This window comes from Zea mays, chromosome 6 (genome assembly GCF_902167145.1).
Source record: "Zea mays cultivar B73 chromosome 6, Zm-B73-REFERENCE-NAM-5.0, whole genome shotgun sequence".
In the NCBI taxonomy this organism is placed as follows: domain Eukaryota; kingdom Viridiplantae; phylum Streptophyta; class Magnoliopsida; order Poales; family Poaceae; genus Zea; species Zea mays.
This window is the reverse complement of record NC_050101.1, coordinates 104,649,873-104,721,961: the sequence shown is the minus strand read 5'-3', so window position 1 is coordinate 104,721,961 and position 72,089 is coordinate 104,649,873. Positions and strand designations below refer to the sequence as shown.

General features: G+C 47.4%; 1 protein-coding gene and 1 pseudogene across 2 annotated transcripts; both read right to left on the bottom strand.

Moving 5' to 3' along the window:
* Nucleotides 1–27,971: 27,971 nt before the first annotated feature.
* On the bottom strand, nt 27,972–64,367 carry LOC103631253 (uncharacterized; annotated as a pseudogene).
* Nucleotides 63,410–69,281, bottom strand: LOC103629684 (RNA-directed DNA polymerase (reverse transcriptase)). Of its 2 annotated transcripts, none has more exons than XM_020539364.1 (3): nt 65,935–69,281; nt 64,024–64,236; nt 63,410–63,950 (listed from the first exon to the last, which is right to left on the bottom strand). In XM_020539364.1, exon 1 carries the CDS (start codon nt 68,702–68,704, stop codon nt 66,269–66,271), a length of 2,436 nt encoding a protein of 811 aa, XP_020394953.1. In that variant the 5' UTR covers nt 68,705–69,281; the 3' UTR covers nt 63,410–63,950; nt 64,024–64,236; nt 65,935–66,268. The 2 variants fall into 2 exon arrangements, with proteins under 2 accessions (XP_020394953.1, XP_020394952.1); XM_020539363.1 differs by having other exon boundaries at nt 63,429–63,950; nt 64,356–69,281.
* Nucleotides 69,282–72,089: the final 2,808 nt, after the last annotated feature.

Sequence of the window (72,089 nt, the reverse complement as noted above, 5' to 3'; positions counted from 1 at the left end):
CCAGAGAGAATCAAGCGTGTGGAAAAGAAAATTGATAAGAACTTAAAGCCATACATGCGGAAAAATGGTAGTTCATGAAAAATTGTATGAATCAATTGTATTTGTTATCATGTATGATCGACTATGCATTGTGGTTGCCAATTAATTTAAAATCTCTCTAGTTATCTATGTGTGCTATTAAAATTCATTTAAATTGTGTCGGCGTTTCGAACCCGGGGGGTCCCTGGACCGACGAGTAAATTGTCGCCACGTGCCCCAGCCCAGATGGGTCGGCGCGAGACGGAGCGCGAAGGGGGGAAGAAGCCGGAGGGAGACAGCCGTAAAAGGGGAAACCCGCGGCCTTCGTGTTTGTCCCGTGCCCAGGTCGGGTGCGCTTGCAGTAGGGGGTTACAAGCGTCCACGCGGGAGGGAGCGAGCGGCTTACGCGAGCGCCGTCCCGTCCTTCCCCGCGTGGCCAACCCTCTGTAAGAGGGCCCTAGACCTTCCTTTTATAGGCGTAAGGAGAGGATCCAGGTGTACAATGGGAGGTGTACCAATGTGCTAACGTGTCTAGCAGAGAAGAGCTAGTGCCCTAAGTACATGCCATCGTGGCAGCCGGAGAGGTTTTGGCACCCGGTTCGTGTGGTGTCGTGGCCGTCGGAGGAGCGCTGGAGCCTGGCGGAAGGACAGCTGTCGGGGCTGTCGAGTCCTTGCTGATGTCTCCTTGCTTCCGTAAGGGGGCTGAGAGCCATCGTCGTCATGGAGCATGCGGGGCGCCATCATTACTTGTTTTACCGGGGCGAGCCAGATGGGACGCCGGTCTTGTTCCCCGTAGCCTGAGTTAGCTTGGGGTAGGGTAATGATGGCGCCTCCTGTGACGTGGTCGGTCCGAGCCCTGGGGTGGGCGAGGTGGAGGCTCCTCCGAGCTCGAGGTTGAGTCTGTCTTCCGAGGCCGAGGTCGAGTCTGAGCCCCTTGGTCGGGCGAGGCGGAGACCGTCGGCTGAGGCTAGGGCTGAGTCTGAGCCCTGGGGTCGGGCGATGTGGAGTTCATCGTCTTCCGGGGCTGAGCCCGAGTCCGAGCCCTGGGGTCGGGCGATGCGGAGTTCGTCGTCTTCCGGGGCTGAGCCCGAGTCCGAGCCCTGGGGTCGGGCGAAGCGGAGTTCGTCGTCTTCCGGGGCTAAGCCCGAGTCCGAGCCCTGGGGTCAGGCGATGCGGAGTTCGTCGTCTTCCGGGGCTGAGCCCGAGTCCGAGCCCTGGGGTCGGGCGAAGTGGAGTTCCTCGTCTTCCAGGGCTGAGCCCGAGTCCGAGCCCTGGGGTCGGGCGAAGCGGAGTTCGTCGTCTTCCGGTGCTGAGTCCGAGTCCGAGCCCTTCGGGCGGTGCGGAGTTTCCTATGGCGCCTGAGGTCGGACTTGGCTGCTGTCAGCCTCACTCTGTCAAGTGGCACAGCAGTTGGAGCGGCGCAGGTGGCGCTGTCCTCTTGTCAGGCCGGTCAGTGGAGCGGCGAAGCGACTGTGGTCATTTCGGCTCTGTCGACTGGAGGGCGCGCGTCAGGATAAGGTGTCAGGCCACCTTTGCATTATAGTCTCCTGCGTTACGGTCGGTCGGCGTGGCGACTTGGCCAAGGTTGCTTCTTGGCGAAGACTGGGCCTCGGGCGAGCCGAAGGTGTGTCCGTTGCTGGAGGGGGTCCTCGGGCGAGACGTAAATCCTCCGAGGTCGACTGCCCTTGCCCGAGGCTGGGCTCGGGCGAGGCGAGATCGTGTCCCTTGAGTGGACCGAGCCTTGACTTAATTGTACCCATCAGGCCTTTGCAGCTTTGTGTTGATGGGGGTTACCAGCTGAGATTAGGAGTCTTGAGGGTACCCTTAATTATGGTCCCCGACAGTAGCCCCCGAGCCTCGAAGGGAGTGTTAATACTCGCTTGGAGGCTTTTGTCGCACTTTTTTACAAGGGGACCGGCCTTTCTCGGTTGCGTTTTGTTCCGATGGGTGCGCGCGAGCGCACCCGCTGGGTGTAGCCCCCGAGGCCTCGGAGGAGTGGTTTGACTCCTTCGAGGTCTTAATGCGTTTCGCAATGCTTCGGCCGGTCTGGTTGTTCCCTCATGCGAGCTGGCCGTAGCCCGGGTTCACGGTCGGGTCCCAAGTTCTCGGGCTGGTATGTTGACGCTGTCAACGGTTTGGCCGGAGCCGGGTTTGCGAGAGCAGCCCCCGAGCCTCCGCACAGGGCGAGAGGACGGTCAAGGACAGACTCGACTTTTTTACATACGCCCCTGCGTCGCCTTTCCGCAAGGAGGAGGGGGGGAAAGCGCCATGTTGCCCTTGGAGGGCGCCGAACATGGTGTCTCCAGTGAGCTGCTAACGGGTAATCCGAGTGGAAGCTCGTGCCCCATTTGCTAGGGGTCGGCTAGAGGCCCGGAGGCGCGCTCCAAAAGTACCTGCGGGTGATCTGCCAGACCCGGTCCCCTTTTGACGGGGTCCGAGGGCTCGATGCCTCCCTCTGATGGGATTCCGTTACAAGATTGTTCCCGCTGGTCTCGGAAATGTCCTAGGGTACCTCAGGAGCGTAGCCCGAGCCTTGGTTATGTATCGAACGTACCCAGGGTCATCCCTCGCTCTGCGTCTGAGGCGGCTGTGAACCCTTCGAGGGCCAGCCTACGAACCCCTGATCAGTAGTGGGCGCGGAGCCCGAGTGGCATGAGGCGGCCGTTGAACCCTTCCGAGGGGCCGGCCTTCGAACCTCTGACCAGTAGTGGGCGCGGATTCCGAGTACTCTGAGGCGGCTGTTGAACCCCTCCGAGGGGCTAGCCTTTGAACCTCTGATCAGTAGTGGGCGCGGAGCCCGAGTGCTCTGAGGCGGCTGTTGAACCCCTCTGAGGGGCCAGCCTTCGAACCTCTGATCAGTAGGGGGGCTCGGGGCCCGTTTCCTTCGCGGAGAAGGATCCCTTTCGGGGTATCCCCCTTTCCTGGTCCCTGTTGTAAGAGAGAGAAAAAGGAAAAGGATACAAAATCAAATGACGTGGCGCACCTTTTTTGACGCGGTCATTATGGCAAAGGTGAAGGGTCGCCCGCTTCTCCTGCCAAAGGTGCCGCCTGTCCCGCCGCGAAGTTAATGCGACGGGACGAGTGGTTCACGGGGCAGCCGTTGCGCGCGCGCGAGCCGTTCGAGGAACGGAACACGGGCGCGCCGTCTTCACGCCGTGAGAGAGGGTTCCCTTGCTGTCCCTGGATGGGACGTGAGCTTGGCTGACGACGTGACCGCTGCTTCCGCCCGCCTGCCACCGCCATTACTGTCGGCCCATTTTTGGCCGCATTGACCGTCGCGCCTTCTCCCACAGCTGACTGACCCATGACCGATGCGCCTGGCTGGCACTGTTGGGTCATACACAGGGTTGCCTCGAGTCGCGGTACTGGTTCCGCAGTCGAGGAGACGCGGTAGTGGCACGAGTGGCGGTGCAGTTGCTCGCACGTAGCAACCGGCGAGCCAGTTGCATGACGCGTGGGCCTGAGCCACCATGCTGGGCGCGTTGGAGTCGAAGGGGTTCGTCCACTTGGCGTGGTTGCATGCCGCCTGCATCGCTGTCCACCCTTTCACCCGCTGGTCTGGGCGAAAGTGGAGGAATGCTTGTAACCGCTGGGCAGTCGCACGCACCGCGCGCGGCGGTTTGGCTTCTTCTGCCCTGAGCCAGCTTGCATGACACATGGGACCCCGCCCCCGGGTCGTAGGGGGAGGACCTTGGAGCGTGTTGGAGAAGACTCAGCCCGCGATGGCTGAGGACGCAAGTGGGGAGAGTTGCCTTTAAAAGGAGGGTGACCCCCTTGAAAGGCAACCATGTTGTTCGTACCTGCGGAGGTGGAACCGGAGTTCCGTTTGTAATGGCACCTTGAGTGCCGGTGTTTTGTTCATTGTGGCTGTCGGGGCCTGAACATGTATGTATCTTCGGCACGGAGCCGTGTTTTTTCCTCATTTCGAGCACTAAGACTCGCCTGTCGGCTATCTGAACCGCTTCACCAAGCGTGAGTTGCCTCGTGCGAAGGTGACGAGTGAGGTATCTGTATCCTGGAGGCATGGGAGTCCCTCGGCTCGGTCGGCCTTGTTGTCCGAGGCTTCTCTTGCTTAGTTAAAGGAACCCTCGGCCGCTCTTCGATGAGCCGAAGCCGGAGGTAGCGGTGTCAACATGGACAGAGGCAGAGTTGGCTCGAAAAGAAGACTTCGTCGGCCGGAGCCTGGCCGGGCCGTCCACTGGCGGGACCGACACCGGAGTCGAGTTGCCGAGGCCACGAGCCTGGCTGATGTCCACGGGGGACAGCAGGCTGAGGCTTCGGGGTGGCCGGCCGAGCTGTCTGCTCGAGCCAGATTCCTGGAGAAGACCCCGATGGCGACGGTCCGGGCGTGGTGCTGATGTTGTCCTTCGGGGTGGAGATCCTCCGACCGCGTTGCCGTCCGAGGCTAGGTCGGACTTCGCCGAAGGTGTAGTTAACGCCGAGGGTGCTGCTGCTCCCTTCAACTGTCAAGGTCCGAGCCTGCAGGATCGGGTTATTTTGTGTATGTTTTCTGCGGCCGCCGAGGCCCAAACACACTGTCGTCGTGTTGTAAAGCTGTGTTTCTTTTCCTCTTGTTTCGAGTATCTGGACTTATTTGTCGGTAACAGAATTGTTTGTCCGAGCGAGAGTTACTTTTCACGGAAGGTGATGAGTGAGGTATCCGTATCTCGGAGGCGTAGGAGTCCCTCGGCTCGGTCGGCCTTGCCGCTTACGTGTACTCTTACTCGTCCGTAGGGTTCTGCCATCGATGTAGTCGAGAAGGCCCAAAAAATCGTTTCGGCAGAAGAGTTTTCGAGCATGAAGACTTGTTCGGTCCGCGGAATCACCTATCCGAGCGTGAGTTACTTATCGCAGAAGGTGATGAGTGAGGTATCCGTATCCCGGAGGCATAGGAGTCCCTCGGCTCGGTCAGCCTTGGTTGCTTATGTGTACTCCGTCGTTTTCAGGATCCACTTTCGAAGTAGTCGAAAAGCACGAAAGACATTCTGGTAGAAAAGAACTTTTTCCGAGGAAAATTTCGACGCAGAGGGGGTTCCCCCCTTCTAGCCCCCGAGGGAGGATCGGGCTTTGCCGAGGCAAGGCTGACCCTTCCTTGATGAATAGACTTTGTGTGTGAGCGAGGTGTACGAACGACTTGAAAGCATCTTAAGGGTAGAAGCGACGTAGCTGTCGGATGTTCCAAGCGTTGTTGTAGACCTCGCCTTGACTGTTGGCCAGCTTGTACGTTCCGGGCTTCAGAACCTTGGCGATGATGAATGGCCCTTCCTAGGGAGGCGTGAGCTTGTGCCACCCTCGGGCGTCTTGTCGCAGCCAAAGCACCAGGTCGCCCACCTGGAGGTCTCGGGACCGAACCCCTCGGGCGTGGTAGCGTCGCAGGGACTGTTGGTACCGCGCTGAGTGTAGTAAGGCCATGTCCCGAGCCTCTTCCAGCTGGTCCAGTGAGTCTTCTCGATTAGCTCGATTGCTTTGGTTGGCGTAGGCCCTCGTCCTCGGGGAACCGTATTCTAAGTCTGTGGGCAAGATGGCCTCGGCCCCATAGACTAGAAAGAATGGTGTGAAGCCTGTGGCTCGGCTCGGCGTTGTCCTCAGACTCCAGACCACAGAGGGGAGCTCCTTCATCCATCGCTTGCCGAACTTGTTGAGGTCGTTGTAGATCCGCGGCTTGAGTCCTTGCAGGATCATGCCGTTGGCACGCTCTACTTGCCCATTCGTCATGGGGTGAGCCACGGCGGCCCAGTCCACCCGGATGTGGTGATCCTCGCAGAAGTCCAGGAACTTTCTGCCGGTGAACTGGGTGTCATTATCGGTGATGATGGAGTTCGGGACCCCAAAGCGATGGATGATGTTGGTGAAGAACGCCACCGCCTGTTCGGACCTGATGCTGTTTAGGGGTCGGACCTCGATCCACTTGGAGAATTTGTCGATGGCGACCAACAGGTGCGTGTAGCCCCCGGGTGCCTTTTGCAAGGGGTCGACGAGGTCCAGACCCCACACAGCAAACGGCCAGGTGATGGGTATGGTCTGCAGAGCCTGAGTGGGCAGGTGTGTCTGCCTCGCATAGAACTGACACCCTTCGCAGGTGCGGACAATTCTAGTGGCGTCGGCCACCGCTGTCGGCCAGTAGAAACCTTGTCGGAAAGCGTTTCCAACAAGGGCTCGAGGCGCTGCGTGATGACCGCAAGCCCCCGAGTGTATTTCTTGCAAGAGCTCCTGGCCTTCGGCGATGGATATGCACCACTAGAGGATGCCTGAGGGGCTGCGGTGGTAGAGCTCCTTCCCGTCCCCCAGCAAGACGAACGACTTGGCACGCCGCGCCAACCGCCAAGCTTCGGCTCGGTCGAGGGGTAGCTCTCCTCGGTGGAGATATTGCAGGTACGGGGTCTGCCAGTTTCGATTGGGCGTGACCCCGCTCCGCTCCTCCTCGACGCGCAGTGCCTCACCCTCGGGGCCAAGGGTACCTCGGGCTGAGCCGAGGGTACCTCGGGCTGAGCCGAGGGTGCCTCGGGCTGAGCCGAGGATGACTGAGGCCAAGCCGAGGGTGCCTCGGGCCGAGTCGAGGGTGCCTCGGGCTAGGCCGAGGGTGCCTCGGGCTCGGGCGCGTCATCGATCTTGACAGAGGGTTGATGCAGGTCTCGGGAGAAGACGTCTGGGGGAACCATTGTTCGCCCCGAAGCTATCTTAGCTAGCTCGTCCGCAGTCTCGTTGTAGCGTCGGGCGATGTGGTTGAGCTCGAGCTCGTAAAACTTGTCTTCCAGGCGCCGAACCTCATCGCAGTAGGCTTCCATTTTCGGGTCGCGGCAGTGGGATTTCTTCATGACTTGGTCGATGATGAGCTGCGAGTCACCGCGAGCATCGAGGCATCGGACCCCTAGCTCGATGGCGATGCGCAACCCGTTGACCAGAGCCTCGTACTCGGCCACATTGTTGGACGCCGGGAAATGGAGGCGTAGCACGTAGCGTAGGTGCTTCCCGAGGGGCGAGATGAAGAGCAGGCCTGCGCCTGCCCCTGTCTTCATCAGCGACCCATCGAAAAACATGGTCCAGAGTTCCGGTTGGATCGGAGCTATCGGGAGCTGGGTATCGACCCATTCAGCCACAAAGTCCGCCAAGACTTGGGACTTGATGGCCTTACGAGGGGCGAACGAGTTTGTCTCGCCCATGATTTCCACCGCCCACTTTGCAATCCTACCCGAGGCCTCTCGGCACTAGATGATCTCCCCCAGGGGGAAGGATGACACCAATCACCGGATGAGACTCGAAGTAGTGTCGCAACTTTCGCCGCGTCAGGATCACTGCGTACAGCAGCTTCTGAATTTGTGGGTAGCGGATCTTGGTCTCGGACAGTACCTCACTGATGAAGTAGACTGGTCTCTGGACAGGCAATGCATGCCCCTCTTCTCGTCTCTCGACCACGATCGCAGCGCTAACCACCTGAGTGGTAGCGGCGACGTAGATCAAGAGGGCTTCTCCGGCAGCGGGGGCACCAAGATGGGCGCGTTCGTGAGGAGCGCCTTCAGGTTCCCGAGGGCTTCCTCGGCCTTAGGGGTCCAAGTGAAGCACTCGGCCTTTCTTAAGAGGCGGTACAGAGGCAGGCCTCTTTCGCCGAGGCGCGAGATGAAACGGCTCAGAGCCGCAAGGCACCCCGTGACCCTCTGTACTCCTTTCAAGTCCTTGATGGGCCCCATGCTGGTGATGGTCGCGATTTTCTCCGGGTTGGCCTCGATGCCCCGCTCGGAGACGATGAACCCCAAGAGCATGCCTCGGGGGACCCCGAAGACACACTTCTTGGGATTGAGCTTTACGCCTTTCGCCTTGAGACACCGGAATGTCGTTTCAAGGTCAGAAAGGAGGTTGGAGGCTTTCCTCGTCTTGACTACGATGTCATCGACGTAGGCCTCGACCGTTCGACCAATGTGTTCGCCGAACACGTGGTTCATGCACCTTTGGTATGTCGCACCCGCATTCCTCAAACCAAACGGCATGGTAACATAGCAGTACATGCCGAAAGGTGTGATGAAAGAAATCACAAGCTGGTCGGACTCTTTCATCCTGATTTGGTGATACCCTAAGTAGGCATCGAGGAAAGACAGGGTTTCGTACCCAGTAGTGGAATCCACGATTTGATCGATGCGAGGGGTAGGGAACTTTCGGACATGCTTTGTTTAGACTAGTGTAGTCTACACACATCCGCCATTTCCCTCCTTTCTTTCTCACAAGCACAGGGTTGGCAAGCCATTCGGGATGGAATACCTCTTTGGTGAACCCTGCCGCCATTAGCTTGTGGATCTCCTCGCCTATGGCTCTGCGTTTTTCTTCGTCGAATCGGCGCAGAGGCTGCTTCACGGGTCGGGCTACAGCTCGGATATCCAGTGAGTGCTCGGCGACATCCCTCGGTATGCCGGGCATGTCCGAGGGACTCCACGCGAAAACGTTGGCGTTTGCGCGGAGAAAATCGACGAGCACTGCTTCCTATTTGGGATCGAGCTCGGAGCCGATCCGGATCTGCTTGGAGGCGTCGTTGCTGGGGTCGAGAGGGATGGACTTAACCGTCTCCGCTGGCTCGAAGTTGCCGGCATGGCGCTTCACGTCTGGCGCCTCCTTGGAGAGGCTCTCCAGGTCGGCAATGAGGGCCTCGGATTCGGCGAGGGCCTCGGCGTACTCCACGCACTCCACGTCGCATTCGTACGCGTGTCGGTACGTGGGGCCGACGGTGATGACCCCATTGGGGCCCGGCATCTTGAGCTTGAGGTAGGTGTAGTTGGGGACGGCCATGAACTTGGCGTAGCATGGCCTCCCCAGCACTGCGTGGTAGGTCCCTCGAAACTCGACCACCTCAAACGTGAGGGTCTCCCTTCAGAAGTTGGAGGGTGTCCCAAAGCAGACGGGTAGATCGAGTTGTCCGAGGGGCTGGACGCGTTTCCCAGGGATGATCCCGTGAAAAGGCGCAGCGCCTGCCCGGACCGAGGACAGATCGATCTGCAATAGCCCGATGGTCTCGGCGTAGATGATGTTGAGGCTGCTGCCTCCGTCCATGAGGACCTTGGTGAGCCTGACGTTGCTAATGATGGGATCGACAACGAGCGGGTATTTCCCCGGGCTCGGCACACGGTCGGGATGGTCGCCCTGGTCGAAGGTGATGGGCTTGTCGGACCAGTCTAGGTAGACTAGCGCCGCCACCTTTACCGAGCAGACCTCCCGACGCTCTTGCTTGCGGTGCCGAGCCGAGGCGTTCGCCACTTGCCCACCGTAGATCATGAAGCAGTCGTGGACCTCGGGGAACTCTCCTGCCTTGTGATCCTCCTTCTTATCGTCGTCGCGGGCCCTGCCACCTACCGCAGGTGGCCCGGCCTTGTGAAAGTGGCGCTGAAGCATGGCGCACTCCTCAAGGGTGTGCTTGATGGGCCCCTAATGATAGGGGAAAGACTCCTTGAGCATCTTGTCGAAGAGATTGGCACCTCCGGGAGGTTTCCGAGGGTTCTTGTACTCGGTGGCGGCGACAAGGTCCGCATCGGCGGCGGCGCGTTTCGCTTGCGACTTCTTCTTGCCTTTCTTCTTGGTGCCGCGCTGAGTTGTCGCCTCGGGGACATCTTCTGGCGGGCAGCCCTGGGGCTGCTTGTCCTTCTGGAAGATGGCCTCGACCGCCTCCTGGCCAGAGGCGAACTTGGTGGCGATGTCCATCAGCTCGCTCGCCCTGGTGGGGGTCTTGCGACCCAGCTTGCTCACCAGGTCGCGGCAGGTGGTGCCGGCGAGGAACACGCCGATGACATCCGAATCGGTGACGTTGGGCAGCTCGGTGCGCTGCTTCGAGAATCGCCGGATGTAGTCCCGGAGAGACTCCCCTGGCTGCTGGCGGCAGCTTCGGAGATCCCAGGAGTTCCCTGGGCGCACGTACATGCCCTAGAAATTGCCGGTGAAGGCTTGGACCAGGTCGTCCCAGTTGGAGATCTGCCCCAGAGGCAGGTGCTCCAGCCAGGCCCGAGCGGTATCGGAGAGGAACAGGGGGAGGTTGCGGATGATGAAGTTGTCATCGTCCGTTCCACCCATGTGGCAGGCCAGCCGGTAGTCCGCGAGCCACAGTTCCGGTCTCGTCTCCCCCGAGTACTTTGTGATAGTAGTCGGGGTTCGGAACCGAGTCGGGAACGGCGCCCGTCGTATGGCCCGGCTGAAAGCCTGCAGACCGGGTGGTTCGGGTGAGGGACTCCGATCCTCCCCACTGTCGTAGCATCCCCCACGCCTGGGGTGGTAGCCTCGGCGCACCCTCTCGTCGAGGTGGGTTCGACGGTTGCGGTGAGGGTGTTCGTTGCTGAGGCGACCCGGGGCCGCAGGCGCTGTATTGCGCGTGCGCCCGGTGTGGACCGAGGCTTCCTGCATGAATCGGGAAGTCGCGGCGCGATGTTCCGAGGGGTAGCCCTGCCTTCGGGAGGTAGAGCTTTCGGCCCGTCGGACCGCGGCATCCTCCAGGAGATTCTTGAGCTCTCCCTGGATACGCCGCCCCTCGGTGGTAGATGGCTCCGGCATCACGCGGAGAAGTATTGCCTCTGCAGCCAGGTTCTGGCCGACCCCACTGGAGGCTGGTGGTGGCCTTGCCCTGTGTAACACCCCTGGTGTTACTATAACTAAAACTTGAGCATGGCATCATGAGCATTGGCATTGCATATGTTTGACACACCTAGAGTGCATTCACTAGGCAAAAATTTCAAACAAGTTGTATTGTTTTAAGTGTTTTGCAAATAGAACCCTGGGTAATGGACTTAACCCTAAATAGTGGTTAAAGGGGTAAAACTTAACTCAAGTTAAGAAAACCTAAATACTTTAGGGTAAAAGTCATAAAATGACCCTAAGGATAAGCTTGAATCACTTTTATACCCCTGAGATACCAGAAACCCTAATTGGAACCCTAGAAAACCCTAAATCAAGCCATAGGGACCTAAGTGCAAAATTAGTCCACTTTTGGGCTAAAGTGCAAAAACCAAGTCAAATAGGTTTCTTAAGTCCCTTGGTTCACAAAAATGTGTACTTGAAAGCAAAACCCAAAGTTTGGGACTTAAATGCAAAATGGACTTCATTTGAGTTTTGCACTAAGTCTGAAAATCAGTGAATGGGCTCAACTTTGGGGCTTTGTAACTTACAAAGCATAGGGTTTTTGCCCTAGGTCACCACATCAAAGTTGAAGACCAATTATAAGAGAACAACTTTGCTAAAGAGTGCAAGCATAGTTGTTATGAGAAATTTAGAGAAAAACCCCATCAAAGTTCGACTGTCAGGTTGTTTTGAACTGAAATTCTGTTTAGCAGTGAACTGACATCAACTTCTAGCTCAGATTCATGCATGATCCAGTGCTCAAATATGTTCAAGTCCTATAGTCGAATTGTAGATGGTATATTGCTCTACACTTTTGCTGCAGAGCTCGACATGTGTTGACATTAGAAATTAAGAGATAATAATGCTCCAAGTTCGGCTGACAGACTGTCTGAATGGGATCGCCATGGTACAGTGACCGCTTAACTGAAGAAGATCGGGTTCGTCCTCACCGCCGGTAGCCGCCGCCGTTGATCGCGACTCGTCACGATTCGTGCTCGGTGGTCTTTGGATAAGCACTGCCGATACGTGTCCTCAACGGCGGTGAGCTGGAAGTCACCCCGCTCGGCCACGGCACGTTCTTCCCCCCCTGGCTCACCGCCCGCGGTAAGTACTCGCCGGTGACCGCCGCCTCCCGGCCATGTGCCGCGTGGCCTAGCCTTTCCACCGCACTACCGTGACTCCTCTAAGCCATCCCATCGTCGACGGGGAGCTCGCCACGCCAGTTGCCACGAATTCACCGCACCCAGGTTCTTCTTCACCTCCGGCCGCCAGCACTGCGCGGTCAAATTGAGAGCCACCGCTCTCGGAGCCTATAAATTGAGGGCAGGGCTAGTTGCGCCATGAAATTGTGAAGCTTTAGCACCCGTTCCCACACCCGATTGCCCACCAGCTCGCCTGAATTTCGCGTTGCCCCCAAATCTGTTCTCCGCCACCGTAAACCACCCATCACCGCGGCCAGCCCTTTCCAGGTTAGTTCATCTCTCTCTCTCCCTTGTTTAAGCACCCTGGTTGCTCTGTGATGCTTGTCGAGCCTTCAATTTAAACTAGGAGACCACCAGTCGCCGGGAACACGACGATCTAGCCGCAATGTTCTCGGTTCACGTGGACAGAGCGTAATAGGTCGCCATTCGTGCAATTTAGTTAGGGGAAATGCTCGGGTAAGTCCCGATTTGGTGTCCACCGCTCGGGAGCGCCGGTCATTGCCTTAATCGGCCGGCGTAGATGCTCGCCGGAGCCTCTCCGTGCGCTGCCGTGGTCGGGGACCTTCCCCTGCGAAGAAACAGAAACCCGAGGGTCTTTCTGTGATTTGTCAGTGACTTGCGAAAACAGTGAACGACCCTGTTCTGGTTTAGTCAAAACGCCGAGGGCCTCTGCGCAAAACCTCCCTCGCGGGCGCGGGCGCGTCCCGTTTTCTCTGAGGCTTGGGCCGTCTGGGCCAGAATCGGCCCAGTTCTGTTTATCCCTTTTTCTTTTTCTTTTTCAGAAAAACTTTAGAAATGTGTAGAAAAATGTAGAAGAATGCTAAAATTGTGAAACTAATTTTCCTAGGTTTGTTATTTTCCATAGTATTTAATAAAAATAAGTTTGTGATTTTTAGTGAAAGTAAGAACTTTTAGGGTATTTAAAATGGTTAAAAGTATTGGTTATAGATTTTTAGAAAATAGTTGGTAAGTCCTAAAATGCCTAAAATTTTTATATGAGTGTTATATAATATTTAGAAGCCTTGGGTAAAGTTTGAATTGATTTGGACCTTGTTTGATCACTAAACCCAAAACACCCCCCCTGCCCTATGAACTCCTTTACCGACTCCGGAAACCCTAAGTTCCCGGAATTCCGTGAAGGCAAGTTGTATTCAAGACATAAGTTTATGTTGTCTTTGCATCCTCATGAGCATCCCATGGCATCCATTCTTATACTTATGTATGGTTATGAGTAGAACACGAAGAAGAGGTAGAAGTAACTGAAGAGCAAGTACAACCACCTTTGGACACTCAGGCCGGGAATAGTTTCTACTTCGACATTTGTGGATCCGAGCCTGAATCACCTGTTAACGAAGGCAAGCCCCGGTGCATGCAACCCCTTTCCTTGAATTTTAAATACTTTTCGCACACTTAAGTCTAGTGAAATGTGCATTAAGTTCATAGGAGTTACTTGAAACCCTTTGATGCATTGCTTTCCTTGACATCCATACCTTTATAGATACTTCTGTGAAGTATCAAAATTATGATTTACAAAAATGCTTAGCCTTGCTTAGATCTTGTGGATAGAAGTTGTCCTCAATTTAACCATGGAGAGGATAACTTCTACCTGCAAGAATATTTTCATTTGGAGCAATAGTGGGATCTTACTGCAAAACTCCCCGTGATGCTCTTTCATCCTAAGGAACAGACACATTCCTAAGGGTGGAAATACTTAAATGGAAACTTGGGGTAGGAACAGGTGATGTTCTACCCAGGTTGGTTAAGGATTAACGCGTATGTAGGTGTGCTGACCGAGGACCCTTTAACTGGTCACATGCCTCGTCATGGGTAAGCCTTGCCTCGGGCAGACTAAGGCCGGAATAAGACAACACGAGATGGGCGTGGAGCGGTGGCGAGAGTAGCGTGTACCCTCCGTGGCAAGAGGCTGGACGGTGGTGTATCTGTGCTCTCGGTCTGCGTGAACCTGATCCGGTCTTAAGAACCCCGGTGGCGGGTTGACATATGCAAGGGTTAAGTGCTACATATGTCGTGTGATTGGAGATCCTCAGCTGAGTATAATCGATTCGGATCGCCGTACCTTCGCGGTTATGAAGACTTGGTCACTTTTCTACAACCTAGAGTCAAGAGGCGAACACGATGGATAAAAATGATGTTGTGTTGATGTGATGTGAAATTAGACTAGATGCAAATGGAGTCTATTAATACTTAACATGGCGTTAAAAGATTGAAAGTAAGGACTCACCTTAGTAAGCTATTTCTGCAAAAGTATGAGTTGATTTTTGCTAAAGCCTCCCCTTGACTCCTGTTTATCCAGCATCCCCTTGAGAGTCTTTTCCTTAGTCGGGTAAGACTTGCTGAGTATTCCAAACTCAGGGTTTATCCCTTCGTTGTTTTTAGGTGAGGAGGTAGCAGACTTTTGCTGCTTCTGTGCTAAGGTGGTTCCCAACAAGGAAAACCAAGACTGAAGTGCGGGAGGACTCGGTCCTCCATCTAGAATCTTTTGTTTATTGCCTTTCGGGAGAAGTTGGTGTCTCCCTGGTTTGTATAATATTACTCCTATGCACTCACTTTTAGGCTGGTCTGTAATAATATAACTCAAGCTTACTTTTAAAATAAATGTAAAGTTTATGTAATTCGCTTCCGCATTTCTTTATCTCCGATGTTCTGTAATGTCTACAAGATGGGTGAGACGTTCCTGGTAAGGTAAGGAAAGATACCGAACTTGTCAAGTAGTTCAGGGGCACCTACAGGGTTGTCTGATGTCTGTGAGACAAGGACAACTGTAGGTGGGCCTAATTACTTGGGAGGTTCCGTCACAGCTGGTATCGGAGCGTAGCCCTTCTTGGCAGATATTATGAAGCATCTTCAAAAGGATTTTTAAGAGTCTTACCTAAAGATTCTTTTCTCTTCTTACCTAAGTACTCTGAAGAGTCTATCTTAAAGACCAGATAGGAAGAGTGCAACATATAGAAGGTTGAATCGACTAAGGTTGATTCTGTAATTATACATGCATCATGCTAAGAATCTTACTAATAACATTTTCCCCCTTAGAAAAGATGCCGCCACGTACCAGGCTAACGGCACGCAAGTCCACGGGACCAATTGGGGTGCCTCGGCATCAATTGGCTCCCCGACATGAAAGTAGCAGCAGTGGAAGCAACGACCCGATCGGAGACCTTGAAGCTCGTGTGAGTCGACTTCAAGCAGCACTTCAACATAGGACTGATGCTTGGGTCGCTGACGGTGATAGAATCAACGAACTACGAAGGGACATCCGACATCTGCAGGATCAACTCGCTGATCGAGACTTAGCTCTTGACTGGGCCGTGCAGTCTCGTTTGCTAATGTGTGCTAAGGAAGCAAGGGCTCAGGCCCGAGTTAAAGAACTTAGCTCGACTGTTGATAACCTGCAGGTTTACTGCAACACTTTGCACGAGGAAGTCCATATATTATACTCACAACTACACCCAAGTGAGCCTGCACCACCTGCTGAGGCAGAAGCTGGACCATCTCACGTTGCGGGACGTGCGCTGGGTGGGGAGTTAGACCTTTTTGAGCCTCCTCCTTCCTTGAGGTTGGTAGATGTCTGGACTCCCACACCTGACGATGAAGCCGCCAAGACTGATGGCAAGCAGGAATAAGGGTGTAGTGGAAGTAGAGTAGTGTATTGTAGGGTATTGTAGGGTGTACTGTTGTATAATGGGTATTGTATCCTATTAATAGGTTCAACTTTTGTAAAATGGGTAATGTATCCTGCTGTATAATATTGAGTCTGTATCATTACTCTTCATAGTAATGTAAAACGGAAGGTTTCCTTGGGCATATGATGTTTATTCAAATGTTTTTGCCTCAGATGCCGACCAGGACTCGTGCACAGGATACAGCTGGAACATCCGGGGGTCGGGACGTTACCCTGAATCCGCCTCCCGTTCCACCCACGCTTGCCGAGGCAATTGCTGCCTTGGTGAACGCCACAGCCGACAACACCCGCTTCCTGAGGGAGATGGCGGGTCAGCAACAGTTTCAACAACAAGCAGGAAGAGGATTCCAACAAGGTCCCCGTGAGACCACTTATTTGGATTTCTCCGAGACTCGTCCGCCTCTCTTCGTCAAAGCAGAAGACGCGCTCGAGGCCGACGAATGGATACGGGTCATAGAGCAGAAGTTTGGCCTTTTACGCTGTTCGGAAGTACAGAAGCCACTGTTTGCAGCACAGCAACTCCGAGGACCTGCCAGTACTTGGTGGGGGAACTTTGTGGCCATCCAGTCGGACAACCATCAAATTACATGGAACGAGTTCAAAGCAGCATTCCGCGAGCATTACATTCCTGAGGGAGTGCTGCACATGAAACAAGAAGAGTTTATGAAACTGAAGCAAGGGGGAGATACTGTTAATCAGTATCTCAACAAGTTCAATCACCTGTCACAGTACGCAATTGATCAGGTGAATACGGATTTGAAAAAGAAGAATTGTTTTATGAGAGGACTGAACGACCGGATGCAGCGAAAAATGGCTGCATGTATTGATCTTACTTATGGAAAGGCTGTCAGCACAGCCTTATCTGTGGAGGCCAAATATGCAAATTCTGGAAAGACTAAGGGATTCGGTGGTGAGCGGCCAAATCAGGGCCAGGCGAAGAAACCACGGTTTGTGATTCGACCCTCAAACCAAAATCGCCCTTTTTCTCGTCCACCTTCATTTCCCTTCAAGCAGCCTATTATTATCCGCCCCAACAATGCCCCCACTACCCCAAAACAGCCGGGTGCCCCAGGCACTCGATTCCCTGCGCTGCCAAGTTCTTCAACTGGATGTTTTAACTGTGGCAAATCTGGGCATTTTATTAAAGATTGTCCCTATCCAAGGCAAAATCAGGCTAATAATCAGCAAGGATCGGGAAATTCAGCTCCAGGCAAGGGAAGTACTTCGGGCAAGAATACCAAGAAAACGGGGCGAGTATATTATACGCAAGTGGCTACCACACCGGAGGGAGAGCCGGTGATGATGGGTACGTTTCCTGTGGCCAGTCACCCAGCAATAATTCTTTTTGATTCTGGTGCTTCACATACATTTATTAGCAAGAAGTTTGTGGAACAACATCATATTGCATACCATGAATCAAAGGAGGGATTTAAAATTCATTCACCTGGGGGACACATTTATACTAAAGAAGTGGCCTATGGAGTGCCAGTAACTATGGCTGGACGGAACTTTCCTGCTAATATGATCGTTCTGAAAGGCCAGGATATAGATGTAATCTTGGGTATGAACTGGTTAACCCAATACAAGGCAATCCTCAACACTGAATTCAGAACCGTCAGGTTGAGTTATAACCAAGAAGAGATTCTCTTGACTCTCCCCGCAACCAATCCAGCCAAAGCTTCTGGTAGAGTCTATGAAGCCATTGTACCGGAGATCAAGAACATTCCGGTAGTATGTGAGTTTCCAGATGTATTTCCGGAAGATTTGCCTGGACTACCCTCTGAAAGAGATGTAGAATTTGTGATTGAGCTAAAGCCCGGTACGGCTCCGATTTCCCGAAGATCGTACCGCATGCCCCCTAATGAATTGGCGGAACTGAAGACTCAATTGCAAGATCTACTGAATAAAGGATTCATCCGGCCAAGCTCATCCCCTTGGGGTTGTCCCGCCATCTTTGTGAAGAAGAAGGATCAAACCTTGCGCATGTGCGTGGACTATCGGTCCCTGAATGAGGTCACCATCAAGAATAAGTACCCTCTTCCAAGAATCGACATCTTATTTGATCAACTAACTGGGGCGAGGGTATTTTCTAAAATTGATCTTAGGTCGGGCTATCATCAGATCCGTATTCGGCCCGAGGATATACCGAAGACCGCGTTTACTACGCGATATGGATTGTTTGAATACTTGGTGATGTCTTTCGGGCTTACAAATGCTCCTGCCCATTTCACTTATTTAATGAACTCGGTGTTCATGCCTGAATTGGACAAGTTCGTGGTAGTCTTCATTGATGATATCTTGATATATTCCAAGAATGAAGAAGACCATGCTCAGCATTTACGGATTGTATTGACGCGCCTAAGGGAACATCAGCTTTATGCCAAGTTCAGTAAGTGCGCATTCTGGCTGGAAGAAATTCAATTTTTGGGGCACGTATTATCAGCTAAAGGAATTGCGGTAGATCCTAGCAAGGTCAAAGATATTCTGGAATGGAAACCCCCAACAACTGTTCACCAAGTCCGGAGTTTTCTTGGACTAGCTGGGTACTATCGCAGATTCATACCAGATTTTTCTAAGCTTGTGAAGCCAATCACAAGTTTATTGAAGAATGACACTAAGTTCAATTGGTCTTCTAAGTGCAATGAAGCCTTTGAGCAACTGAAGACATTATTGACCACTGCTCCGGTATTAGCTCAACCGGACATCACTAAGCCTTTCGATGTGTATTGTGATGCATCTGGCAGTGGGCTCGGCTGTGTACTGATGCAAGAGGGCCGAGTGATTGCGTATGCTTCAAGGCAGTTGCGCCGACATGAGGAGCACTATCCAACTCATGATCTGGAGCTAGCTGCTGTGGTTCATGCCCTAAAGATTTGGCGTCACTATCTGCTGGGTAATATCTGTCACATATATACAGATCATAAAAGTTTGAAGTACATCTTCACCCAGTCAGAGTTAAATATGAGGCAAAGACGATGGCTTGAGCTCATCAAAGACTATGAACTGGAGATCCATTATCATCCAGGCAAGGCCAATGTGGTGGCAGATGCATTGAGTCGTAAGACTTCCTGCCACTGTCTTATGGCAAAGACTTCCGAGAACACTTTGTGTCAGGAAATGGAAAAGCTAAACCTGGGAATCATTCAACAAGGGACTCTAAATCAGTTAAGGCTTGAGTCAATCATTTTGCAAAGAATAATTGATGCTCAAAAGGATAATCTGGGTATGAAGCACATATGGGAAAAGATAAGGGCTGGAACAGCCAAGTGTTTCAAAGAAGACGATCAAGGTGTATTATGGTTTAAAAACCGCATAGTTGTGCCAAAGAACGAAGAGCTCCGCCAGCAAATTCTGGATGAGGCACATCTTAGTCGTTATTCTATTCATCCCGGAAGCACTAAGATGTATCAAGACTTAAAGCAACATTACTGGTGGACAAAAATGAAGATTGAAATTGCACGCTATGTGGCTAAATGCGACACCTGCAGACGTGTCAAGGCCATACACATGAAAACTGTCGGTCCATTACAATCTTTGCCAATCCCAACATGTAAATGGGAAGACATCAGTATGGACTTTATTGTGGGATTACCCAGGACGGCCAAAGGGTATGATTCTATTTGGGTTATAGTTGATCGACTCACGAAGATTGCCCACTTCTTACCTGTTAAAGTCACATATACAATAGCCACTTATGCAGCATTATACATTGCCCGTATTCTCAGTTTGCATGGGGTTCCAAAGACCATTGTGTCGGATCGTGGACCTCAATTTGTAGCCAAGTTTTGGGAAGCACTTCACAACTCCTTGGGTACTAAATTACTCCACAGTTCGGCTTATCATCCTCAAACCAGTGGGCAGACTGAGAGGGTGAACCAAATACTTGAAGATATGCTGCGGGCATGTGTCCTGGATTTCTCACCAAAATGGGATGAATGTTTGCCCTTAGCGGAATTCTCATATAATAATAGCTATCAAGAAAGTATCAAGATGGCACCTTTTGAAGCTTTATATGGACGACGGTGTCGAACTCCGCTAAATTGGTCTGAACCTGGAGAAAGATACTTCTTTAGACCTGATATGGTGAAAGAGGTCGAAGAAAAGGTTCAGAGAATTATTCATAATATGAAGAAAGCTCAGGCTCGGCAAAAGAGTTATGCAGACCGACGACGACAACCCTTATGCTTTCTGGTAGACGATTATGTCTACTTAAAGGTTTCACCAATGAAGGGTGTATCGCGTTTCGGGGTAAAAGGGAAACTAGCACCCAGGTACATTGGTCCATTCCTGGTACTTGAGCGATGTGGACCAGTGGCGTATCGACTTCAGCTCCCCGAAACATTGTCTTCTGTGCATAATGTGTTCCACGTGTCACAACTGAAGAAGTGTCTTCGGGTTCCTGATCGAACCGTTGAAGTGACTGATGTTGTCCTGGAACCAGATTTAACATACTCGGAACATCCTATTCGAGTTCTGGATCAAAAGGACAGGGTCACCCGAAGAAAGACTCTCAAGTTCTACAAGATACAGTGGAACCAGCATTCGGAAGATGAGGCTACATGGGAAACCCAAGACTTTTTAGATAAGAATTTCCCAGGCTTTCTAGCCTCATGTAAATTGTAAAGCCTGTATAGCTGTTGTAATAAAGAAGTAACCCCCACATCACCCCTGTCTTGTACCAAAAATAAGGAAATAAAAATGTGATGCGTTTCCTTTACCATTACTTACCCTAGGATTTTTAATCTCGGGACGAGATTCTTTTATGGGGGGAAGGATGTAACACCCCTGGTGTTACTATAACTAAAACTTGAGCATGGCATCATGAGCATTGGCATTGCATATGTTTGACACACCTAGAGTGCATTCACTAGGCAAAAATTTCAAACAAGTTGTATTGTTTTAAGTGTTTTGCAAATAGAACCCTGGGTAATGGACTTAACCCTAAATAGTGGTTAAAGGGGTAAAACTTAACTCAAGTTAAGAAAACCTAAATACTGTAGGGTAAAAGTCATAAAATGACCCTAAGGATAAGCTTGAATCACTTTTATACCCCTGAGATACCAGAAACCCTAATTGGAACCCTAGAAAACCCTAAATCAAGCCATAGGGACCTAAGTGCAAAATTAGTCCACTTTTGGGCTAAAGTGCAAAAACCAAGTCAAATAGGTTTCTTAAGTCCCTTGGTTCACAAAAATGTGTACTTGAAAGCAAAACCCAAAGTTTGGGACTTAAATGCAAAATGGACTTCATTTGAGTTTTGCACTAAGTCTGAAAATCAGTGAATGGGCTCAACTTTGGGGCTTTGTAACTTACAAAGCATAGGGTTTTTGCCCTAGGTCACCACATCAAAGTTGAAGACCAATTATAAGAGAACAACTTTGCTAAAGAGTGCAAGCATAGTTGTTATGAGAAATTTAGAGAAAAACCCCATCAAAGTTCGACTGTCAGGTTGTTTTGAACTGAAATTCTGTTTAGCAGTGAACTGACATCAACTTCTAGCTCAGATTCATGCATGATCCAGTGCTCAAATATGTTCAAGTCCTATAGTCGAATTGTAGATGGTATATTGCTCTACACTTTTGCTGCAGAGCTCGACATGTGTTGACATTAGAAATTAAGAGATAATAATGCTCCAAGTTCGGCTGACAGACTGTCTGAATGGGATCGCCATGGTACAGTGACCGCTTAACTGAAGAAGATCGGGTTCGTCCTCACCGCCGGTAGCCGCCGCCGTTGATCGCGACTCGTCACGATTCGTGCTCGGTGGTCTTTGGATAAGCACTGCCGATACGTGTCCTCAACGGCGGTGAGCTGGAAGTCACCCCGCTCGGCCACGGCACGTTCTTCCCCCCCCCCTGGCTCACCGCCCGCGGTAAGTACTCGCCGGTGACCGCCGCCTCCCGGCCATGTGCCGCGTGGCCTAGCCTTTCCACCGCACTACCGTGACTCCTCTAAGCCATCCCATCGTCGACGGGGAGCTCGCCACGCCAGTTGCCACGAATTCACCGCACCCAGGTTCTTCTTCACCTCCGGCCGCCAGCACTGCGCGGTCAAATTGAGAGCCACCGCTCTCGGAGCCTATAAATTGAGGGCAGGGCTAGTTGCGCCATGAAATTGTGAAGCTTTAGCACCCGTTCCCACACCCGATTGCCCACCAGCTCGCCTGAATTTCGCGTTGCCCCCAAATCTGTTCTCCGCCACCGTAAACCACCCATCACCGCGGCCAGCCCTTTCCAGGTTAGTTCATCTCTCTCTCTCCCTTGTTTAAGCACCCTGGTTGCTCTGTGATGCTTGTCGAGCCTTCAATTTAAACTAGGAGACCACCAGTCGCCGGGAACACGACGATCTAGCCGCAATGTTCTCGGTTCACGTGGACAGAGCGTAATAGGTCGCCATTCGTGCAATTTAGTTAGGGGAAATGCTCGGGTAAGTCCCGATTTGGTGTCCACCGCTCGGGAGCGTCGGTCATTGCCTTAATCGGCCGGCGTAGATGCTCGCCGGAGCCTCTCCGTGCGCTGCCGTGGTCGGGGACCTTCCCCTGCGAAGAAACAGAAACCCGAGGGTCTTTCTGTGATTTGTCAGTGACTTGCGAAAACAGTGAACGACCCTGTTCTGGTTTAGTCAAAACGCCGAGGGCCTCTGCGCAAAACCTCCCTCGCGGGCGCGGGCGCGTCCCGTTTTCTCTGAGGCTTGGGCCGTCTGGGCCAGAATCGGCCCAGTTCTGTTTATCCCTTTTTCTTTTTCTTTTTCAGAAAAACTTTAGAAATGTGTAGAAAAATGTAGAAGAATGCTAAAATTGTGAAACTAATTTTCCTAGGTTTGTTATTTTCCATAGTATTTAATAAAAATAAGTTTGTGATTTTTAGTGAAAGTAAGAAATTTTAGGGTATTTAAAATGGTTAAAAGTATTGGTTATAGATTTTTAGAAAATAGTTGGTAAGTCCTAAAATGCCTAAAATTTTTATATGAGTGTTATATAATATTTAAAAGCCTTGGGTAAAGTTTGAATTGATTTGGACCTTGTTTGATCACTAAACCCAAAACACCCCCCCTGCCCTATGAACTCCTTTACCGACTCCGGAAACCCTAAGTTCCCGGAATTCCGTGAAGGCAAGTTGTATTCAAGACATAAGTTTATGTTGTCTTTGCATCCTCATGAGCATCCCATGGCATCCATTCTTATACTTATGTATGGTTATGAGTAGAACACGAAGAAGAGGTAGAAGTAACTGAAGAGCAAGTACAACCACCTTTGGACACTCAGGCCGGGAATAGTTTCTACTTCGACATTTGTGGATCCGAGCCTGAATCACTTGTTAACGAAGGCAAGCCCCGGTGCATGCAACCCCTTTCCTTGAATTTTAAATACTTTTCGCACACTTAAGTCTAGTGAAATGTGCATTAAGTTCATAGGAGTTACTTGAAACCCTTTGATGCATTGCTTTCCTTGACATCCATACCTTTATAGATACTTCTGTGAAGTATCAAAATTATGATTTACAAAAATGCTTAGCCTTGCTTAGATCTTGTGGATAGAAGTTGTCCTCAATTTAACCATGGAGAGGATAACTTCTACCTGCAAGAATATTTTCATTTGGAGCAATAGTGGGATCTTACTGCAAAGCTCCCCGTGATGCTCTTTCATCCTAAGGAACAGACACATTCCTAAAGGTGGAAATACTTAAATGGAAACTTGGGGTAGGAACAGGTGATGTTCTACCCAGGTTGGTTAAGGATTAACGCGTATGTAGGCGTGCTGACCGAGGACCCTTTAACTGGTCACATGCCTCGTCATGGGTAAGCCTTGCCTCGGGCAGACTAAGGCCGGAATAAGACAACACGAGATGGGCGTGGAGCGGTGGCGAGAGTAGCGTGTACCCTCCGTGGCAAGAGGCTGGACGGTGGTGTATCTGTGCTCTCGGTCTGCGTGAACCTTATCCGGTCTTAAGAACCCCGGTGGCGGGTTGACATATGCAAGGGTTAAGTGCTACATATGTCGTGTGATTGGAGATCCTCAGCTGAGTATAATCGATTCGGATCGCCGTACCTTCGCGGTTATGAAGACTTGGTCACTTTTCTACAACCTAGAGTCAAGAGGCGAACACGATGGATAAAAATGATGTTGTGTTGATGTGATGTGAAATTAGACTAGATGCAAATGGAGTCTATTAATACTTAACATGGCGTTAAAAGATTGAAAGTAAGGACTCACCTTAGTAAGCTATTTCTGCAAAAGTATGAGTTGATTTTTGCTAAAGCCTCCCCTTGACTCCTGTTTATCCAGCATCCCCTTGAGAGTCTTTTCCTTAGTCGGGTAAGACTTGCTGAGTATTCCAAACTCAGGGTTTATCCCTTCGTTGTTTTTAGGTGAGGAGGTAGCAGACTTTTGCTGCTTCTGTGCTAAGGTGGTTCCCAACAAGGAAAACCAAGACTGAAGTGCGGGAGGACTCGGTCCTCCATCTAGAATCTTTTGTTTATTGCCTTTCGGGAGAAGTTGGTGTCTCCCTGGTTTGTATAATATTACTCCTATGCACTCACTTTTAGGCTGGTCTGTAATAATATAACTCAAGCTTACTTTTAAAATAAATGTAAAGTTTATGTAATTCGCTTCCGCATTTCTTTATCTCCGATGTTCTGTAATGTCTACAAGATGGGTGAGACGTTCCTGGTAAGGTAAGGAAAGATACCGAACTTGTCAAGTAGTTCAGGGGCACCTACAGGGTTGTCTGATGTCTGTGAGACAAGGACAACTGTAGGTGGGCCTAATTACTTGGGAGGTTCCGTCACACCCTGGCATCGTCGGTGATGCGGTGCTGGATGCCCTAGGGTAGATGACGCGCTTCTCCGGCCGGAGGTTGGCCCGCCCATTCCTGCCCGATGTCCCGGTGGAACGGCTCAAGTGTTCCTGCTCCCTCGTCGAGCCTGGCCTGCATTTCGCGGATTTGCTCGAGCTGTGGGTCATGACCCCCCGCCGGGACAGGGACCACAGCTAGCTCCCGAAGGATGTCAACGCGAGGCACAGGCCTAGGGGGATCACCGTTCTTCGGCATACCAAGATGGTTGCATTCGTCGGGACCCCCTAGATCGACGTGGAAACATTCACGACTTGGGCCACAGTCCTCGTCGCCGAGGCTGCGGCTACCGTCGGAACAGTCGGAAAGGCAGTAGTCGCATGCGGTCATAAAGTCCCGCATGGCACTAGGGTTACCAAGTCTAGAGAAATCCTAACAGAAGTCGGGCTCGTCATCTTCCTCAGAACCCGAGGGCCCGTAGGTCGAGACGGCCGTCAGCCGGTCCCAGGGTGACCGCATACGATACCCCAGAGGGTTTGGGCTCGCCTCTATGAGAGCGTCCACCGAAGCGAAGTCGCTTGGTGGGTCGAGGCTGAATCCAAAAGGCACGATATGAGAATCGGTCGGTACCTCTTGGTCGACGGGCGGTGACGAAGTCACGTCAGGGGCAGACTGCACCATCGTCTCAGGCACGAGGGTGATGCCCAGCAAGTCTTTTGCGAGCGTGCTAGCGTCGTCCGTTTGCTTGGAGTTGGCGTGTTGTGAGGAGACGGCGCTCGTCTTCGTCTCAGACGCGAAGTCGATGCCCGACGTGTCCCCCGTTGGGGCGCCGGCGCCGTCGACTCGCTCGACAGCCGACGAGGTGCCGCCTCCTGCTTGGCCTTGGTTGCCCCACCTCCTCCTCCGTCGGCGGGGGATGGGACAGGACAAGCCCGAATGTTGTTCTTCCACCACGTGGGGAAGGCTTCGTCGATTCCGCCACCAGCGGGCGGGTTGTCGGCCGCCATTGTCGCTGTCACGCGGCGGGGGAAGGAGTATCATGTCATAGCTGCCGTCGAGGGACATGAACTCAAGACTCCCGAAACGGAGCACCGTCCCGGGCTGGAAAGGTTGCTGGAGACTGCCCATCTGGAGCTTGACGGGAAGCTGTTCGTCAACACGCAGCAGGCCCCTACCTGGCGCGCCAACTGTCGGCGTTTCGAACCCGGGGGGTCCCTGGACCGACGAGTAAATTGTTGACGCGTGCCCCAGCCCAGATGGGCCGACGCGAGATGGAGCGCGAAGGGGGGAAGAAGCCGGAGGGAGACAGGCGTAAAAGGGGAAACCCGCGGCCTTCGTGTTTGTCCCGCGCCCAGGTCAGGTGCGCTTGCAGTAGGGGGTTACAAGCGTCCACGCGGGAGGGAGCGAGCGGCTTACGCGAGCGCCGTCCCGTCCTTCCCCGCGCGGCCAACCCTCTGTAAGAGGGCCCTAGACCTTCCTTTTATAGACGTAAGGAGAGGATCCAGGTGTACAATGGGAGGTGTAGCAGTGTGCTAACGTGTCTAGCAGAGAAGAGCTAGTGCCCTAAGTACATGCCATCGTGGCAGCCGGAGAGGTTTTGGCACCCGGTTCGTGTGGTGTCGTGGCCGTCGGAGGAGCGCTGGAGCCTGGCGGAAGGACAACTGTCGGGGCTATCGAGTCCTTGCTGACGTCTCCTTGCTTCCGTAAGGGGGCTGAGAGCCACCGTCGTCATGGAGCATGCAGGGCGCCATCATTACTTGTTTTACCGGGGCGAGCCAGATGGGACGTCGGTCTTGTTCCCCGTAGCCTGAGTTAGCTTGGGGTAGGGTAATGATGGCGCCTCCTGTGACGTGGTCGGTCCGAGCCCTGGGGTGGGCGAGGTGGAGGCTCCTCCGAGGTCGAGGTCAAGTCTGTCTTCCGAGGCCGAGCTCGAGTCCGAGCCCCTGGGTCGGGCGAGGCGGAGACCGTCGGCTGAGGCCAGGGCTGAGTCCGAGCCCTGGGGTCGGGCGATGCGGAGTTCGTCGTCTTCCGGGGCTGAGCCCGAGTCCGAGCCCTGGGGTCAGGCGATGCGGAGTTCGTCGTATTCCGGGGCTGAGCCCGAGTTCGAGCCTTGGGGTCGGGCGAAGCGGAGTTCGTCGTCTTCCGGGGCTGAGCCCGAGTACGAGCCCTGGGGTCGGGCGAAGCGGAGTTCGTCGTCTTCCGGGGCTGAGTCCGAGTCCAAGCCCTTCAGGCGGTGCGGAGTTTCCTATGGCGCCTGAGGCCGGACTTGGCTGCTGTCAGCCTCACTCTGTCGAGTGGCACAGCAGTCGGAGCGGCACAGGCGGCGCTGTCCTCTTGTCAGGCCGGTCAGTGGAGCGACGAAGCGACTGCGGTCATTTCGGCTCTGTCGACTGGAGGGCGCGCGTCAGGATAAGGTGTCAGGCCACCTTTGCATTAAATGCTCCTGCGATACGGTCGGTCGGCGTGGCGACTTGGCCAAGGTTGCTTCTTGACGAAGACTGGGCCTCGGGCGAGCCGAAGGTGTGTCCGTTGCTGGAGGGGGTCCTCGGGCGAGACGTAAATCCTCCAGGGTCGGCTGCCCTTGCCCGAGGCTGGGCTCGGGCGAGGCGAGATTGTGTCCCTTGAGTGGACCGAGCCTTGATTTAATTGTACCCATCAGGCCTTTGCAGCTTTGTACTGATGGGGGTTACCAGCTGAGATTAGGAGTCTTGAGGGTACCCCTAATTATGGTCCCCGACAAATTGTATTTGCATATTTATGTTAAAAATTAAATATTAATTCATTTAAATTGTATTTGCATATTTCTATTAAAAATTAAAATATTAATTCATTTAAATTGTATTTTCATATTTCTGTTAAAAATTAAAATATTAATATGGTAATCAAATCACAATCACAGGCGGTTTTTCATTAGGGTCCATTTGTGAAAAGAATAGAGCATCACAGGCGGTTCGAGTAGCCTGGGACATCCCAGGCGGTTTTCTAACCGAACAGCCTGTGATGTAAAAAGCCTACCGCTACAGAGCCAAATTGTACTAGTGTATGCAACTAAGGTTTTGACCAAGTGTTGTTATCTCTGCCGCAAAAGGAGTTTTCCAACCTAGGTTCTAAACCTATCCGCGAGCCTATAACTAAGCTAATAAGACAAAACACATAATCAAAGGTAACAATATAAATGTGGAAGTTTAAATACGATAGAGATTTTATGTGTCGGTATTTTTACTGATGTATCAAGCACACACAAGCTTCTTACTAACTAGGTGAACGTCTGTGTGCTGCTATGGAGTGAACATGTTATGATAACATAAATTAAAATTCAGAAATACTAATTGATATTTTACGTTCTTGTTAGCATCTTTTAAATTTAAAAAAAAAATTTACATGCCTTAAAAGTCTTACACAGCCTTACACATTGAACAAATCCTTCATACACAGTAAAATGCAGTGCTCATCGCCCACTCAAATACCTACAAGTTTAATCATGCTACTTGAGAAACTACATAAAGAAGGATCATAAACATTTACCAATGCCTAGCTAGAGTTGGGAAATCAGATGCACCCTCATACTATTTGGCATGTAGAACAAACTAATAGCCTTTTCTCTGAGATTTTGTGCCATATGCACAGCCAATCCTATCACCTAAAACACCTGCAACAACCATTTACACCACAACCAGGTCATGTCCGTGGTTGGATGTGCAACAACTTAGGAGGCAACGATGCACACTCAGGTTCCCAGCAATCCCTAGGAGGTAGAGCTAATCTGTCACCCTTGGGCACTTTTCTGGCTGGTATATGATGCAAAAGCACCCCAAGATCACCCTTTTGAAGGAAGTGGACAACATGGCTTCTGATGTCCTGGTGTGTGAAGATGCTCCTGGAGCCTTTCACCTTCTCTAGGTACCCCGAAGCTAGCGCCATACCAATCATTGTAGCCACTTAGCATCCCCACAATGTCATACTTTGGCTATGCCGCATCGCCCTCCTCACCACCATGGAGACCCCAAACCGAGGCTTTCCTGGGATAAACTCGGTACACCTCGTTTGCCACCCTCTCGCATGCTAGAAGGTGGGAGAAGAAGTTTACAGAATCCATGGTGTCTGCTCTCCCAACCCTGAATTGACCGCATGGCTTCCCCTCCTCGCCATCGAGCCATCAAATCTGCACCCTGAATTGGGTGCCTCACTGCACCTCATCCATCAGTGCATAGTGCTATGGCATGCCATCGGTGTCGGCGTACAAATCTTACAACTGGCCTCTCTTGAAGTACCTCTCGCCATGGTTGGCGTCGAAGTTGTAGAAGTCAGAGTCCTCCACGGACATTAGGTCCAAATGGTTGTTCTCTGCCTCAGCCTCCTCCACCACCACCACCACCGAGTCTCGGGAAGAGGTCTCTGGAACCTTTGTGCCCCCCCCCCCCCCCCCCCCCCCCCCGCTTCTTGGTGAGCTAGAGCTACATTTAGGTGAGTGTCATCTCTCGCTTCTCTGACTTTTTGGTTGGCGACAATTGCCAAGGCACAGGCAAACGGGCAGGGGGTTCGTCCTCCAGCAGAGGCATGACCTCCACGGCAAGGAAGGTACAATGGAAGGAGGGGCAGACGTGCGCTCGAACTCGTGGTGGAGACAGCACAAGTTCACGAGGGACGGGACGATGGGCGCCGCATAGGCCTCGGTGGCGTGGGCGAGCACCTCCTTAGTGGCGACAATCATGGAGGGGTAGGCGGCGGCGCCGAGGTGCCGCCGAGGCCAACGCGAAGGGACTTGACGAGCAACTTAAGTGGCGTTGGAAAGAGGTGAGGCGCGGGATCGTCAGGCTCGGGCAGTAGCAGCGTGACATGGTAGGAGGCGTCGACAAGGAGCACATTGGCATTTGCAACTGTGGCGGTCCGAGCGATGGTGATGATCTAGTCGCCATCGGCATTGACCTCTCCACCATATGGTTGAGACGGAAGACCATGGGCGTTGCTAATGAGCTCATGGCCGCCATTCTGGCCGCTACATGCATTATTTATCACAGCTGACAAGCTCATGGAATTAGGGGATGATAGGTATTGAAGCAAACAAAACAATCAGACTGTAGTAATCACAACTGGGAACAATGCATCCACAGATCACAATCAGTAGTAACTTTAACTGAATAAAAACAAAATCAAGAACAAAAATAAGAGACAGGGCGACAACAACTAACTTGAACCGCCATTTCATCCATTCCAGCAAGATTGATACATACATACAGCTCTCGTTCAGCACACTTGTTGCACATGAATTGTTTAGTTCCTACACACACCTTTTTTAAAAAAAAAATAAACTATGTGAACCGACACTCAAAGTGCCTATTTTATCAATCTTGTTAATTCTAAGCTCGCGGCGCATATTGTTACTTGGTAATAAAACCAAGTGGTTCTATATATTGTTGGCATTGTCTTTCCTGCGCACACATGACACATCTTGTTAGAATTATAGGCATTTTCCGTATTATTTTAATTCCATAAATTAACATTATGATGATGACATATAATAAATAATTAACCATAGAAATCGTGATCTTAAATTGATCCATACCAATATGAATCAAGAGAACATAGAGCATGTGAATTATATAAATCATATAAATACGATAAACATGTATACTGACTGAACAAATGAAAATAAACAGATAGAAACATAAATAGCATGACTGTAAAATTAAAACAGACAGATCTATCATATTATAATAAGACAGAACAGATAAGATAAAATCATTCGTAGATATGAGACAGCATAAATGAATATATGAAACATATATAATCTCTAGAACACAAAACAGTAAGTAAATAAACTGATCATACCCTCCTATGCGCTCTGATGATCCAGATCCTTGGCTAGCTTCCTTTGTCATGTTGAAGATGTTTTGGGCAGTCGCGTAGACACTCCCCAAAAACCTAATTGCCGATCCCCGTGCAAGGTCTCGAACGGCACCGGCTTCGGAGGCACCTGCCCTCTCGCTTCTCTGTGCGCGCAGAGTCACGAGATGGAAATACCCTCACTCGGGCGGCTGGACTGTGAGACTGAAAGTGTTTCTCTCGTGTACCGAGTGACAGGGGTGCTCCTCTATTTAACCTCTCGCAGAGGGAAGTTGAAGGAGAAAGGTCGTCGAGTCACGCCAAGAGTCGGCCAGCTCTCGCCGAGTCATGCCATGAGTCGGCCAGCACTCGCCGAGTCATGCCATGAGTCGGCCAGCTGAAGGAGAAGGGTCACTCGGCTGGCTGACGAAGAGACAGGGTCACTCGGCTGACGTACGCGGTTAGTGAGTGCTAAAAATTAACACAACCACACCTCGCCCGCTCGCCCGCTCGCCTGCCTGCCTGCCTGCCTGCCTCGCCTCGCCACGCCACGCCCGGCCCGGCCGGCGGCAGAGGCGGCGCGCGCGCGCGCGTGTGGCACGCCCTTGTCCATTTCTTGACTTCTCAAGTTAAGTGGAATAAATCCCACCATATAAGTCAAGGCAAAAGACCCTTGGACTTCCAATGTGGTACTATTGGTATTCTCCACCATTACACATCTTAGAGTTTATTCAATAAATGGGCCAAGCCCATAAAAGATCCAACAATCCCCACCAAACTCTAGGGTTTGTAATGATGAAGTATCAGAATCACAATCCTTTGATATACCAGTGTTTCGATGGAGACTGTTAAGTTGAACATCCATCTAGAATAAGAGTTTCACTCATTCACAACTGAACAATGGACTATGCCTTGAATTGACAGTTTTGTGCGAAATAAGATTCACTCAAATCCTTTGCTGATACTAGGCTGCAAAAGGGTATTCCCGCTGTTTAGAAGCATATAAGTCACACTTCAGTGCCTTTCATGAGTATTTAGGGATTACCCAAGTCCCATAGACTGTGACCAGCAGTCTGGCTCATATAGGTGTATTCCTCAAAAGATGTTCTGTAGGACAACATCTCACCTTTAAAAGACTCTTGGAATACATTAAGGTAAAAACCATCCTGCCTTACAGATAGGAAAGATGTGCATCAGAAATGAGTTAAAGAAGGGATCTTTCCTCACAATCTACTCCTAGCTTGTTTCTCCACTCTACTTCACGGGATCTCCGATCACATAGAGCAGGTTACCACTAGAGTAGATCTCACATGGGTCTCATACCCATTTCCCTCGATGCACTTTCTATCACATTGCGTGATAGACCCTTAGTGAATTGATCTGCCAGATTATTTGATGTGTGGACATAATCCACAGTTATAACTCCGGAGTTTTTCAACTTTTTGACAGATTTCAATCTCCTCTTAACATGCCTTGTAGACTTCATGTTATTCCTAGAACTGTTAACCTTTGTAATCACCGTTTGGTTGTCACAGTTCATGGAAATAGCCGGTATCGGTTTTTCAACTACCGGTAAGTCCAATAGGAAATCACGAAGCCACTCGGCCTCAGCCCCAGCAGTGTCTAATGCTGCGAGTTCTGCTTCCATTGTAGACTTCGTTAAGATAGTCTGCTTGCAAGACTTCCAGGAAACAGCGCCACCTCCAAACAGAAACACATATCCGCTTGTGGCATAAAGCTCATCAGCATCAGAAATCCAGTTGGCATCACAATAGCCTTCCAGCACTTTTGGGTTTCCGGTATAATGAATATCGTATGTTATAGTACCTTTCAAATACCGCAACACTCTCTCAAGAGCACGCCAGTGATCATCTCCTGGTTTCGACACAAACCGACTTAGCTTACTCACAGCATAAGAGATGTCTGGCCTTGTTGCACTTGCAAGGTACATGAGCGAGCCAATGATCTGGGAGTATGTCAATTGATCCCTTGCTATTCTTCGATTCTTTCTTAATAGCACACTGGGGTCATAAGTTGTTGGAGCAGGATCACAGTCACTAAAACCAAAGCGACTCAATACCTTTTCCACATAATGGGATTGTAACAAAGTTACCCCACCATCAGCTTCTCTAACAAGCTTGATGTTTAGAATGACATCAGCCTCTCCCAAATCTTTCATCTCGAAATTGCTCGATAGAAGACTTTTAACTTCCTCAATCACATTGAGATTTGATCCAAAGATCAAAATGTCATCAACATAAAGGCACAGCATAACAGACTCACCCCCACCATACCGATAGTATACACACGTGTCAGATTCATTTACAACAAAGCCAGCTGCTGTAAGAGTATTATCAAACTTTTCATGTCATTGCTTAGGTGCTTGTTTTAGGCCATACAATGATTTTATCAACCTGCACACCTTGTTCTCTTGACCATCCGCAATGAACCCTTCTGGCTGATCCATATAGATCTCCTCGTCCAACTCTCCATTTAGGAAAGTTGTCTTAACATCCATCTGATGAATGATAAGACCATAAGAGGCTGCCATGGCTATTAATGTGCGAATTGTAGTCAATCGAGCCACTGGTGAGTAGGTGTCAAAGAAATCTTCACCCTCCTTTTGGGTATATCCTTTGGCCACAAGCCTTGCCTTGTACCTCTCGATTGTACCATCAGGCCTAAGCTTTTTCTTGAAGATCCATTTGCAACCTATAGGTTGACAACCATAAGGACGGTCAATGACCTCCCAAGTTCCATTAGACATAATAGATTCCATCTCACTCCTTACTGCTTCCTTCTATAAGTCAGCATCAGGAGAGGAATATGCCTCACTAATGGTAGTTGGTGTGTCTTCCACAAGGTACACTATAAAGTCATTACCAAAGGATTTTGCAACCCTCTGTCTCTTGCTCTTTCGAGTGACCATAGTGTCATCCTCCTCAGGGATGTGCACGTGAGAATCCTCAGCATGATCTATAGGAATCGGCAGTTCGTGCTCATGGGAAATTATAGTCTCATGACTTATATCACTAGGTGTATTCTTCATGGGAAACTCATTCTCAAAAAATGTTGCGTCTCTTGATTCCATGATAGTATCAACATACATATCAGGCACATCAGATTTTATAATTAAGAACCTATACCCAGTGCTGTGAAAAGAGTACCCAAGGAATATACAGTCAACAGTTTTAGGCCCAAGTTTATGCTTTTTGTTGATTGGCACATTCACTTTAGCCAAGCAACCCCAAGTGCGCAAATATGAGAGATTTAATCTTCTGTTTTCCCATTCCTCGAATGGTGTGATCTCTTTGTTCTTTGTTGGAACTCTATTCAGGACATGACATGCTGTCAAAATCGCCTCACCCCACCATGCCTTGGATAATCCCGCTGTACTCAACATGGCATTCACCAAATCTGTTAGAGTGCGGTTTTTCCTTTCAGCAATCCCATTGGATTGTGGTGAGAATGGTGGTGTCCTCTCATGAATAATACCATGTTCCATGCAGAACTCATCGAACACATTAGAGAAATATTCTCCACCTCGGTCGGACCTTAAACGTTTTATTTTCCTCTCAAGTTGGTTCTCAACTTCAGCTTTATAGGCCTTAAAATAATTGAACGCTCCATCTTTTGTTTTTAAGAGATACACATAACAAAATCTAGTGGAGTCATCTATAAAAGTGAGAAAGTATCTTTTACCACCTTTGGTCAAAATTCCATTCATCTCGCACAGATCAGAATGAACAAGTTCTAGAGGTGCCAAACTCCTCGCCTCAGCAGCCTTGTGAGGCTTGCGGGGTTGTTTTGATTCAACACACACATGGCACTTGGACTTTTTGACCAAGTTAAATTTAGGAATTAAATTTATATTTGCTAACCGCAAAAGACAGCCAAAGCTTGCATGACAAAAACGTGAATGCCATAAATCTGACTCATCAGAAAAATGAACAGAATTCACCAGTTTATTACACACATCATGCAGTGATAAGCGGAACAAGCCTCCGCAGTCATATCCTTTACCAACAAAAATACCATGTTTAGACACAACACATTTATTAGACTCAAGAACAACTTTGTATCCATCTCGACATAGCATAGACGCGCTAACGAGATTCTTCTTGATAGAGGGCACATGCTGCACGCTCTTCAATGGCACCGTCTTTCCCGAAGTAAACTTCAGAATGACCGTACCAACACCAAGAACATGAGCACGCGACCCATTTCCCATTAACAAGGCGCCAGACCTCCCGACCTGGTAGGAGGAGAACATAGAGGCATCAGCACACACATGAATATTTGCACCACTGTCCATCCACCACTCAGGTGAATTACAAACTGAGAGAACAAATGGTAAAGAATTACCATACCCAGATGTTCCATCTCCAGTTTCAGTGGTTACAACATTAGCTGATTTCTTGTCCTGTGTGAACTTGCGATCAGGGCACTCTCTAGCCCAATGTTGATCACTGCCACAGACAAAGCAACCTCCCTTTCCCTTGTTGTTGTTCTTCTTTTTAAACTGTGCTGTATGAACAGGTTTATTTGCGTTCTCTGGTTTGTTCTGGTTTTTCTTCTTGTTAAACTTGCGGAAGTTTCTCTTCTGCACCACATTAGCAGTAGAGGTCTCCACACCTTTTCCATTGTCCTTTGTTCTAGCCCTTTCCTCAACATCAAGAGTACCAATGAGCTCTTCCACATTGAACTCTTGTCTCTTATGTTTTAGAGAGGTAGCAAAGTGAGAGCACCTAGAGGGGGGGTGAATAGGTGATCCTGTAAAAACTTAAACTTAAGCCACAAAAACTTGTTAATGGTTAGTACAAGTATGGCCAAGTGGCTAGAGAGAACTCAAAACACGATAACCACAAGAAAGCAATCACAGTGTTGACACGGTGGTTATCCCGTGGTTCGGCCAAGTACAAAACTTGCCTACTCCACGTTGTGGCGTCCCAACGGACGAGAGTTGCACTCAACTCCTCTCAAGTGATCCAATGATCAACTTGAATACCACGGTGTTTTTCTTTCCTTTGATCTTTTCCCGTTTGCGAGGAATCTCCACAACTTGGAGTCTCTCGCCCTTACAATTGAGTTCACAAAGAAATACGGAGTAAGGTGGGAATGAGCAACGCACACAAGACTCGAAAATCAGAACAACACGCACACAAGTCGCAACAAGAGCTCGCAACGCAACACAAAGAGTTCACAACTCCACAAGAGCTCTATATGCTATCACAATGAAACGAATGCGTGAGATTGATGTCTTGGTGCTTAGAAGAGTTGTAGGAATGCTTGGTGTACTCCTCCATGCGCCTAGGGGTCCCTTTTATAGCCCCAAGGCAGCTAGGAGCCGTTGAGAACACATCTGGAAGGCTATCCTTGCCTTCTGTCGTCGGGCGCACCGGACAGTCCGGTGCACACCGGACACTGTCCGGTGCCCGATTTGTTTCCTTAAATGGCGAAGCCGACCGTTGCCGACCGTTGCAGATCTGGCGCACCGGACAGTCCGGTGCACACCGGACAGTCCGGTGCTTCCTTCCGACCGTTGGCTCAGCCACGTGTCGCGCGCCGATCGCGCAGCCGACCGTTGGCCCGGCCGACCGTTGGCTCACCGGACAGTCCGGTGCACACCGGACAGTCCGGTGAATTTTAGCCGAAGTCGCCGGAGAAAAACCCGAGAGCGGCCTCTTCGGCCGAGGCAGCCTGGCGCACCGGACACTGTCCGGTGCACCACCGGACACTGTCCGGTGCACCACCGGACAGTCCGGTGCCCCAGACCGAAGCAGCCCCTTGGCTGTACACAGCCAAGTCTTCTCTTCTCTTCTTCTATCTGTTTCTAACACTTAGACAAATATATTAGTACACAAAACCAATGTACTAAGACTTAGAAACATACCTTTTCTCTAGATTTGCACTTTGTTCATCCATGAGCATATTTTCACATTTAAGCCCTTGTGTTTGCACTCAATCACCAAAATACTTAGAAATGGCCCAAGGGCACATTTCCCTTTCAATCTCCCCCTTTTTGGTGATTTATGCCAACACAACATAAAGCAACTAGAACAAGTGCAAAATCACTTCAAATAAAAACTCAAATTGGTCTTGATTCAATTTTGGCATATATGGATCATCCTTTGCCACCACTTGGTTTGTTTTTGCAAATCAAACTCAAATCTCTATCTCTAAGTCAAACACACATGATGAAGCATAACGAGAGTCATTTCAAAAGAGATTGATCAAAGATTTCAAAAACTCCCCCTTTTTCCCATAATCAACACTTCTCCCCACAAGAAGCCATCTTTTGACAATAGAGACAAAAAGAGACAATAAAAGCTTTTGACAAAACAAAAACTCTATCCTACTATTTTCAAAACACTCAAGTGGTAGCTGATCCATTTTAATTGCTTTGGCCTTTATTTTCTCCGCCTTTGGCATCAAGCACCAAAACGGGATCAATCTTGGCCTATTAACCCCATTGCCTCACCAAAGTCTTCAATTAAGAGCAAATGGCAATAAGATTTCATGAGATGAACTTGGAATTAGTTACCCTCTCATCGGAGTGCAGTGGAAGTCTTTCATGGTCCAAGTCCACCTTTTCCCTTTCAATCCTCCTTCGAGACTCAATCAAGCAAACTCAAGCAAATGGTTAGTCTCAAAGGGTCAAGTTGTGACACATCTCCCCCTAAACATGTGCATCACTTTGCAACGGACTTGTGAGGTCCAGGGAGTGTTGGTACAACTTGAGCACCACAATAAGCAACAAAATGCAGAATGAACCTGATCAAATGCATAAACACATGTATGCTACAATTCAATCCAGGTTCCGCGAATCTAAGACATTTAGCTCACTACGCAACCTGCAAAAGGTCTTCTCATCTAGAGGCTTAGTGAAGATATCGGCTAGCTGGTTCTCGGTGCTAACATGAAACACTTCGATATCTCCCTTTTGCTGGTGGTCTCTCAAAAAGTGATGCCGGATGTCTATGTGCTTTGTGCGGCTGTGTTCAACAGGATTTTCCGCCATGCAGATAGCACTCTCATTATCACATAGGAGTGGGACTTTGCTCAGATTGTAGCCAAAGTCCCTGAGGGTTTGCCTCATCCAAAGTAGTTGCGCGCAACACTGTCCTGCGGCAACATACTCGGCCTCAACGGTGGATAGGGCAACGGAGGTTTGTTTCTTAGAGTTCCATGACACCAGGGACCTTCCTAAGAATTGGCACGTCCCCGATGTACTCTTCCTATCGACCTTACATCCAGCATAGTCGGAGTCTGAGTATCCAACTAAGTCAAAGGTAGACCCCTTTGGATACCAGAGCCCGAAGCAAGGCGTAGCAACCAAATATCTAAGAATTCGCTTCACCGCCACTAAGTGACACTCCTTAGGATCGGATTGAAATCTAGCACACATGCATACGCTAAGCATAATATCCGGTCTACTGGCACATAGGTAAAGCAAAGAACCTATCATTGACCGGTATGCTTTTTGATCAACGGACTTACCTCCTTTGTTGAGGTCGGTGTGTCCGTCGGTCCCCATCGGAGTCTTTGCGGGCTTGGCGTCCTTCATCCCAAACCGCTTTAGCAGATCTTGCGTGTACTTCGTTTGGGAGATGAAGGTGCCGTCCTTGAGTTGCTTCACTTGGAACCCAAGGAAGTAGTTCAACTCGCCCATCATCGACATCTCGAATTTTTGCGTCATCACCCTGCTAAACTCTTCACAAGACTTTTGGTTAGTAGAACCAAATATTATGTCATCGACATAAATTTGGCACACAAACAAATCACCATCACATGTCTTTGTAAAAAGAGTTGGATCGGCCTTCCCAACCTTGAAAGCATTAGCAAGTAAAAAGTCTCTAAGGCATTCATACCATGCTCTTGGGGCTTGCTTAAGTCCATAGAGCGCCTTAGAGAGCTTACACACATGGTCGGGGTACCGTTCATCCTCAAAGCCAGGGGGTTGCTCCACGTACACCTCCTCCTTGATTGGCCCATTGAGGAAAGCGCTCTTCACGTCCATTTGGTACAACCTGAAAGAATGGTGAGCGGCATATGCTAGCAAAATTCGAATTGACTCTAGCCTAGCCACAGGAGCAAAGGTCTCCTCGAAATCCAAACCTGCGACTTGGGCATAACCTTTTGCCACAAGTCGAGCCTTGTTCCTCGTCACCACCCCGTGCTCGTCCTGTTTGTTGCAGAACACCCACTTGGTTCCCACAACATTTTGCTTTGGACGAGGCACCAGTGTCCAAACTTCATTGCGCTTGAAGTTGTTTAACTCCTCTTGCATGGCCAACACCCAGTCCGGATCTAGCAAGGCCTCTTCTACCCTGAAAGGCTCAATAGAAGAGACAAAGGAGTAATGCTCACAAAAATTAACTAATCGAGATCGAGTAGTTACTCCCTTGCTAATGTCACCCAGAATTTGGTCGACGGGATGATCCCTTTGAATCATCGCTCGAACTTGGGTTGGAGGTGCCGGTTGCGCTTCTTCCTCCATCACGTTATCATCTTGTGCTCCCCCTTGATCACACGCCTCCTTTTGATGAACCTGTTTATCGTCTTGAGTCGGGGGATGCACCATAATTGAGGAAGAAGGTTGATCTTGCTCATCTTGTTCCTGTGGCCGTACTTCTCCAATCGCCATGGTCCGTATAGCGGCCGTCGGAACATCTTCTTCATCTACATCATCACAATCAACAACTTGCTCTCTTGGAGAGCCATTAGTCTCATCAAATACAACGTCGCTAGAGACTTCAACCAAACCCGATGATTTGTTGAAGACTCTATACGCCTTTGTATTTGAGTCATAACCTAATAAAAACCCTTCTACAGCTTTGGGAGCAAACTTAGAATTTCTACCCTTCTTCACTAGAATGTAGCATTTACTCCCAAATACACGAAAGTACGATACATTGGGTTTGTTACCGGTTAGTAGCTCATACGACGTCTTCTTGAGGAGGCGATGAAGGTAGACCCTGTTGATGGCGTGGCAAGCAGTGTTAACGGCTTCCGTCCAAAAGCACTCGGGGGTCTTGAACTCCCCTAGCATCGTCCTCGCCATGTCGATGAGCGTCCTGTTCTTCCTCTCTACCACACCATTTTGCTGTGGTGTGTAGGGAGCGGAGAACTCGTGCTTGATCCCTTCATCTTCAAGGAACTCCTCCACTTGAAGGTTCTTGAACTCGGACCCGTTGTCGCTCCTTATCTTCTTCAACTTGAGCTCAAACTCATTTTGAGCTCTCCTGAGAAAGCGCTTGAGGGTCCCTTGGGTTTCAGACTTATCCTGCAAAAAGAACACCCAAGTGAAGCGGGAAAAATCATCTACAATAACTAGACCATACTTACTCCCTCCTATGCTCAGATAGGCGACAGGTCCGAAGAGGTCCATATGCAGCAGCTCCAGGGGTCTTGAAGTGGTCATCACGTTCTTGCTGTGATGTGCTCCTCCCACTTGTTTACCTGCTTGACAAGCTGCACAAGGTCTATCTTTTTCGAATTGAACATTGGTTAGACCTATCACGTGTTCTCCCTTTAGAAGCTTGTGAAGGTTCTTCATCCCCACATGTGCTAAGCGGCGATGCCACAGCCAGCCCATGCAAGTCTTAGCCATTAAGCATGCATCTAGACCGGCCTCTTCTTTTGCAAAATCAACTAAATAAAGTTTGTCGTCTAATACACCCTTAAAGGCTAGTGAACCATCACTTCTTCTAAAGACAGACACATCTATATTTGTAAACAGACAGTTATATCCCATATTGCATAATTGACTAACAGATAGTAAATTATATCCTAGTGACTCTACTAAAAACACATTAGAGATAGAGTGCTCATTAGAAATTGCAATTTTACCTAACCCTTTTACCTTGCCTTGATTCCCATCACCGAATATGATTGAATCTTGGGAATCCTTGTTCTTGACGTAGGAGGTGAACATCTTCTTCTCCCCCGTCATATGGTTTGTGCATCCGCTATCAATAATCCAGCTTGAACCCCCGGATGCATAAACCTGCAAGGCAAATTTAGGCTTGGGACTTAGGTACCCAACTCTTGTTGGGTCCTACAAGGTTAGTCACAATTTCCTTAGGGACCCAAATGCAAGTTTTATCACCTTTGCATTTTGCCCCTAACTTCCTAGCAATTACTTTTCTATCCTTTCTACAAATTGCAAATGAAGCATTCAAAGCACAATAAATTGTAGAAGGTTCATTCACTACTTTCCTAGGAGCATGAATAACATTCCTTCTAGGCACATGATGAATAGCATTTCTTTTAGGAACAACATTTCTCCTAGTAACATTTCTATCATACACATAAGAGGAACTAGGAGCAAACATGGCATGAGAATCATAAACATATGAATCAAAAGCATCATGACTTACATTTCTAGTTTGTCTTCTATCATGATACAAAAATGCATGGTTCCTTTTAGCACTAGTAGCCATAGGGGCCTTCCCTTTCTCCTTGGCGGGAATGAGAGCCTTATGGCTTGTTAAGTTCTTGGCTTCCCTCTTGAAGCCAAGTCCATCCTTAATTGAGGGGTGTCTACCAACCGTGTAGGCATCCCTAGCAAATTTTAGTTTTTCAAAATCACTTTTGCTAGTCTTAAGTTGAGCATTAAGACTAGCCACTTCATCACTCAATTTTGAAATGGAAACTAAGTGTTCACTACAGGCATTAATATCAACATCCTTACACCTAGTGCAAATTTCAACATGTTCAACACAAGAGTTGGATTTATTTGCTTCTACTAGTTTAGCATTTAAATCATCGTTTATGCTCTTTAAGTTAGAAATGGAATCATGGCATGTTGACACTTCACAAGCAAGCATTTCATTTCTCTTAATTTCTAATGCAAGGGATTTTTGAGCCTCTACAAACTTATCATGTTCTTCATACAACAAATCCTCTTGCTTTTCTAAAAGTATATTCTTTTCATTCAAGGCATCAATTAATTCATTAATTTTGTCTATCTTAGATCTTTCTAAGCCTTTGAACAAACATGAATAATCTACTTCATCCTCATCACTAGATTCTTCATCACTAGAAGAATCATAAGTATTAGCATTACGAGTGATTACCTTCTTTTCCCTTGCCATAAGGCATGTGTGACGCTCGTTGGGGAAGAGGGTTGATTTGTTGAAGGCAGTGGCGGCGAGTCCTTCATTGTCGGAGTCGGACGAGGAGCAATCCGAGTCCCACTCCTTGCCTAGATGCGCCTCGCCCTTTGCCTTCTTATAATGCTTCTTCTTTTCCCTCTTGTTTCCCTTTTCCTGGTCACTTTCATTATCAGGACAGTTAGCAATAAAATGACCAAGCTTACCGCATTTGAAGCATGATCGCTTCCCCTTGGTCTTAGTCTTGCTCGGCTGTCCATTGCGACCCTTTAGCACCGTCTTGAATCTCTTGATAATGAGGGCCATTTCTTCTTCATTAAGACCGGTCGCCTCAATTTGTGCCACCTTGCTAGGTAGCGACTCCTTGCTCCTTGTTGCCTTTAGAGCAATGGGTTGAGACTCGTGGAGTGGACCGTTCAACGCATCGTCGACGTATCTTGCCTCCTTGATCATCATCCGCCCGCTCACGAATTTTCCAAGTACTTCTTCGGGCGTCATCATCGTGTACCTGGGATTCTCACGAATATTGTTCACGAGATGAGGATCAAGAACGGTAAATGACCTGAGCATTAGGCGGACGACGTCGTGATCCGTCCAACGCGTGCTTCCGTAGCTCCTTATCTTGTTGACAAGGGTCTTGAGCCGGTTGTATGTTTGAGTTGGCTCCTCGCCCCTTATCATCGCGAACCGTCCAAGCTCGCCCTCCACCAACTCCATTTTGGTGAGCAAGGTAGCGTCATTTCCCTCATGAGAGATCTTGAGGGTATCCCAGATTTGCTTGGCGTTATCCAAGCCACTTACTTTATTATATTCATCCCTGCACAATGAGGCTAGAAGAACAGTAGTAGCTTGTGCATTCTTATGGATTTGCTCATTAATGAATATAGGACTATCCGAACTATTAAAGTGCATTCCACTATCTACAATCTCCCATATGCTAGGATGGAGAGAGAATAGGTGACTACGCATTTTGTGGCTCCAAAATCCGTAGTCCTCCCCATCAAAGTGTGGGGGCTTGCCGAGTGGAATAGAAAGCAAATGTGAATTTGAACTTTGCGGAATACGAGAGTAGTCAAAAGAAAAGTTAGAATTAACCGGTTTCCTTTGTTTGTTGTGGTCGTCGTCCTTTTGGGAAGAAGAGGACTCATCACTGTCGTAGTAGACGATCTCCTTGATGCGTCTTGTCTTCTTCTTCTTCCCATCTCTTCGCTTGTGGCCCGAGCCCGAGTCATTTGACTTGTCATCCCTTGGCTCGTTGACGAAGGACTCCTTCTCCTTGTCGTTGATCACAATTCCCTTCCCCTTAGGATCCATCTCTTCGGGCGGTTAGTCCCTTTCTTGAAGAGAACGGCTCCGATACCAATTGAGAGCACCTAGAGGGGGGGGTGAATAGGTGATCCTGTAAAAACTTAAACTTAAGCCACAAAAACTTGTTAATGGTTAGTACAAGTATGGCCAAGTGGCTAGAGAGAACTCAAAACACGATAACCACAAGAAAGCAATCACAGTGTTGACACGGTGGTTATCCCGTGGTTCGGCCAAGTACAAAACTTGCCTACTCCACGTTGTGGCGTCCCAACGGACGAGAGTTGCACTCAACTCCTCTCAAGTGATCCAATGATCAACTTGAATACCACGGTGTTTTTCTTTCCTTTGATCTTTTCCCGTTTGCGAGGAATCTCCACAACTTGGAGTCTCTCGCCCTTACAATTGAGTTCACAAAGAAATACGGAGTAAGGTGGGAATGAGCAACGCACACAAGACTCGAAAATCAGAACAACACGCACACAAGTCGCAACAAGAGCTCGCAACGCAACACAAAGAGTTCACAACTCCACAAGAGCTCTATATGCTATCACAATGAAACGAATGCGTGAGATTGATGTCTTGGTGCTTAGAAGAGTTGTAGGAATGCTTGGTGTACTCCTCCATGCGCCTAGGGGTCCCTTTTATAGCCCCAAGGCAGCTAGGAGCCGTTGAGAACACATCTGGAAGGCTATCCTTGCCTTCTGTCGTCGGGCGCACCGGACAGTCCGGTGCACACCGGACACTGTCCGGTGCCCGATTTGTTTCCTTAAATGGCGAAGCCGACCGTTGCCGACCGTTGCAGATCTAGCGCACCGGACAGTCCGGTGCACACCGGACAGTCCGGTGCTTCCTTCCGACCGTTGGCTCGGCCACGTGTCGCGCGCCGATCGCGCAGCCGACCGTTGGCCCGGCCGACCGTTGGCTCACCGGACAGTCCGGTGCACACCGGACAGTCCGGTGAATTTTAGCCGAAGTCGCCGGAGAAAAACCCGAGAGCGGCCTCTTCGGCCGAGGCAGCCTGGCGCACCGGACACTGTCCGGTGCACCACCGGACACTGTCCGGTGCACCAGACCGAAGCAGCCCCTTGGCTGTACACAGCCAAGTCTTCTCTTCTCTTCTTCTATCTGTTTCTAACACTTAGACAAATATATTAGTACACAAAACCAATGTACTAAGACTTAGAAACATACCTTTTCTCTAGATTTGCACTTTGTTCATCCATGAGCATATTTTCACATTTAAGCCCTTGTGTTTGCACTCAATCACCAAAATACTTAGAAATGGCCCAAGGGCACATTTCCCTTTCACAAAGTCCTTCCAAGAAGGTGGCAACTTGGCGATTATACCGCCAGCCACAAACTTGTCAGGCAAAGGACAAGGAAAAAGTTCGAGTTCCTTAGCTAGTGCCTGAAACTCATGAGCCTATTCCACTACAGATCGGTTCTCAACCATCTTGTAGTCATACAGCTGCTCCATGAGATACAGTTCGCTATCAGCGTCAGTAACTCCAAACTTTCCAACAAGAGCATCCCACAGCTCTTTCCCTGTAGGAAGGATGATATAGCTTTTCTGGAATTTTGTGTCAAGTGCGCTAATCACTGCACCTCGAAAGAGGTTGTCTTCAGCCTTAAACTTAGCCTCATCCTCAGGAGGTAAGTTGGCAGGCTTGCCCTCAGCGGCATGAAAACAAGACATTGCAATTAGCCACAATTCCATCTTAGCTTTCCATATCAAGAAGTTTTTACCATCAAAAGGATCAGGCTTTAGCACAGCAGCAAAACCTCTGACAGAAAAATGCCTAACATTAGGTTTTTGGATTGTTAGAATTATAGGCATTTTCCGTATTATTTTAATTCCATAAATTAACATTATGATGATGACATATAATAAATAATTAACCATAGAAATCGTGATCTTAAATTGATCCATACCAATATGAATCAAGAGAACATAGAGCATGTGAATTATATAAATCATATAAATACGATAAACATGTATACTGACTGAACAAATGAAAATAAACAGATAGAAACATAAATAGCATGACTGTAAAATTAAAACAGACAGATCTATCATATTATAATAAGACAGAACAGATAAGATAAAATCATTCGTAGATATGAGACAGCATAGATGAATATATGAAACATATATAATCTCTAGAACACAAAACAGTAAGTAAATAAACTGATCATACCCTCCTATGCGCTCTGATGATCCAGATCCTTGGCCAGCTTCCTTTGTCATGTTGAAGATGTTTTGGGCAGTCGCGTAGACGCTCCCCAAAAACCTAATTGCCGATCCCCGTGCAAGGTCTCGAACGGCACCGGCTTCGGAGGCACCTGCCCTCTCGCTTCTCTGTGCGCGCAGAGTCACGAGATGGAAATACCCTCACTCGGGCGGCTGGACTGTGAGACTGAAAGTGTTTCTCTCGTGTACCGAGTGACAGGGGTGCTCCTCTATTTAACCTCTCGCAGAGGGAAGTTGAAGGAGAAAGGTCGCCGAGTCACGCCAAGAGTCGGCCAGCTCTCGCCGAGTCATGCCATGAGTCGGCCAGCTGAAGGAGAAGGGTCATTCGGCTGGCTGACGAAGAGACAGGGTCACTCGGCTGACGTACGCGGCTAGTGAGTGCTAAAAATTAACACAACCACATGCCTGCCTGCCTCGCCACGCCCGGCCGGCGGCAGCGGCGCGCGCGCGTGTGGCACGCCTTGTCCATTTCTTGACTTCTCAAGTTAAGTGGAATAAATCCCACCATATAAGTCAAGGCAAAAGACCCTTGGACTTCCAATGTGGTACTATTGGTATTCTCCACCATTACACACCTTAGAGTTTATTCAATAAATGGACCAAGCCCATAAAAGATCCAACACATCTCCTAAACTGGCCAACACTCTCGTTGTCTCTAAATAAATAGATTACTATAGTTATCTTAAATCAAACTTTCTAAACTTTGATCGAATTTTTAAAAACCAGTTGAGACTTATAACATCAAATTAGTACTTATATACCAAATGTTTTGTGGTAAACAGATTTGTGAAGTGGAGCCGTGAAGATTCTAGATCCACATTGTATTAACTTATTAAGGCTGTTCTGCCTTCCCCCATTCCACGCGCAGAAAAAAATCAAACCATGGCTGCCTAGGGATCGAACCTTGGATCTATTAAGCAGAATGCCTAACCTTCCACCCTCTAGCCAACATGACTCATGTTGAATTGTATACAACTTCAACTAAGACGTCTTTTGTGTTTAACCTACCGTCCACTCTGTATGCTTACTGAGTCTAGAAAAACATTTATAGCTTGGCCCCTGATCTTTCTGGAATTTGGGACGCAGTCCAGGAAATAAAGAAAATAGGGAAAAAAGAGTTTAGAAAATGATTTTTAGTTTAAAAATAATTGCAGAAACCCATTTAATTCATGGAAATTTCATATTAAATCCAAATGAGTTCATTTCAATTTCTATAATTCTATAATATTATTTTTATCACATAATACCTCTGTTTTGTCATGAAAACAACAATAAAATTGATTTCCTAATTAATCCTATATCAAATACATAGAAACTTTGGAAATTCGTAACTTCCCCATTTTAATTCCAAATTGAATCGTTCCAGTTGTGTTAGTCTCGTATGAATATTTACTATGCAGTAACAACATTGATTATACCATGTTTCATACTTTTATAATTAGATATTTATTTATCCTATGTTAATTGGGTTAATCTATGTCTATTGGATTAATTTATTTAATATATTAATATAGTATTCTAACTTTATGGTTATACGATGTTTGACCATTAGTCTTGCAAACACACACTTACCTTTTTGTTTAAGCAGAAGCGTATGGTGGTACGTGTCCGATGACTAACGATGTACGAGAGAATTTCTTCTGGTATGTGTGAAACGTGCTCTCCAATAATGAGACCATACAAATCGTGATATATATCAAAGTCTGCATGATACTGATGGTTGCAATGTAGTGGTGAAACAGAAAGATTATAAATAACAAAATTTATGTATGGCCAGAATCACAAATTGATTATGAAATATTTTCTCATAACGGTATAACACATATTTTGTATATAAGTTATCGTAGTATACTGGTATTATATATTCCCGTTGCAACGCACGTGCATTCAGCTATCATGTATAGAAGTCTGCACGGTACTGTTGGTTGCAATATAGTGATGAAATAGTAAGATTGAAATAACAAAATTTATGTATGGCTAGGATCACAAATTAATTACGAAACATTTTCACATAACAGTATAACACACATTTGTTCATAAGTTATCATGATATTAAATGTTTATGTTGCAACGCACGGGCACCCACCTATATGTGTTTATGTCTACATCTATGACAGGAAACACATCTACTACATCTCTCTCCAAGCTCACTTGCTACCATTGCACAATGCGTAGTAGTAGATAAGTATCACCGATATTCTTGAATTATATTTTTGGATGGAGGTAATATTATTTAAAGAAGAGCTTTGCATGCTATTTCTTTTGTTTGAATAATGCATTATACTTAAATTCCCTTTTTTGCATGTGTGAAATTTTTTCTTCGTAATATTTTTTCCATGGATCAGACTTGTGAGTCATTTTCATAAACCAACGCCAAGCATGAATCCATGTTTCCTACTTCAAACCCCGAACAAACTCCATGAGCAGAAGGCACTCGCGTTGTCGTCGCTCATCGATGACGAGAAGAAGCTTGGCGACTGTCAGTTCGACCTCTAAAAGCAGTCTTACGTGGTCGCATGCGCCGTTGTGTACGACAAGCTCCCGCGAAGCCGCCGCTTGGACGCGGTCCAGAGCAGCTGCACCGCGCTGTCCATCGTTAAGCAGGGGGCCTCATGGTTGTCGCCAACTCGACGACTCTCGGGTTGTTCTGGACACCGCATCCGACAACGACGCCATCACGCCGTCCAGCTCATCGTCCACCTGAAGCCCAACCTGCCACGTAAGTTGCTACTGACCGGACATGAATTCATGTGCGCTGGGACGATGGACGTTGCTGACGTTGTGTGAGTGTCCTCGAACATGATGTATGTAATGGAATAGCGCATCCGGTGGTGCAACGGCCAGGGGTACTACCTCGCTGATGAGCCTGGGGTGCACTTCGTTTGGCAGCCCAACCAAGAGTCATCGGTACTCGTCATGTCGCGTGCGTTTGACGACTACTATATTGAGGATTGTGGCATCATCTTGGCGCCGGAGGTGACACAGAGGAGGATCGACAACAGTGACCAGTTCGTCATCCTCACCACCGTTAGGGTAGCTTTTGTGCCAGCCTGCCTTTAATTCTCTTCGCAAACACATACACACTTACCTTTTGTTTAAGCAAGAGCATATGGTGGTGCGTGCCTGATGACTAACGATGTACGGGGAAATTTTTCCGGCATGTGTGGAACGTGCTCTCCAATAATGAGACCATACAAATCGTGGCATATATCAAAGTCTGCATGATAATGATGGTTGCAATGTAGTGGTGAAATAACTAGATTAAAATAACAAAATTTATGTATGGCTAGGATCACAAATTGATTATGAAACATTTTCTCATAACAATATAACACAGATTTTGTATATAAGTTATCGTAGTATACTAGTATTATATATTCCCGTTGCAACGCACGGGCATCCAGCTAGTAATGTTATAAGAAAGGAACGCTATAATTGAAATTATGAAAAGAGGAAAAATTGTTGGATCTTTTATGGGCTTGGCCTATTTATTGAATAAACTCTATGGTGTGTAATGGTGGAGAATACCAATAGTACCATATTGGAAGTCCAAGGGTCTTTTGGCTTTACTTATATGGTGGGAATTATTCCACTTAATTTGAGAAGTCAAGAAATGGACAAGGGCGTGCCGCACGCGCGCGCGCCGCCGCCGCCGACCGGGCTGGACCGGGCTCGAGCGGGCGTGGCCGCGGAAGTTTCAACTCCGGGTTAAACCTTTCAGTTGCCTGTCTCTTCGTCAGCTGCATGCGAGACCTTTGTCCTTCAGCTACACGAGAACAGAACCATTTCAGAGTGTCGTTTGATACCTTGCACGGGGATCGGCAATTAGGTTTTTGGGGAGCATTTACGCGACTGCCCAAAACATCTTCTTCCTGGTGACATGACAAGGGAAGCTGGACAAGGATCTGGATCATCAGAGCGCATGGGAGGGTATGATCAGTTTATTTCCTTAATGTTTTGCGTTATGCAGATTATATATGTTTCATATATTCATCTATGTTGTTTCATATGTAGCAATGATTTTATCTTATCTGTTCTGTCTTATTATAATATGCTATATCTGTTTATTTTAATTTTACAATAATGTTGTTTATATTGCTATCTGTTTAGTTTCAATTGTCCATTCAGTTTATATGCTTCTCGCATTTATATGATTTATATAATTCATATGCTTTGTGTTCTCATGATCCATATTGTTATGGATATATTTGAGATCACGATTTCTATGGTTAATTATCTTTTATATGTCATCATCATAATGTTAATTTATGGAATTAAAATGATATGGAAAATGCCTATAATTCTAACAATCCAAAAACATAATTTTAGGCATTTTTCTGTCAGAGGTTTTGCTGCTGTGCTAAAGACTGATCCTTTTGATGGTAAAAACTTCTTGATCTGGAAAGCTAAAATGGAATTGTGGCTTACTGCAATGTCTTGTTTTCATGCCGCTGAGGGCAAGCCTGTCAACTTACCTCCTGAGGATGAGGCTAAGTTTAAGGCTGAAGACAACCTCTTTCGAGGAGCAGTAATTAGCGCACTGGATACAAAATTCCAGAAAAGCTATATCATCCTTCCTACAGGGAAAGAGCTGTGGGATGCACTTGTTGGAAAGATTGGAGTAACTGATGTTGGTAGCGAGCTGTATCTCATGGAGCAGCTATATGACTATAAGATGGTTGAGAACCGATCTGTAGTGGAACAGGCTCATGAGTTTCAGGCACTAGCTAAGGAACTCGAACTTTTTCCTTGTCCTTTGCCTGACAAGTTTGTGGCTGGCGGTATAATCGCCAAGTTGCCACCTTCTTGGAAGGACTTTGCTACCTCTCTCAAACATAAGAGACAAGAGTTCAATGTGGAAGAGCTCATTGGTACTCTTGATGTTGAGGAAAGAGCTAGAACAAAGGACAATGGAAAAGGTGTGGAGACCTCTACTGCTAATGTGGTGCAGAAGAGAAACTTCCGCAAGTTCAACAAGAAGAAAAACCAGAACAAACAAGAGAATGCAAATAAACCTGTTCAAACAGCACAGTTTAAAAAGAAGAACAACAACAACAAGGGAAAGGGAGGATGCTTTGTTTGTGGCAGTGATCAACATTGGGATAGAGAGTGCCCTGATCGCAAGTTCACACAGGACAAGAAATCAGCTAATGTTGTAACCACTGAAACTGAAGATGGAACATCTGGGTATGGTAATTCTTTACCATTTGTTCTTTCAGTTTGTAATTCATCTGAGTGGTGGATGGACAGTGGTGCAAACATTCATGTGTGTGCTGATGCCTCTATGTTCACTTCCTACCAAGTTGGGAGGTCTGGCGCCTTGTTAATGGGAAATGGGTCGCGTGCTCATGTTCTTGGTGTTGGTACGGTCATTCTGAAGTTTACTTCGGGAAAGACGGTGCCATTGAAGAGCGTGCAGCATGTGCCCTCTATCAAGAAGAATCTCGTTAGCGCTTCTATGCTATGTCGAGATGGATACAAAGTTGTTCTTCAGTCTAATAAATGTGTTGTGTCGAAACATGGTATTTTTGTTGGTAAAGGAAATGACTGCGGGGGTTTGTTCCGCTTATCACTGCATGATGTGTGTAATAAACTAGTGAATTCTGTTAATTTTTCTGATGAGTCAGATTTATGGCATTCACGGTTTTGTCATGCAAGCTTTGGCTGTCTTATGCGGTTAGCAAATCTAAATCTAATTCCTAAAATTTAACTTGGTCAAAAAGTCTAAGTGCCATGTGTGTGTTGAATCAAAACAACCCCACAAGCCTCACAAGGCTGCTGAGGCGAGGAATTTGGCACCTCTAGAACTTGTTCATTCTGATCTATGCGAGATGAATGGAATTTTGACCAAAGGTGGTAAAAGATACTTTCTCACTTTTATAGATGACTCCACTAGATTTTGTTATGTGTATCTCTTAAAAACAAAATATAAAGCGTTCAATTATTTTAAGACCTATAAAGCTGAAGCTGAGAACCAACTTGAGAGGAAAATAAAATGTTTAAGGTCCGATCGAGGTGGAGAATATTTCTCTAATGTGTTCGATGAGTTCTGCGTGGAACATGGTATTATTCATGAGAGGACACCGCCATTTTCACCACAATCCAATGGGATTGCTGAAAGGAAAAACCGCACTCTAACAGATTTGGTGAATGCCATGTTGAGTACAGCGGGATTATCCAAGGCATGGTGGGGTGAGGTGATTTTGATAGCATGTCATGTCCTGAATAGAGTTCCAACAAAGAACAAAGAGATCACACCATTTGAAGAATGGGAAAAGAGAAGATTAAATCTCTCATATTTGCGCACTTGGGGTTGCTTGGCTAAAGTGAATGTGTCAATCAACAAAAAGCGTAAACTTGGGCCTAAAACTATTGATTGTATATTCCTTGGGTACTCTTTTCACAGCACTGGGTATAGGTTCTTAATTATAAAATCTGATGTGCCTGATATGTATGTTGATACTATCATGGAATCAAGAGACGCAACATTTTTTGAGAATGAGTTTCCCATGAAGAATACACCTAGTGATACAAGTCATGAGACTATAATTCCCCATGAGCACGAACTGTCGATTCCTATAGATCATGCTGAGGATTCTCACGTGCACATCCTTGAGGAGGATGACACTATAGTCACTCGAAAGAGCAAGAGACAGAGGGTTGCAAAATCCTTTGGTAATGACTTTATAGTGTACCTTGTGGAAGACACACCAACTACCATTAGTGAGGCATATTCCTCTCCTGATGCTGACTTATGGAAGGAAGAAGTAAGGAGTGAGATGGAATCTATTATGTCTAATGGAACTTGAGAGGTCGTTGACCGTCCTTATGGTTGTCAACCTATAGGCTACAAATGGATCTTCAAGAAAAAGCTTAGGCCTGATGGTACAATCGAGAGGTACAAGGCAAGGCTTATGGCCAAAGGATATACCCAAAAAGAGGGTGAAGATTTCTTTGATACCTACTCACCAATGGCTCGATTGATTACAATTCGCACATTAATAGCCGTGGCAGCCTCTTATGGTCTTATCATTCATCAGATGGATGTTAAGATAGCTTTCCTAAATGGAGAGTTGGATGAGGAGATCTACATGGATCAGCCAGAAGGGTTCATTGTGGATGGTCAAGAGAACAAGGTGTGCAGGTTGATAAAATCATTGTATGGCCTAAAACAAGCACCTAAGCAATGGCATGAAAAGTTTGATAACACTCTTACAGCTGCTGGTTTTGCTGTAAATGAATCTGACACGTGTGTATACTATCGGTATGGTGGGGGTGAGTCTGTTATGCTGTGCCTTTATGTTGATGACATCTTGATCTTTGGATCAAATCTCAATGTGATTGTGAAAGTTAAAAATCTTCTATCGAGCAATTTCGAAATGAAAGATTTGGGAGAAGTTGATGTCATTCTAAACATCAAGCTTGTTAGAGAAGCTGATGGTGGGGTAACTTTGTTACAATCCCATTGTGGAAAAGTTATTGAGTCGCTTTGGTTTTAGTGACTGTGATCCTGCTCCAACACCTTATGACCCTAGTGTGCTATTGAGAAAGAATCGGAGAATAGCAAGGGATCAATTGACATACTCCCAGATCATTGGCTCGCTCATGTACCTTGCAAGTGCAACAAGGCCAGACATCTCTTATGCTGTGAGTAAGCTAAGTCGGTTTGTGTCGAAACCAGGAGATGATCACTGGCGTGCTCTTGAGAGAGTGTTGCGGTATTTTAAAGGTACTATGACATACGGTATTCATTATACTGGAAACCCAAAAGTGCTGGAAGGCTATTGTGATGCCAACTGGATTTCTGATGCTGATGAGCTTTATGCCACAAGCGGATATGTGTTTCTGTTTGGAGGTGGCGTTGTTCCCTAGAAGTCTTGCAAGCTGACTATCTTAACAAAGTCTACAATGGAAGCAGAACTCGCAGCATTAGACACTGCTGGGGCTGAGGCCGAGTGGCTTCGTGATTTCCTATTGGATTTACCGGTAGTTGAAAAACCGATATCGGCTATTTCCATGAACTGTGACAATCAAACGGTGATTACAAAGGTTAACAGTTCCAGGAATAACATGACTACAAGGCATGTTAAGAGGAGATTGAAATCTGTCAGAAAGCTAAAAAAACTCCGGAGTTATAACGGTGGATTATGTCCACACATCAAATAATCTGGCAGATCAATTCACTAAGGGTCTATCACGCAATGTGATAGAAAGTGCATCGAGGGAAATGGGTATGAGACTCATGTGAAATCTACTCTAGTGGTAACCTGCTCTATGTGATCGGAGATCCCGTGAAGTAGAGTGGAGAAACAAGCTAGGAGTAGATTGTGAGGAAAGATCCCTTCTTTAAACTCATTTCTGATGCACATCTTTCCTATCTGTAAGGCAAGATAGTTTTTACCTTAATGTATTCCAAGAGTCTTATAAAGGTAAGATGTTGTCCTACAGAACATCTTCTGAGGAATACACCTATATGAGTTAGACTGCTAGTCACAGTCTATGGGACTTGGGTGATCCCTAAATACTCATGAAAGGCACTGAAGTGTGACTTATATGCTTCTAAACAGCGGGAATACCCTTTTGCAGCCTAGTATCAGCAAAGGATTTGAGTGAATCTCACTTCGCACAAAACTGTCAATTCAAGGCTTAGTCCATTGTTCAGTTGTGAATGGGTAAAACTCTTATTCTAGATGGATGTTCAACTTAACAGTCTCCATCGAAACACTGGTATATCAAAGGATTGTGATTCTGATACTTCATCATTACAAACCCTAGAGTTTGGTGGGGATTGTTGGATCTTTTATGGGCTTGGCCCATTTATTGAATAAACTCTATGGTGTGTAATGGTGGAGAATACCAATAGTACCATATTGGAAGTCCAAGTGTCTTTTGGCTTGACTTATATGGTTGGAATTATTCCACTTAATTTGAGAAGTCAAGAAATGGACAAGGGCGTGCCACACGCGCGCGCGCGCTGCCGCCGCCGACCGGGCCGGGCTCGGGCCGGGCGTGGCGTGGCGTGGCATGGCGAGGCTGAAAGGGAAATGTGCCCTTGGGCCATTTCTAAGTATTTTGGTAATTGAGTGCCAACGCAAGTGCTTTTGTGCTGATCTATGCAATGTGGCAGACAAAGTGCAAATTATGTCAAAAGGTATGTTTCTAGACTTAGTACATTGTTTTATGGACTAATGTATTGTGTCTAAATGCTGGAAACAGGAGAAAACAAACTGGAGAGAGATAGCTTTGTTTCCGGTGGTGCACCGGACTGTCCGGTGCGCCAGGCGACAGAAGGCAAGAATTGCCTTCCCGGATTGCTCTCAACGGCTCCTAGCTGCCTTGGGGCTATAAAAGGGACCCCCTAGGCGCATGAAGGAGACCACCAAGCATTCCTTGAGCACTCTTGATCACTCACACTCCATTCTTGCGCACTTGTTCGACATTCTTAGTGATTTGAGCTCCGTTCTAGTGTGAAACTTGTGATAGTCTCTTGAACTCAAGTCTGGGTCTTGTGTGTGCGTATTTGTTGTGATCTTTGTGTCTTGTGTGAGTTGCTCATCCCTCCCTTACTCTGTGCTTCATTGTGAACATCAAAGTGTAAGGGCGAGAGGCTCCAAGTTGTGGAGATTCCTCGCGAACGGGATAAGAAAAGAAAAGCAAAACACCATGGTATTCAAGATGATCATTGGATCACTTGAGAGGAGTTGAGTGCAACTCTCGTCCGTTGGGATGCCACAACATGGAGTAGGCAAGTTTTGTACTTGGCCGAACCACGGGATAAACCATTGTGTCCATCTGTCTTGATTCTCTTGTGGTTATTGTGATTCGCTAAGACTCTTCTCCAGCCACTTGGCATTACTGTGCTAACGCTTAACCAAGTTTTTGTGGCATTAAGTTCAAGTTTTATAGGATCACCTATTCACCCCCCCCCCTCTAGGTGCTCTCAATTGGTATCGAAGCCGTTCTCTTCAAGAAAGGGACTAACCGCCCGAAGAGATGGATCCTAAGGGGAAGGGAATCGTGATCAATGATAAGGAGAAGGGGTCCTTCGTCAACGAGCTGAAGGAGGACAAGCCTACCGACTCGGGCTCGGGCCACAAACGAAAGGATGGGAAGAAGAAGACAAGGCGCATCAAGGAGATCGTCTACTACGACGACAGCGACGAGTCCACTTCTTCCCAAAAGGACAACGACTACGAGAGAAGGAAACCGGTTAATTCGAACTTTTCTTTTGACTACTCTCGTATTCCACAAAGTACAAATGCTCATTTGCTCTCCATTCCACTTGGCAAACCTCCTCACTTTGATGGAGAGGACTATGGATTTTGGAGCCACAAAATGCGTAGTCACCTGTTCTCTCTCCATCCGAGCATATGGGAGATTGTGGAAAGTGGAATGAAATTTGATAGCTCGGATAGTCCTATGTTTATCAATGAACAGATTCATAGAAATGCACAAGCTACTACTGTGTTGTTAACCTCCTTGTGCAGGGACGAGTATCATAAGGTGAGCGACTTGGACAATGCCAAGCAGATCTGGGACACCCTCAGGATCTCACATGAGGGGAACGACGTCACCTTACTCAACAAAATGGAGTTGGTGGAGGGTGAGCTTGGAAGATTTGCAATGATCAGGGGAGAGGAGCCAACCCAAACATACAACCGGCTCAAGACCCTCATCAACAAGATAAGGAGCTACGGAAGCACACGATGGACGGACCACGACGTCGTTCGTCTAATGCTAAGGTCCTTTACTGTACTTGATCCACATTTGGTGAACAATATCCGTGAAAATCCTAGGTACACCAAGATGTCGCCCGAAGAAGTTCTTGGAAAATTTGTAAGCGGGCGAATGATGATCAAGGAGGCGAGATATGTCGACGACGCGTTGAACGGTCCAATCCATGAGCCTCAACCCATTGCTCTCAAGGCAACGAGGAGCAAGGAGACGCTACCTAGCAAGGTGGCGCAAGTTGCGGCGGCCGGGCTCAACGATGAAGAAATGGCCCTCATCATCAAGCGCTTCAAGACGGCGCTAAAGGGTCGCAAGGGGCAGCCAAGCAAGACCAAGACAAAGGGGAAGCGCTCATGCTTCAAATGTGGTAAGGTTGGTCATTTTATTGCTAATTGCCCCGACAATGATAGTGACCAGGAACAAGGGAACAAGAGGGAGAAGAAGAAGAACTATAAGAAGGGAAAAGGCGAGGCACATCTTGGCAAGGAGTGGGACTCGGATTGTTCGTCGTCCGACTCCGACAACGAAGGACTCGCCGCCACTGCCTTCAACAAGTCATCCCTCTTCCCCAACGAGCATCACACTTGCCTCATGGCAAGGGAAAAGAAGGTAAGCGCTCGTAACACTAGTACCTATGCTTCTTCAAGTGAGGATGAGTCTAGTGATGATGATGAAATAGATTATTCATGTTTATTCAAGGGTCTAGATAGAACCAAGGTGGATAAAATAAATGAATTGATTGATGCTTTGAATGATAAGAATAGATTGCTAGAAAAGCAAGAGGATCTCTTATATGATGAACATGATAAGTTTGTAGAAGCTCAAAAATCCCTTGCTTTAGAAATAAAGAGAAATGAAATGCTTTCTTGTGAACTATCTTCCTGCCACGAGACAATTTCTAGCTTAAGGAGCATAAATGATGTTTTGAATGCTAAGTTAGAGATAGCTAGTAAATCTAACTCTTGTGTAGAACATGTTACGATTTGCAATAGGTGTAAAGATTTTGACATTGACGCTTGTAGTGAACACCTTGTTACAATTTCCAAATTGAATGATGAATTGACTAGTCTTAATGCCCAACTTAAGACTAGCAAAAGCGAATTTGATAAGTTAAAATTTGCAAGGGATGCCTACACAATTGGTAGACACCCCTCAATTAAGGATGGGCTTGGTTTCAAGATAGAAGCCAAGAACTTAACAAGCCATAAGGCTCCTATCCCCGCCAAGGAGAAAGGGGAGGCCCCTATGGCTAGTAGTGCTAAAAAGAACCATGCTTTTATGTATCATGATAGGAGACATGCTAGAAATGCAAATAGAAGTTATGATGCTTTTGATTCACATGTTTATGATTCATATGCTATGTTTGCTTCTAGTTCTTCCTATATGCATGGTAGAAATGTAGCTAGGAGAAATGCTAGTAATCACATGCCTCGGAGAAATGGTGTTAATGTTCCTAGGAAAATTAATGAACCTTCTACCATATATCATGCGTTAAATGCTTCCTTTGCCATTTGTAGAAAGGATAGAAAGATAGTTGCTAGAAAATTAGGGGCAAAATGCAAGGGAGATAAAACTTGCATTTGGGTTCCTAAAACCATTGTGACTAACCTTGTAGGACCCAACAAGAGTTGGGTACCTAAAACCCAAGCCTAAATTTGCCTTGCAGGTTTATGCATCCGGGGGTTCAAGCTGGATTATCGACAGCGGATGCACAAACCACATGACAGGGGAGAAGAAGATGTTCACCTCCTACGTCAAGAACAAGGATCCCCAAGATTCAATCATATTCGGTGATGGGAATCAAGGCAAGGTGAAAGGCTTAGGCAAAATTGCAATATCAAATGAGCACTCTATTTCTAATGTGTTCTTAGTTGAGTCTCTTGGATATAATTTGCTATCTGTTAGTCAATTATGCAATATGGGATATAATTGTCTATTCACAAATGTAGATGTGTCTGTCTTTAGAAGAAGTGATGGTTCATTAGCTTTTAAGGGTGTATTAGACGGCAAACTTTATTTAGTTGATTTTGCAAAAGAGGAGGCCGGTCTAGATGCATGCTTAATTGCTAAGACTAGCATGGGCTGGCTGTGGCATCGCCGCTTAGCACATGTGGGGATGAAGAACCTTCACAAGCTTCTAAAGGGAGAACACGTGATAGGTCTAACCAATGTTACTTTCGAAAAAGATAGACCTTGTGCAGCTTGTCAAGCAGGGAAACAAGTGGGAGGAGCGCATCACAGCAAGAATGTGATGACTACGTCAAGACCTCTGGAGCTGCTACATATGGACCTCTTCGGACCCGTCGCCTATCTAAGCATAGGAGGAAGTAAGTATGGACTAGTTATTGTTGATGACTTTTCCCGCTTCACTTGGGTATTCTTTTTGTAGGATAAATCTGAAACCCAAGGGACCCTCAAGCGCTTCCTAAGGAGAGCTCAAAACGAGTTTGAGCTCAAGGTGAAAAAGATAAGGAGCGACAATGGGTCCGAGTTCAATAACATTCAAGTAGAGGAATACCTTGAGGAGGAAGGGATCAAGCACGAGTTCTCCGCTCCCTACACTCCACAGCAAAATGGTGTGGTAGAGAGGAAGAACAGGACGCTTATTGACATGGCGAGGACGATGCTTGGAGAGTTCAAGACCCCCGAGCGCTTTTGGTCGGAAGCCGTGAACACGGCTTGCCACGCCATCAATAGGGTCTACCTTCATCGCCTCCTCAAGAAGACGTCATATGAGCTACTAACCGGTAACAAACCCAATGTTTCGTATTTTCGAGTTTTTGGGAGTAAATGCTACATTCTAGTGAAGAAGGGTAGGAACTCTAAATTTGCTCCCAAAGCTATAGAAGGGTTTTTATTAGGTTATGACTCAAATACAAAGGCGTATAGAGTCTTCAACAAATCATCGGGTTTGGTTGAAGTCTCTAGCGACGTTGTATTTGATGAGACTAATGGCTCTCCAAGAGAGCAAGTTGTTGATTTTGATGAAGTAGATGAAGAAGAAGTTCCAACGACCGCAATACGCACCATGGCGATTGGAGATGTGTGGCCACAGGAACAAGATGAGCAAGATCAACCTTCTTCCTCAATAAAGGTGCAACCCCCAACTCAAGATGATGAACAAGAGGCGTGTGATCAAGGGGGAGCACAAGATGATCATGTAATGGAGGAAGAAGCGCAACCGGCACCTCCAACTCAAGTCCGAGCGATGATTCAAAGGGATCATCCCGTCGACCAAATTTTGGGTGACATTAGCAAGGGAGTGATACTCGATCATGATTAGTTAATTTTTGTGAGCATCACTCCTTTGTCTCTTCTATTGAGCCTTTCAGGGTAGAAGAGGCCTTGCTAGATCCGGACTGGGTGTTGGCCATGCAGGAGGAGCTCAACAACTTCAAAAGAAATGAAGTTTGGACACTGGTGCCTCGTCCCAAGCAAAATGTTGTGGGAACCAAATGGGTGTTCCGCAACAAACAAGACGAGCACGGGGTGGTGACAAGGAACAAGGCACGACTTGTGGCAAAAGGTTATGCCCAAGTCGCAGGTTTGGACTTTGAGGAGACTTTTGCTCCTGTGGCTAGGCTAGAGTCCATTCGTATCTTGCTAGCATATGTCGCTCACCATTCTTTCAGGTTGTTTCAAATGGATGTGAAGAGTGCTTTCCTCAACGGGCCAATCAAGGAGGAGGTGTACGTGGAGCAACCCCCTGGCTTTGAGGATGAACGGTACCCCAACCATGTGTGTAAGCTCTCTAAGGCACTCTATGGACTTAAGCAAGCCCCAAGAGCATGGTATGAATGCCTTAGAGACTTTTTAATTGCTAATGATTTCAAGGTTGGGAAAGCCAATCCAACTCTTTTTACTAAGACATGTGATGGTGATCTTTTTGTGTGCCAAATTTATGTCGATGACATAATATTTGGTTCTACTAACCAAAAGTCTTGTGAAGAGTTTAGCAGGGTGATGACTCAAAAGTTTGAGATGTCGATGATGGGCGAGTTAAGCTATTTCCTTGGGTTCCAAGTAAGGCAACTCAAGGATGGGACCTTCATCTCCCAAACGAAGTACACGCAAGACTTGATCAAGCGTTTTGGGATGAAGGACGTCAAGCCCGCAAAGACTCCGATGGGAACCGACGGACACACCGACCTCAACAAAGGAGGTAAGTCCGTTGATCAAAAGGCATACCGGTCTATGATAGGGTCTTTACTTTATTTATGTGCTAGTAGACCGGATATTATGCTTAGTGTATGCATGTGTGCTAGATTTCAATCCGATCCTAGGGAGTGTCACTTAGTGGCTGTGAAGCGAATTCTTAGATATTTAGTCGCTACGCCTTGTTTTGGGATCTGGTATCCAAAGGGGTCTACCTTTGACTTGATTGGATATTCAGACTCCGACTATGCTGGATGTAAGGTCGATAGGAAGAGTACATCGGGGACATGCCAATTCTTAGGAAGGTCCCTGGTGTCATGGAGTTCTAAGAAACAAACCTCTGTTGCCCTATCTACCGCTGAGGCCGAGTACGTTGCCGCAGGACAGTGTTGCGCGCAACTACTTTGGATGAGGCAAACCCTCAGGGACTTTGGCTACAATTTGAGCAAAGTCCCACTCCTATGTGATAATGAGAGTGTTATCCACATGGCGGATAATCCTGTTGAACACAGCCGCACAAAGCACATAGACATCCGACATCACTTTTTGAGAGACCACCAGCAAAAGGGAGATATCGAAGTGTTTCATGTTAGCTCCGAGAACCAGCTAGCCGATATCTTTACCAAGCCTTTAGATGAGCAGACCTTTTGCAAGTTGCGTAGTGAGCTAAATGTCTTAGATTCGCGGAACTTGGATTGATTTATAGCATACATGTGTTTATGCCTTGATCATGTTCCTTTTGCATTGTGTTGTTTATTTATGGTGCTCAAGTTGTACATGCACTCCCCGGACCTCACAAGTCCGTTGCAAAGTGATGCACATATTTAGGGGGAGATGTGTTACAACTTGACCCTTTGAGACTAACCATGTGCTTGAGTTTGCTTGATTTAGTCTCTAAGGAGGATTGAAAGGGAAAAGGTGGACTTGGACCATGCAAGACTTCCACTGCACTCCGATGAAAGAGTAACTTTTTCCAAGTTCATCTTTGTACTCTTATTGCCTTTTTACTCTTCGTTGAAGATTTTGGTGAGGCAATGAGGTTAAGGGGCCAAGATTGATCCCGTTTTGGTGCTTGATGCTAAAGGGGGAGAAAATAAAGGCCAAAGCAATAAATGGATCAGCTACCACTTGAGAAATTTTGAAAATAGTAGAATAGAGCTTTTGGTTTGTCAAAACTCTCTTATTGTCTCTTTTGTGTCAAAAGTTGGCCTCTTGTGGGGAGAAGTGTTGATTATGGGAAAAGGGGGGAGTTTTTGAAATCCTTGATCAATTTATTTTGGAATACCTCTCATTATGTCTCTACAAGTGAATTTGACTTAGAGATAGGAAATTGAGTTTGATTTGCAAAAACAAACCAAGTGGTGGCAAAGAGTGATTCATATATGTCAAATACGAATCAAAACTATATTGAGTTTTCATCTCATTGATATTGCACTTGTTATAGTTGTTTTATGTTGTGTTGGCATAAATCACCAAAAAGGGGGAGATTGAAAGGGAAATGTGCCCTTGGGCCATTTCTAAGTATTTTGGTGATTGAGTGCCAACGCAAGTGCTTTTGTGCTGATCTATGCAATGTGGCAGACAAAGTGCAAATTATGTCAAAAGGTATGTTTCTAGACTTAGTACATTGTTTTATGGACTAATGTATTGTGTCTAAATGCTGGAAACAGGAGAAAACAAACTGGAGAGAGATAGCTTTGTTTCAGCCAAAGCCAGCTCTGTCTGGGTGCACCGGACTGTCCGGTGGTGCACCGGACAGTGTCCGGTGCGCCAGGCTGGCTCAGGCGAACTTGCCGCTCTCGGAAATAAATTAACGGCGTATGGCTATAATTCACCGGACTGTCCGGTGTGCACCGGACTGTCCGGTGAGCCAACGGTCGGTCGGGCCAACGGTCGGCTGCGCGAGACACGTGGCCGAGCCAACGGTCAGGAGAGGGCACCGGACTGTCCGGTGTGCACCGGACAGTGTCCGGTGCGCCAACGGCTCCAAGGCTGCCAACGGTCGGCTTCGCCAAATAAGGAAGGAAATCCGCACCGGACAGTGTCCGGTGGTGCACCGGACTGTCCGGTGCGCCAAGCGACAGAAGGCAAGAATTGCCTTCCCGGATTGCTCTCAACGGCTCCTAGCTGCCTTGGGGCTATAAAAGGGACCCCTAGGCGCATGAAGGAGACCACCAAGCATTCCTTGAGCACTCTTGATCACTCACACTCCATTCTTGCGCACTTGTTCGACATTCTTAGTGATTTGAGCTCCGTTCTAGTGTGAAACTTGTGATAGTCTCTTGAGCTCAAGTCTGGGTCTTGTGTGTGCGTATTTGCTGTGATCTTTGTGTCTTGTGTGAGTTGCTCATCCCTCCCTTACTTCGTGCTTCTTTGTGAACATCAAAGTGTAAGGGCGAGAGGCTCCAAGTTGTGGAGATTCCTCGCGAACGGGATAAGAAAAGAAAAGCAAAACATCGTGGTATTCAAGTTGATCATTGGATCACTTGAGAGGAGTTGAGTGCAACTCTCGTCCGTTGGGACGCCACAACGTGGAGTAGGCAAGTTTTGTACTTGGCCGAACCACGGGATAAACCATTGTGTCCATCTGTGTTGATTCTCTTGTGGTTATTGTGATTCGCTAAGACTCTTCTCCAGCCACTTGGCATTACTGTGCTAACGCTTAACCAAGTTTTTGTGGCATTAAGTTCAAGTTTTATAGGATCACCTATTCACCCCCCCCCCCTCTAGGTGCTCTCAGAGGCAGGCAGGCGGCGCGCGGGCGTGGTGTGGTTGTGTTAATTTTTAGCACCCACTAACCGCTGGAGTTTCAACTCCGGGTTAAACCTTTCAGTTGCCTGTCTCTTCGTCAGCTGCATGCGGGACCTTTGTCCTTCAGCTGCCCGTCTCCTGGCGTGCCGCATGCGGCCCTTCTCCTTCAGCTTCTCTCTGTGAGAGGTTAAGTAGAGGAGAACCCCTGGCACTTGGTACATGAGAACATAATCATTTCAGAGTCACAGCCCAGCCGCAAGTGAGAGTATTCCCATCTCGTGACTCTGCGCGTACAGAGAAGCGAGAGGGCAGGTGCCTCCGAAGCCCTTGTCGTTCGAGACCTTGCACGGGGGATCGGCAATTAGGTTTTTGGGGAGCGTCTACGCGACTGCCCAAAACATCTTCTTCCTGGTGACATGACAAGTGAAGCTGGACAAGGATCTGGATCATCAGAGCACATGGGAGGGTATGATCAATTTATTTCCTTACTGTTTTGCGTTATGCAGATTATATATGTTTCATATATTCATCTATGTTGTTTCATATATAGCAATGATTTTATCTTATCTGTTCTGTCTTATTATAATATGCTATATCTGTTTGTTTTAATTTTACAGTCCTGCTGTTTATATTGCTATCTGTTTAATTTCAATTGTTCATTCAGTTTATATGCTTATCGCATTTATATGATTTATATAATTCATATGCTTTGTGTTCTCATGATCTATATTGTTATGGATATATTTGAGATCACGATTTCTATGGTTAATTATCTTTTATATGTCATCATCATAATGTTAATTTATGGAATTAAAATGCTATGAAAAATGCCTATAATTCTAACAAAAATAGCTAGCTTTGTGTAACTTGGTTCAACCAACCATTGAATGTTAGGTTAGGAAAAAAGGAAGATAGAAATAATCTTCTTTGAAACAATTGAAAAATGAAAAGTACATATTATGATAAATCAAGCCAGGCTATTACACAAACAATCTAGTCTGGATTCAGAAAACAACACATATATAGTTAGGAGATATGACACACAACATCAATGTTTACAAATTACCTTCTAGTTATGACAATATTGTGAGGTCTAGTCTAGCTTTGCAGTGTTCCTCTAGGACACTGTTTGCACCTATCATTGTGCCGATAATCACCCCCACCAAGCTAGCTGTACCAAATTAGTTTGTTCATTTGACTGTCTCCACTTAAATGGGGATAAACAATAGCCTATTTAATTAGATTGCAATTTCAGGTTATACCAAAAGTGAAATGAAACGAGAGGCATAAGTATATGGCTAACATGACAGATGAAATCCAACCCCAAGTACAACACCACTGCTCATCATAGTGATAACGTATCTGCCTAGCTGAGTAGAAACCTACGAGAAGGTGACTGTAATCAGCAGCAGACATATAAGAAACCCTGATGCACAGGTTGATGACTTCTGAGGTAACCTAACTTCATCTGTTGTCAGGTGTGCAAGCCTTTTTCTTCTTCTCATCAGAATACAAACGATACTGTAAAGATGAAGGAGGCATTAGATTGTTCCATTTAGAACTTGTGCAATCCACTTGAAGCTGCAGATCTTACCAACTTAGATCTTACAAAACATTGTCTGTTTAGCTGCTTTTATTCACCCCACGACAGCACACTGTACTGGAGTCAATGGTAGGAATGTGGGTTCTATTTGCTCCCATATGACTCCAAAATGAACGTGTGCCTGAGCAACTTGAACTGAAAAGAAAACTACATCGAATGACATATTACGTGGACAACAATTTCACAGGCTTCAACAGCATACACCTGAAAGAGCATACAAAGAAATCAATGCTAATGTGTAGAGGTAATAGGTTACTAAAAACAGAACATATAAACGCACTTGCAAGCTCACATATGTAGCATCAGTAGCTAACCAAACTCACCATGAGATGCATAGCGGCTAATCCGATCCCGACCACAGATCAAGCGGGGGCTCTATGAGGCACCTCCCTATTGAGTGTTGAGCATGGCAAATAGAGTTGCTTAGGATCACATCATAGCAAATGAATGAGTGCATTTAACAACAGAGCCACACCCGAACCAGCCGGATCCAGGAGAGGGAAAGTTGCACTGGAATGGAACAGGGCAAGCGGGGCGTTCCACGCACGTCATAGCCAGCGTGGAAGGACTGGGTGGCGGAGACGACGTTGACGGCAACACAGAGAAGCACGGTGGTGGCCGTGATGACACTGAAGTAACCACAGACGACGAGGATCGGGTTAGACCCGGCGTGTGGGGGTCGGCCCTGCCACCGGCGTGTGTGCGTTGTGTCTCCTCCCCTGCCTCCGCCGACCTACGACGATCGAGTAGTGACCTGTCCTCAGCGACGATGCAGAGTCGACATCCTCAGGGTCGGATGTGAATGTGGCCAGATCTGCCTGGAGCGTGCGCATCTGCGCCTCGAAGCGGCTATACAGGACATCGATCGGGTTAGCGTCTTCAGCAGGTCATCGAAGCCCCACCCGTCGCCGCTGGAGGAGGTGAATTTGACAAGTTCTGGCTCCTGCTCCACCTGTGGGGAGGCTACGGTTCAGATCGATCGGAGAAATCTGTGGCGGATCGAGCTCGGCGAGGATGGATTTGAAAAAATCCATGGTGGCTTGGATCGATCGGAGACGCGAAGACGCCATGGGGAAGGGAGGAGAGGGCGAGTGAGGGAGGAGAGAACAGTCGTCGTGTCGCTGCGTCGCGTGGTGAAGGGAGGAGGGAGCAGCGGACGCCGCACAAACGAGAATGGGAATCGCATAACAGGGAATAGGAATGGGAATCTGAATCGCAGAATAGGGATGGCAGAACAAGGAATGACATGCAGAACAAAGAATGGTATGCTACCCTTGCAGACTTAGTAGAGATTCTCGTTGAAGCCCTACACAAGGAAAGCTCTTGAAGCCCTACACAAGGAAAGCTCACACGAGGATCAAGCTCCGTGTCAGGTGGTAGTATTTATTATAGAGTATATTCCTGTTTTTTTTTAAAAAAAAGGTAGTCACCCAAGAAACAAAAGCCATATTTCAATTCTGGAGACCAAAATCTTGTTTCGGGAAAAACTTACCCTTGACTGATTAGCAAAAGGTAGCTGGTTTTCCTTTTAAAATATTTCATAACGGAATTAGTATTTAGAAAAAAAAATATTGGTACAGTCACTGTGCAGAAAGATTTAAAGTTTAAGAAACCAGTTTTAGTGGCACTAAGGTAAATTATATTATTCTGACAAAAAAAGAGGAAGCAATGAGACCATTTAAGTATTTAACTCATAAGAGATTCAGAAGGCATCCATTTTTTTAGAGTTAACAAGTATTTGATTCATAAGTAAGAAACAGAATTGACTAATACTAAACAAAATGATTCAGAAGTGAAGACGAAACAACAGAGGAAGAATAGGCTACTTGGCATATAACTAAATTTCATTTGTTTCTGGAACATATATAAATAATTTAAGAACAGACGGAATGGAAGAATTACCTGAAGTGAGTATTGTTGATATCATGATATATATATACATAGTTTGCTTGAAGTCCACACACTGCATGCAGTATTTCAATTTGTAATGTTCTGATGCCTAGAAGGCTCTCGAGACCCCTACATATATATACATGAAAAGCTAGTATCTTTGGGGACAAAGCAACATTTCTTCTACAATGTATTGAAACAGACATGATGAAGCATTAGTAAAAAAACTAATATCCAATGCACTGGGCAGGACCTGCAATACTACATGAGCTATAATCTGCAAGAAGTCCTGCAATACTACATGAGCTATAATCTGCAAGAAGTATTGCGCAAATAAGCTTTTCTCTCATTCCACATCAACAAATTGAGTGCAGTCAATATCTTGAAGTGTGATCTTGCCAAGAAAGAGATCACTTGCGTGCATATAGCACAAGGGGAGACATTTCTTGTTCAGGCTCTCATGAATGGCACCTAATCCATGGACCCATTTCTTTTCATTCAATGGATCAACATTTAGGCGATTTTGCAACAAACGTATTCTGTAAAGCACAGTTTCTGTTTTAGCACAAAAATGTGCTAGGCATGGATAGGAGGCGTCATCAACTGCTAATCTTACTAATGTCATCGTCAAGGCACCATCCACAGGCTTTGGGTCAGACAAGTTTTTATCACCCATCATTTTGATCTCGCGTTCCATTGGGAAGTGCACTTCTGCCATTCCATTATCATTTGCTACCTTTAAATCCTTTGTGAAATGGCTAATTGCTTGCTTCTTAGTGCACTCGTGCTTCTCTGCTAATGTCAAAAAGCAGGAGAACCTCAAGTGGTAAGTGACAACAGTCTTGACCATCTTGAAGTTACGGCAACAGCAGAAGAAATCTAGCCACCTCCTCCCTACGCCAGCATACCATTTGATGATATCTGCATCATCCAAACAGAGAAGTAGCTTAATTGGCCGTGGCCGGCCCATGGAATTTGTGAATCCAGCAAGCTTTACCTCCTTCCTTACAAGATCTATCGGCACATTGGCCCTCATCTTAAGCTCTGTCAAGTCCTCGACAATCCGTTTCTCATATTGTTCCTCTTCTTCCTCCTCAGCTAGAATCTCCTCTTCTTCTGTCAGGTCATGACCTTTCATGGGCATCAAAAACTTGTCGATTGTCTCTTGAAATTTATCATATGAGTCCACCAAAGCAGGTGGCAATTGATCTCTCACCCTGTTCAATGACAAGAAATCACCTGATGCTAGCAGTCGGTGCCAATATCGGCAATGCTCACGTGATTCGAAGTATTCGGCCACTGTCTCCTCTGCCCAGTCCCTGAACACTTGCTGCACCTCTTTCTCGATCCGGAAATCAAATTCAAACTCCTCGCCCCTCCTCATCCTCTTGGACAAGTGGTTCAGTATCTTCAAGCCAAGCTTCTTCCGCCTCGTCTCCCGTGCATTTTTCAGCTCCTGCGCCTTTTCCGCCTTCATCTTCAGATACTTCTTCCTTGCTCTCTTTGCTTTCTCTGACATGGGTGGGTGCAACACTGACGGTGGCACAGCTTGGAATTCTATCCCCAGGAACTCAATCTTCTCTGATACAGCGCTGTGGATTGAGCTCCCCAATCTGTCCACCCTCACCTCTAAATCCCTCTCCAAGACTGCAATTATCCTGTTCCTGATCTCAATTGTGAGCATCTTCGACCCGGACGTCACAACCAGAATATCATCTAGATATCGAATCGCATATACTCTCACAGGTGTATGCCGAACGCTGTCATCTTTCATTCTAGGATGTTTTTTGTGCACTTCCTCACGGAGGGCCATTATCTCTCCATCCACACGATTGAAGAATATGTTCACTAGCGTGCTAGTGAGCTCTGATTCCTGTGGCAGCCCGCGTCCGAGCTCGCAACCACCAAGCTCAAATGCGACCGCATCAGAGACGAACAGTTCGTTCAGGAACTCCAGGAACCCGGGATCATCGACCTTACTGGAGATGGCACCGAGCAGACGGCAAACGTGGCGAGGGGCGAAGGGCTGCCGCGGGATGGCGACACGGAAGAACCAGGACGCGCTGGGAATGGACTTGAGGTATCGGACAGCTGTGTGGCGGCCGCGGTAAGCGAAGGTGGCTGCGCGCGGGGCGAACACGGCGTCGAGGACGGAGGCGGCGCAGCGCAAAGCGAGGCGGAGCGGTAGCGTGGGGACGGGAAGCGGCTGGCCCTTGATGCGGGACGGGAGGAGGAGGCGGAGGTGGGATGATGGGGATGAGAACGCGGCGGCAGCGGCGGCAATGGTGATTGGTGGGGGCTGGGGCGGGACGGGGAGGGATGGGTGCGCGCGGTGGCTTAGGTGGAGCGCGCAGGAGAGGAGGACGGAGGGGTGCGAGAGGAGGGGGAGAAGAGAGTGGAAGCGGTGGCTGGAGGCAGAGTAGTGACAGCGGCGGAGGAGTTGCTCGAGGTCCGCGGCCGAGAGCGGCGGCGCAGCGGGTGGAGTGGCAGCGGGAGCGTTGGAGAACGCGCGGGGTGTGGGGATGATGAAGAAGTGGCACACGCGGGTGTGGGCGAGGCGGTGGAGCATGAGCGGCGTGTAGATGGAGAAGGTGGACGTGCTGCTCGCTGCGGCGGCCGGGCGGGAGGAAGGTCCGATCGCTGCGCGGCTGCGTCGACAGGGAAGGGATGAGGGACCGTAGCGCGCGATTTGGGCCGAACAATGAGAACGGGCCGACGCGCGAGCACGCGGCAGCGTGCGCAATTTGGGCTGAGCAGTGAGAACGGCCCGACTATCGTGCATGGGGCAGCCTTGTTTAGGTTAAGTAACCCTAGTTAGGGTTATGTGGACAAATATCTGCTTTATCTCTGAGGGGTTTCACATCTCTATATAAGGAACTTGTACACCACCTCATAATACAAAGAAGAGAAAGAGGCCAATGGCCCAACACTATATCCTGTGTCTCGTGTGTTACTCTGTCGTGCTTCTGGGAAGGGAGACGGGTTCTCTACAGCTTCTTGTGCCTCTACTGCTGACGGGAGGGAAGGGAGCAGATCTGGTGATCTGCGGCAACGTAGTTCTCAACACGTTATCAGCACTGCTCTACCCCGACTCGTGGATCCTATCGGCACCGACTCTCCGTCACGCCGGCAGGTCCCGGCCTTGCCGAACTGTCCTACGCGACAGGCTTCGTTCCCGTTTGTCGAACCAGGAATCACGGTATGAAATTTTGAGTGGATCTGCAATTTACTGTTCATCGCGTATATCGCTTGTGAGCCCGTATGCATGCTGCCTGTCAGATCTGATGGCGGCTCGACCGCCCACTAGCCCAGCGAGTAGATCCAGCGGCGGGCCGCCCTCAAGCCCCAGGCCCCAGCGCACAGATCCTCCATGCGGCGACTAGGACACTCCCTGGTGGAGTAGGGGTGGCTCTGGTGGCTGGGCGGTTAGAGACGGAGAAAAAAATAGGCTTGCATGGCTTTTGGGCGATTAACGTTTCCTTGCATGGCGGTTAGAGTCGTGTCTTGCATGGCGGTTGACTTTCTTAGAAAAAAAGAGGAAAGCTAATTTGTGTCATGCAACGACTTGCTTGTGGGCTTCACCATGGCTGGCCGCATGCGGATATGAATTTGCAGCCGTACGAAGCCTATGCGATGGTGCACATGGAGCCTATGTGCCTGTACTGCTGTACCGTTAGCCTATGAAAGATGGAGATGGCGTGGGCGTTTCCCACGAGCGGGTCCTTCGCGTGGACCATTTCTTTCCTCTCCATTTTGGCTAGATAAGATCGAGGTCGATTTTCCATGGGGCTTCTTCCTGGTCGCGAGGCTGCATGGCCGTAAACAAACGTGCGTGCTTGCACAGCGGTTCAAAGAAATAAAAAGGGCTATGGCAGCTTGTTGGTTGAAAAAAGTAAAATAATAGACTTATAACTCAGGGCCTTACGATTTTCCAAAAAAAAACCTTTTAGATTAATCAAGTTTGGTATAATTTATCTATTCTATTTACTTACTGTTATAAATAACAAATAGAATGAAGCATGTTTTATGTTACAATTTCTACCTTATTTAATTATTTCCTGTAGTAAATAATTAGCAAAAAAATAATATATGCTTCAAAATGAGAAAATACCTTTTTGCACTCGATGTGTTTATGTTCGTGTATTAATTTCGGTATTATTTTCTGTTTTATTTCCTGTAGTAAATAGCAGAAAATTATTTGAAATACATGTGGTTATACTACGCATAAATCAAATTGCTCTAAGTATTTGTGTCGCTTTGAGCTTTCGGACTCACATTGAGCAATTAAATTGTATAATGGGTACTCAGACATGCCGAACAGACTGCGTTGTTAATTGACTGAGTTATGACATTGGCTGCGTCATGTGATTGCTATGCCGTAGTCTCGCTTAATCGGACCGCTCCTGTTGAGTCGGACCGCCATCGTCGAGTCACACATTTTTCGTATGCCCTGCAGGCACTGTCCGTCTGTCATGATCATCAAGCCACAGTTGCACCTGTTGTGCACGTTGTGTGGACTTATTGTGTACCCCGACTACCGAGCCACAATTGCGCTTGTTGCGCTTGTTATAAAGGCTTGTTGTATTGTTGTTGCACTGATGGCCACACATACGTTGACGCCAGAACGCTAGAGTTTGTACTTGCGTGGATTGTGGTGTGTCGTTCAAGCCCCTAAAGTCACATTATGCGCAACCTTCGTAAACAATTTTGTTTTCACTCTATATTTTGTTTGATTGTGTTGTGTGGCATCGTATATTTATATATATCGCCAAGTGGCCATAACAACTATATTAAATCTGGGAAATTAAATCGAAATACAATGAAACACAGATAGGTTAAATCTCTGCTCTCTCCTACTGCATAAAGTTTTACCCGAAGTAACCTGAAGAAATTCAATATTAATGCATGAAAGCCTTTTTTTGGCACAGAAAACATCACAAATTGAAATTTTATTAGTAAGCAATAAGACCTTGTCAGATGAATAAATGCTAGAATCTCAGTCATACATTGCTCAACCAGATGTTGGCACATTGCTATTTGTCGCTGAATGGCATGAAGCGAACTTTGAGATAAATGGCTAGTACTTTAGCAACACGAAGTTGCGAGTACATCGAAAGGTAATTCTGAGATTTTTTTTACAATGTTTGTGTGAAAAACCATTGTGTGTTCCCGTCAAACTACTTTACTCGTCCTATCTAGGACCTCTATGCTTTGCATACATCTCTCAGAATTGTAAATACTTATAGTCGTTGAATTGACTTGGAATAGTCCTTTGACTGGTATGGTATACACTATAAGCTAAATGGTAAAGGTCAGTCCTAAATGGACACATACCTGGGGTTTATGTAGCCGAACTACACTGAATTCCACCCTTTGGCATGCTTACCATTATCTACCACCGATCTACCAGAAGTGAGAAGAGTAGACAAATAACTATGAAATCCCACATCACCACAGAGCTTGAAGCTAAATTAGACATTAACATGTCCTTGGTCCTCGGAGCCAGAAGAGCCATATGTCTTGACCACTAGACTACTAGTGATGATAATTTGTGATGGAAATATGAAGATCTTGTAGAGACCTGTTGTATCCTCTCTACCCCTGATGATTTCTTCGTATGAGAGCAGTACTATATGTCGTTGAAGACGGATCCTAGGCGGATACCAGTCTTGTTTCGTTCATGCCAAGCAGTTATCATCATTTGTTTCATGAAAAGCTAGTTATATGGTGATTTTTCCAGATAAAAATGAATTCTTGGCCTTGTTTGTTCTATTCTAAAGCTTCTCTTTTTGCTGAACAATGAAGAGATCGAAATAATGCTTTATAGAACAAGTTGGTATATAATATGAGGAGAAATGTTTGCTCTGCTGGCAGCATCACAAAAAATTGACTATTGTTATTAGTTCTCTCTCAAAAGTATAATACCTAAAAATATTGCATAAATCAATACCCAATTTCAGAGTTGTATGAGTAATTGGGTAAACCATGGGCAGTGATAAAAACGAGCTGGAGTATACATCTCTGCGTATAAAAATTTTTGCTTGACAGCATTGGCCTAATGTTGTGCACTTTACTACCAATATAAGCACACACATTTTTCCTATGTGCCTCAAAGCACAATACAACCAGTGAATGTCCTTGTGAGCGCTAGACCCTGATGGTCATTT

Bases quoted from the DNA above. Each gene is read 5' to 3' on its own strand.
- LOC103629684 (XM_020539364.1), bottom strand. From the start codon at position 68,704: ATGCACGATAGTCGGGCCGTTCTCACTGCTCAGCCCAAATTGCGCACG.